This window comes from Prosopis cineraria, unplaced genomic scaffold (genome assembly GCF_029017545.1).
Source record: "Prosopis cineraria cultivar Desert tree isolate PC_DT_omini unplaced genomic scaffold, ASM2901754v1 PC10, whole genome shotgun sequence".
Taxonomy (NCBI): Eukaryota; Viridiplantae; Streptophyta; class Magnoliopsida; order Fabales; family Fabaceae; genus Prosopis; species Prosopis cineraria.
The window spans coordinates 26089557-26161645 of record NW_026555341.1 but is presented as its reverse complement, the minus strand read 5'-3'; the positions used below and the strand labels follow the sequence as shown (position 1 = coordinate 26161645).

At 33.2% G+C, this 72089-nt stretch overlaps 1 protein-coding gene and 1 pseudogene across 2 annotated transcripts; both read right to left on the bottom strand.

The window, feature by feature from the left end:
- Nucleotides 1-19707: 19707 nt before the first annotated feature.
- LOC129322513 (CSC1-like protein At1g69450) lies at nt 19708-28656 on the bottom strand (annotated as a pseudogene).
- Nucleotides 28657-40721: 12065 nt separating this feature from the next.
- On the bottom strand, nt 40722-48314 carry LOC129322810 (CSC1-like protein At1g69450). 2 transcript variants are annotated; one of them, XM_054969215.1, is made up of 11 exons: nt 48136-48314; nt 47129-47456; nt 46646-46801; nt 46419-46482; nt 45922-46131; nt 44935-45126; nt 44523-44821; nt 43516-43792; nt 42554-42826; nt 41560-41793; nt 40722-41131 (listed from the first exon to the last, which is right to left on the bottom strand). In XM_054969215.1, the coding sequence occupies exons 2-11, from the start codon at nt 47407-47409 to the stop codon at nt 40979-40981; spliced, it is 2139 nt and encodes a 712-aa protein (XP_054825190.1). In that variant the 5' UTR covers nt 47410-47456; nt 48136-48314; the 3' UTR covers nt 40722-40978. The 2 variants fall into 2 exon arrangements, with proteins under 2 accessions (XP_054825190.1, XP_054825191.1); XM_054969216.1 differs by lacking the exon at nt 48136-48314 and adding an exon at nt 47810-48036.
- Between the last annotated feature and the right edge of the window lie 23775 nt (nt 48315-72089).

Sequence of the window (72089 nt, the reverse complement as noted above, 5' to 3'; positions counted from 1 at the left end):
TGCTTATCCCATCCAAAGCTGGCATAGAAAGCCTTCACAACATCTGTTGAATATATGAGATTAAGTACTAACAAGCCTCCAGATTTACTTAAATATTCATCTATATTAAAGTTGTGGGCTTTGATAAAAGAATCATATTTAGTATAGTGACCAATGACCACTATAGCAGAGAAGAAGAACTGATTGAGTCTCGTCTAGCACTCAGAGCTCAGAAGCTTCCCTTTTCTAATACTTGCCTCTAAAACATCACTTGGAGGCATATAACTGCCATCTTGAGATAGTTCTCAACAAGCCTAATCAGAGCCTCACCTTGTTGATTACTTGAAGTAGGCTCAGATGTTGAAGCAAGCTCATTGGATTTTCTTAAAGTTTTGATCCTTGTAGATGATTGAGAAGGTGATTTACTGCCTTCACTGATTAAAACCTCTGTGAATTTTCTCTTCCTTGTCACCTCCTTACTAGCTTTCTTTTCAGTATCCTTGGTTCTTGCCATCATATAGAATTTTGAGAAAAGAGATTTAGGTTGAAGATTGAGAAGAAACTAGGTTAGGTGAAGAACAAAAAGAGGTTTAAAAGAAGTGGGTAAAGTAATTTGAATGCTAAAATGGCCACAGAAGATTTAGGGAGGCATTTATAAAAGAAAGAAAGTATAACAGCTAGAAAGTTGAACATTGGTTCATGCATGAAAATGAAGAGTTGACAAGCGAGATATATATAGGCAGTGCAGGATCATGAGTGAGGAAAAAGGTGTTTCACACATGATTTAGCCAGTATTTCAGACTAAATGCTATTTCTTGCCTGACTTAGTAGTTTGATGCATGATTTAGCTAGATAGTTAATGTTCATATTTTGCACATTTAGTACAGGAAGAATCATGCGTGGTACAAGTAGACTTTACTCGAGAAATAACCAAGTTAGAACACAATGCTCTCGAGAGACCATTTCACACAAGTGGGACTTCCTTCTTCACAGGTGATTTAGCAAAACTTAGGAAGGATGAAATACTGTGTGATATTTCACGCAAGCAGAACTATCCTCTTCTCATATGATTTAGCACAATTTAGTAGGGATGGTATCCTGAGTGCTATTTCATGCAAGTGACCAAGCATGTCTCACGCGTGAAAATGCAACCATATAAAAAATATCATAGAATAAATCATTTTCACATAACATATGACATGTGAACTTTAAAAAATGTCCTAAAACAATAATAATTATTCTCTAAAATAAATTATACTTGATCTCTTAACCTTTTTCTTTAAGATTCAGTTTGATTCATTCTAGAGAAGCCAAGATTTACAAATTAAACTCTACAAAAACAACTTAAAACAACTCCGAAGCTTAAGTTAGTAAAAGAATTCAAAAAGTAATATCATTAAGTTTAAGAATCTTACAACTCATTGGGATTTACCATTCCTAATTCCTTTCTAATGAATGTGAACTACTGTTCAGCTAGAGATTTGGTGAAAATATCTGTTAATTACTCAGTAGTGGGCACAAACTCTAGCATGATATCCTTCTTTTGCACATGTTCTCTTAAGAAGTAATGCCTTTTATCAATGTGCTTGGTTCTTAAGTATTGACAAGATTCTTGGCCAAGTTGATAATGCTAGTATTGTCACATCTGATTGGAATTTCCTTGAGATTAACCCCTGAATTTGCTAATTGCAGTTTTAACTACAGAATTTATGCACAATAACTTCTAGCTGCCAAGTATTCTGCTTCACAAGATGATAAGGACACACTATTCTGTTTCTTGTTGAATTATGATATTAGTGAACCATTAAAGAACTGACAAGTTTCACTTGTACTCTTCCTATCTGTCTTGTAACCTTTATGATCAACATCAAAATAAGTGATCAATTCAGGCTCTCCTCCTTTAGGAAACTAAAGTCCCAATTGTGGAGTTTTATTCAAATACTTAAAGATTCTTTTCACAGTCTTTTAATGAGATTCTCTTAGATAAGCTTGAAATCTTGCACACATACAGACACTAAACATAATATTAGGTCTACTAGCTATTAAGTAGAGTAGTGATTCAATCATTTTCCTGAATTTTGATTAATCTTCCTTCTTTTCTTTTTCCTCCTTATTTATGTTGATAGATGCACTCATAGGTATGTTGCTTGGATTTGAATTTTTGAATCCAAACTTCTTCAGTAGCTCATGAGTGTACTTGGTTTGGCTAATGAAGATCTCATCCCTCATTTGCTTGACTTGTAATTTGAGAAAGAAGTTTACCTCTCCCATCATAGACATCTCGAATTCACCTTGCATAATATTAGCAAATTTCTCACAAAAAACCTCATTAGTAGCTCTAAAAATAATATCATCAATGTAAATTTGAACTACAAGGATATCACTACCTTCAGTTTGATAAAATAGAGTTTTATCCACTATTCCTCTTTTAAAGTTATTATTCAATAAGAAGGTACTTAACCTATCATACCATGCTCTTAGTGCTTGCTTCAGTCTATACAATGCTTTCTTTAATTTGTAAACATAATTTGGCATCGATGGATCCTTAAATTTTAGAGGTTGTTCTACATAAACTTCATTGATTAGTCCATTTAAGAAAGCACTTTTGACATCTATTTGATAAAGCTTAAAATCTTTGATGCAAGAAAAAGAAAGTAAAAGTCTAATGGCTTCAAGTCTAGCAATAGGGTAAATTTTTCATCATAATCAATACCTTCTTCTTGATTATAACCTTTAGCTACTAGCTTGACTTTATTTCTTACCACAATACTATTTTTATCAAGTTTGTTTCTAAAGAACTATTTCATCCTAATTACAGGATGATCACTTAGTCTAAGTACTAAATCCTAAACTTGACTTCTTTTAAATTGGTTTAACTTTTCTTGCATTGCTATGAGCCAATATTTATTAGATAACGCTTCTTTAATATTAGAGTGTTTAATATTAGAAAGAAATGAACTTAAATAGCATACTTATCTACGTAAACCTCATTCTAACTCTATCACCAACTTCTCTAATGACTTAATTAATAGGATGTGACTTGCTATATCTCCAACCTGTTGAAAGATCATTTGTCACTCTATTTTGATAATTAGTCATGATATCATTATTAGTTTATTAATTTTGGAGGTCTAATAATCTTAGCACCTTTTGGGAGAATATTGTCACCAAAACTAGTCATAGGATCCTCTTAAACTATTAAGTCCTTAAGAAAAAGTTCAAGCTCTGATACCAAATGTTAGGATAGGCTGGCACCCAAGAAGAGGTGAATTGGGTGACACTTAAAAACTTAAAAAGGGTAAAAAACTTTAGTGTGAAGGAAGAAGATGAGACACTTAAGATTTATACTGGTTCAGCCCCAAACTTGGCTTACGTCTAGTCGTCAAGATTACACTTGAGATTTTCAACTAAATTCACAAGCTTTAATAGGTGCTTGCCACCATAGCACAACTCTCAATACTTAACTTATCTCAAATTACTCAACAAACCTTACTACAACCCAAAAAGTTATTACAAATACTTGAAAAATACATTTTCTAGATTTCTGAGTAATAAAATAAACTTTTACAAAAAATTCTCTTAAAGAGTAGATGAAATTGCAATTGAAAGCTTATAAACTTATAAGAGCTTTTTCATAATTCTTTTCAATAATAATGAATGAATGCAAGATGTTAAAGCACAATTTGAAAGCTTTTCAAATACTCAAATGAATACTAGTTCGCTTAAAGATCATTAGTTCATCTTCTAGCTTGAAATGAGTCACATATATAGTTTTGGTAGTTGATAGACTATTGAAACAGTGTTTCTATTTGTTGGTGTAATTTCTTGTGATTGACCAGCAGAATCATGCCTGAAATTACACTTGGCTTATTCCATACATATAAATGTGACAAATCACGTGTGAACCCCATGAACTCTCATGCGTGGTTTTACACTTATAAAAAAGCATTCATTCTGTGTGCTAAAACTCACATAGAAGCTCTTTGATCTCATGCATTGTTTTGCTTCTATAAATATGCATTCATTTCTATGTCCTAACACTTGTGAGTAAACTTTCAGTACTCACATATGGTTTTACAAATGAGAAACCATTATCAGTTTTGTGTGATAAATCATGCATGAAATTGCTATACTCTTACGTGTGAAATGGTTGCCAGAATACAAAAGCCAATACTAGTATACAAAACTTGCGTGGAACCAAAATGCTATCACACATGAAATAACCACATCTAGACTTAGTCTATACAGGATGACAAATCACACATGGATCACATATTCACTCATGCATGAAATAGTAGGCAATTACGCACAAACTAGTCTGGGTTCATTTTCAAATGCGGAATTGCACATGACTTGAGTAAGATTTTACATGATTGAAAGATATAGATTTATAAATCACGAATCATATAATTGAACAATTTTAACTTGGCTTGAGATGACTTAAGATTCAACATAGAAAAATGTGATTGTGTAACAAGTGATAAATCATGCGTGGCTACCAGCAGATCTCATGCATGAAATAGCACTTTGACACAATGTAACGAAGCTTAGTTGCTAAAACTTGTGCAGACAACAATTGCTCTCATGCGTGATTTTGCATGCAAAAGCAAGGCTTAAGGCATCATGTAACACAAGTGATAAATCATGCATGAATCACTTCCTGACTCTTGTGTGATTCATCAGTTAGTGTGCTTAACTTATAGATTTTAGTGAGTGGCCTGTAGAATCATGCATGATTCTGCACCTCACACTACAGTTAGCCATAATGAATTTTAAAACATTAATATTAAGAATATGAAGAGAAGTGTTGGATAGAATCATATGACTAATGATGATAGTGGAGGTGAAAAGGAGGCACTTGAAGGTGAGTTAACTAGTAAAGATAGCACTAGCAAAGACAATGAGGGCAGTGAATACTTTGGGCATTTAAGATTAGATGGAGACAATTATAGCAAGGATCGTGATAGTGAAGAGGAGGAAGTAGGAGATGAAATGGGCCTAAGTAATGTAAATGGGCATGAAGTTCAAGTTAGAGGGCCTAAGGATGAAGACAGGCCTTTCTTCATGTTAGGCATGACCTATAGCAATAGAGAAGAGTTGAAATATAACATTCTGATCCTTAGATAATAAATAAATTATGAAATTCAGGTTTTTGTTGCATATTAATAAATAGGAATTCATATTGTTTTGACGTTTAGAATAAATAAATTTGTATATGAGGTTATTTAGAGTTAATTACATATCTAGGTATTCAAATGTGGATTAAATATAGGTTCAAAATCATACAAAAGATGTTTATTTAAATTATGATATAATTAATATATATATATATATATATATATAAGGCATAGTCAAGTCACAGAAATAATGGTTGGGAAATTGCTTCCTTCCTTTGTTTGGAAATTTTCTCCCTTAGTTGAAATTTGCTTCCTTTGTTTGGAAAATGATGATGATGAAGATAAACGGTTGTGGGACCCATGTCCTATTATAAATACCCTCCTTCCCTTCACATTTTTTGCCCACAGCTTTCTTTCTCTTTTTCTTATTTTCATTTCAACTTCTATGCAGCATTGCTCATTTTATTCAGATAAGATTCTAAATTTTTAGATCATTTAGGTGTATAAAATGACTTTCCTTTTTCAAGATCTATTCATAAATATTTTTTACTCATTTAGAACTTACTAACAATAGTATTATTTTGATATATAGAGAAAATTTTCAATTATGATTTTCCTATAAAATAGTTAATAGGAGGTTATGTTGATCCAAAAATAAATGTTGTAATTGTTGGAGGTATAATAAATACTATAAAATATTTCTTCGAGGTTGAAACTTAAATTTGATAATTTTTGAGTTAAACTTTAGACCTATATGATTGAGTTTATGTTAGATTTGAGATGTTGGGATATGTTTCTAATTATTAGATATTTATTTGAGTACAAATAAATATTTTTAAGGCTATGAAATGGTGATTTGAGGCTTGAGGGTAATTTTTGAATTTTTAATTTATTTTTGGACGAAATTTTGGAAAATAAATTGATGAAATTTTGATATTATGATTGATTTAAAACCTAGGTATAGTCTATTGAGGTATGAGAATTTCAAAAATTAATTTAGAAAATTAAATAAGGCACTAATTTTGAATTAGTGTTAATATCTAAATTAAGCCAAAACTTGCTAACTATTTAAATTAGAATTATTTATTAATTAATGTTTATTATTATGAAATTAATATTATACATATATTATTAAATGGCTGTGTAGATTGTGTTGTCTAAGAGAGCGGTGAAAAAGGTATTGTATAGGGAATCATGTTGTCCAAGATACAAGTTAACCATTATTAATGTGTGGTAGTGTGTATGTGTGTGACTAATTATGTGTTTGTTTTGTTATTTGGAAAATATTAATTTTTTTGAGAAATGATATATGTGTATATTTTTGTTCAAAAATAATTGCCAAGTGGGTTAAATTTATATTTTGAATATTTTTTGAATATTGACACTACTGAAAACATGAGATAAATTGTTTAGTTGATATAAAATGTGACAAATGATTTTTGTTCAACTGTTATAAATGCATAACTAGTTGGAATATATTGAAAATTGTTCAGTAGAGATTTTTTTTATTTGATTGAGTTACCATGTGGTGAGCTCTCATTGCAACCAATGTATGGCTTGTCACTTGGTCTGACTCACCTTTGGCCAAGTGACTTGGCATCCGAGCATGGCATAAGGAGGGATATAAAGTGTAGTCATGCTTATTGAATAATTGTTTGGATTGTTATTTTGTTTGCCCATTTAGTAATCACATGATTAACTTCCTCATGTACATTATTACATATTACTATTTAGTTACTAGGACTTTTAAGTCTCATTTCCCATGGTTATTAATTTTTCAAGAGCGAGTTTGGCCAGAGAAGTACTGAGGCATAATTCGATATATGAGACACTGTTTTCTAATTTAGCCTATTTATTTTCATGATAATGTATATTATGCCAACCTAGGATAGAGATATGTATATATATATATATATATATTAAGCATGTAGACTCTATTTATTATTGTATTTTATATGCTAAGAGAATTCTATTTGTCTCTTATGGCCTTGAGTATTTGTGAACTAAAATTTCAATCAAGTATGCCCTTGTATGGTAGTTTTTGGTGGTAACCAGTATTTGGAAAAAAATATAATTTAAGGCCCAAGTCGGGTATCCATAGTAAAAGCATGGTTTGTGAAATGTTGTTCTATTGACCATGGCTTTGAAATTATAATAGGAGTATACACTTAAAGTATTTAATGATTGCTTTTCTTAATGGTAAAGTAAATTTATTATGTTTGAATCTTTTTATCATGATAGACCCTTTTTATCATAGTAGACTATTTGTGAAATATCTTTATAATTCTTTTTCTACTATGATAAGAGTTTAAAATTATTAAAATAGTTTATCAAACTATTAATTTGTGAAAAATAAGTGTAAAAATTTAGGGAGTTACATGAAGTAGGCCATAAGCAAGTATACTATAACCAAGTGTGTGAATGTGACTTATATCAAGAGTGAGCCAACAAGGTTCAGGGCTAGATGTATGGAGAGATGCCCATTCTTACTCTTTGCTTCTATGGATCGTAATTCACTTAGATTGAAGGTTAAGACACTTTGTATGGAACACAGATGTGTAATGGTCTTTAAGAACCCTAAAACCTTAATTAACTGGATCGTAGAGCAAGATAAAGTCTGTAGAAGTGTAAAAGGGCTAAAAGGATGATAATGCAAGAACTAGAAGGTAGCTATAAGGATGAATTTTTAAAGCTTGAAGCATATTATTGTGGATTGAGGGATTCAAATCCTGGATCTAACATAAGCTTAGAACTAAGCAAAGAAGTTGTTGAGCGAGGAAGGAGGGTCTTTAGCTATATGTATGTATGCTTTAATGCATTAAAGGTATAGATCTGGACCAAATGTTTAAAATAGCTTTTTATTTTAAACTAAGTTACAAGAGCTTACTTCATGTGAACTTTGGTAGGTTGGTTGGAGAGAAGGGTGTAGGCCTTTCATTAGGTTAGATGGCACTTTTCTGAAGGGGAAAGAAAGAGGCATTGTATTGACTACTTGTGTTTTGGATGCTAATGATTCCCTCTACCTTATTGCTTTTAGTTTGACCCAAAAGGAGAATACCTACAATTGGAGATGATTTCTGCAATGGCTTTAGACCTCCCTTGAATTCCACTACAATAGATTTAACCATAGAGGATGGTTGTTTTTCATAATAGAGGACAGTTGACAACAGTCCTTTATTCGATTGTCCTCTATTACTAAGATATATAGGACGGTTGTAAAATGGTCTTATATTGAAGATCAATAGAGGATGGTTTTTAAATAACAGTCCTATATAATGTTCAAATTTTGGTTAAAGCTAGAAATAGATAGGGCTTAAAGGACGGTTATGTTGTTATACAGAGGACAGTTAATTAACCATCCTCTAATGTCATTTTTTTTAATAGGGTTAGCTATTTTTCCAGCAGCCCCTTGCAATACAAAAACATATATACTCAATAGTATTCTAGAACAGCCCAGAAGATATACCCTACTCAATTGAAAACTATAATATTTACAATTTAATTACATTAAAAGTATTGAATTTGAAATTCAATGATATAAATCAATCAATTTGAGGTAAAATAACAATCCGTAAAATATATCTAAACTATATATTAACAACTAAATTAATCTATTCCTAGACTAACTACATATTATCACCTCATATTGGATGTGACCTACTTTTTATATGCATATTCACTCCACTCTTCGAGGACTTCATTAAATTGGGTATCATCAAAATGAGGTGTAGCACAATCTAGATAGTACTACAACATACATAAAAATGAAGTTAGTTGATGACAATTAATATTCATTATAATATAAAATATATATTACACAAATTATAAATACCATGAGGGGGATTGTAGGCTGCCCTAAGTGATGATGTATTTAGCATACCTCACTGTTGTCGATTTGTCAGGGCCACTACATGAAGAAAACCATAAATATATATGTTATTGATATTAAAAAATGAAAACAATAGAGTAATTGGCAGTAATTTTAAGATACCTATATTACAGTCCATTCAATGGCATCCTCGTATTCCTTGAATAATCTCTTGTTTAGAAGATTTGCATCGATGCGATATAGCACAATATCCCTAATATATGGAAGACAAACATGTTAGAAATGTAGAATTTTAGAAACAAATAAAATACTAGTTATTAAATATACTTACCTATTAAATAGCTCCATCATATTTGGTCAGTTAGTTAGATCCCCACCATGAGGAGCTGAATCCAAATAGTACACATTTGGAGCTTTAGGATTTGCTGGCTCAATCACAATAAGCATCCAATGTCTCCTAGGAGAATTGGATGATGTAACCTCCCTGAGGTTAAACCATAAATTAACTCCAAACTCATAATCATCTAAAGTGTTAAAGAGAATTTCTTAAAATTATTTTAAAGGAATCTCAATTTTCCATTTCAAATCCCATACATAAATTTAAGGACTCCAAATTAGAGTTTTAAAAACAAAGTGAAAGCTTGAAAATCAATTAGGACCAAAATAATGAGTGTTAGAATTCAAAAATCATTTCTGTGCAAAAAATGACACGTGTGCCATGGCATAAGGTGCCATATGCCGCGATGCATTACACAAAATTTGACAGATCAGTGCTATTATTTGACAGCACAGGGAGTAAACTTTTGATGCGTTTCAAATCTCCGTCTAACATCTGATTGAGGTGGTTTTAGTGTCTACATGGAGATTTCTCCTAGCTCTAGCTCATGGCATTGGTTTCATACTCAAATTCATTTTCTATCAAAAGTTGGATACCAAAACCCATTTTGACTCATTTTCACAAAACTTCCTAAATTGGGTATCCCAACTCAACCACACGTGCCAATAGCCTACACCAACCCTTTGACCACTCTCAATAGACTCTTACAGACTTGTGCAACACACCACACTTAATCAAACACACTTATTTCACAAAATCACCACTCAACCCTAAATTTCACAAAACTTAAAGGGGGAGGAAAAGTTGCATAAAATCAACCATTTCATTCATATTTCTCAAAAATATATATGTTCATATTTGCACAAGTATTTTAGCCCCATCCACAGGTTCACAACAAAAACTCACTAACCCAGGGCACAAAATTCACTAGTTAAATACAGAATCATGTAAGTAGTATACCAATCATGACAATTAATCCTAGTTGGCAAAGGCATTAACAAATACACGTGTAAATAACAAAAGAGAGGCATATATAGGATTTACTCCACCAATCCTAAGCCTCAGTATATTTTCCCCAACTCGAATCCGATGATCTAGATCCTAAAATTATTGAGAATTAAGTGGTGAGTACAACCACTCAGTAACTAAGGTTCACTTAACCCTTACATTTACATATTAATTATAAATAGATGCAATTAGGCACATAAACACACATATCACATAGTATTAACCCACGGTTCACAAAACTAACAACTATGTAATCGGGCTTGCCACAAAACACTATATCATGTTGTTTTTAAAAACATAACTTAGGGTCATAAAAATAACAACCATGTGCCCTTAACACCCGCCGAACTACAAAACTAACAACCATGTGGCCAGACTTATATGCATGAACATATACCAACCTTATATCCTCTTATTACCTCCAACACGAACCGGTGGCTATCACGTGGCTACATCCTTCATGGACTAATCCAGCCTTTCACTTGTAAGGAGCTACTGGGCCAAGTTTAACTCACTCATTTGTGTAATTCAATTTCCCCCAACACTAACAACTATGAGGTGTCATACTCCTAATCTAGCCTCCTCATAAACTAGTGGAGACTAGTTAGGTTCAAGTCCCTCATAGAATAAGTAGGATAATCCTGGAACAACTGTGGGATAAGGGCTACCTCTAAATTCCAACGGTCAGTGTCAAGGCTAGTTCTCGATTCTAACGTTCATTGCCAATACCACGTGGATTTCAACCAATCTACTCCTTTCCTTAGGTGAACTCCTGCCAATGATCATGCTATACACATTTCACACATAATATGCATTTTAACAATCTTTTCTCAACACATAAACTCATATAACACAATTTCTCTACACTTTAACACATATCTCATCACAATTCTCCACCCCTATTCATAAATCAAAATTAATTTCATAAAATATCAAGGGTGATAGAAATCAAGGTTTTCTTTTAAAAGAAACCATTTCACAAACAAGCACTTTCCAACATACATAATTAATTTAACTCACAAATCACATTTCACAATGCAATTAACATACAATTATAAAAATGAAGTTTTTCTCGGTTACCTCAAACCTTTGAGAGGTCAAAGGTTTACCCCTCACTATATCATATTTCCCAAGCTTCAACTAGCTTGAATGGTGCCAAAACAAACCTCTCTATAACCATATCACAAGGATATCATCATTACTTAACTCTTGAATATAAAACTCCACAAACACTATTTTAACCGACTCATAATCACTACCAATACATACCTAATAGGCTTATTAGATTCCATTAATGCACATTAGCATTAATAACATCTCAAACCATCATTAATGCACATTAACCTCTCCCAACTACCTCATAAATGCTAATTTTGGATATTAAATGCTTCCATGGACTAACCATTTTCAAAATTATCAATGTGGTGTTCCACTACATTAAACAACTCCTATTTAACTTCCTTTAACTAATGGAATCAAACCCATACTCTTATAGACTAAAAATCCATCTCCCAACTTAAACCTTACCATAAATAATCATAAATGAGGGAGAGAAAGGAAGAAGAAGGCATCATGATCTTACCTTAGGTATTTGAGAGCTCCAATCTATCAACAATGGGACCAAAAGTCAAGCCCTAGCAGAGCCAAAACTAAGCTTTTCATTTTCCTCCTCTTTCTCTCTTCTGTTTTCATGCAGCTTACGAGCTGATTTATTTGATTTTTGGTCGTGTGCCCGGTGCACGTTGCCGTTCGCCACGGCATATGGCATAGAGAAGCCCGTTATATTTAAATTATGTCCATGCATTGACCAACCACGCACCACGGCGTATGGCACAGAACACAACTCTTTACCTTTTCATCTTCTTTCCTTACCCGGGTGGCCCACCATCAATCTGAACCCACTTCTAGGGTTGAAATCACATCAGTTATACCAAGTTAAACCCCTCTGGCCACACACCTTATTAACTCACTAACTACACTAGTTAAGTTAATAAATCAGGATTAAAATTTTTTGAATCATACAGATGATGTATGTTATAATTGGAATTTTAAAAAGACAATAAAATGCAATCAAGGTTTTAAAAAACCAAGTAACTAACCCATTTGATAAGGAATCAAAAAAACAACATCCCTTTTGAAGCCAGTCTTTCCTTGAAGTATGTGGTCAATGTTTGAGATTTTTGTTGTAAACTCTTATCCTTCTGACTGCTTTCACAACTTAAGAGCTTATAGGGATTGACAAACATGCACCTTGATCCCAAGTTACTAGGAATGATAAAGGTATCGTACAAGTACCTGAATGAAGAAATTAACAGAAGTAAATATGAATAAAAACAACATCTAGATATATGAATAGGAAGAGTAATTAAGTACCTCATATAAATGTTCACTGGGTTGTGGACGACCTCATTGCACATCAGGATGGTATTGATGATGTCAAAGTCAATAATCTCACTGACCTTTTTTCGATACGTGTCATCATTTAGCAGTACAAACTGCGCCACCATGTTCTTAACCAATCGCGCATACTTTGCCAACATATTTTGATTTATCTTTAGCAAAAGAGGAGCAACATCCACTGGTACTGGGTTGGAGGTCTATTGTTTCTCGATCTTTGATAGCTAACCTGATTGTCGGGGGGGTCATTCTCTTTAGATTAAGTGCCAATTAACATCAATTATTACAATTTAAATTTTAATTGACTGTAACTTGAATTTGAATTAAGATAGTGAAAATTAATGGCATACCTGTGGTGGAGTTTCTTCTGCTCCTAACTGAACGATATGCTTAGGCCTACAATATAAGAGCTAACCGCTTTTGCTATAATTTTTAACTGATAGTTTTGTTTGAGCAGCTTGTAATTGGCATCATTAAGCTTGATAATCTGCCCTTTGACCCACCTCTCAGGTATGGATTCATTGTGAACCTATTGCCCCAGAACATTATACATTTAGGGCACTCAGATTATGATTCATGTTCTTTCCTAAATAAAATGTAATCATTCAAGCAAGCAGGTATCTTCTCATAGCTCAAACCAATAGATTTCAACATCTTTTTTACATCATATAACCACCTTGGAAGTTTGTTATCCTTCGGTAGCATTTCATCATGCAAATATGAAAGCAAGTTTGTGAAGCTCGTATCACTCCACCTACCTTCTGCTTTCAATTGGTATAATTTTAACACCACAGTCAACTTTGACATGTGTTCCTTAACACCATTGTATAATGCCTTCTCTGCATCACTTCTTAACCTTTCAAGCATTTGAGGACAATCATTGAGTTCCACTTCAACCGCATTGGCCATCTCTTCAACACGATCTACCTCACCTATACTTGTGTTAAAGTCATTTGACACATAGCTATAGTTAGTTCTGGTCATGTCCCTTACCTCTCCATGCTTATACTTACACTTATAATTTTGATCAATTCTATTAACCACTAAATGGTCTTCCAATTTTGGTACAGTAACCTACCTCATAAGTCCATATTTTAGATAAGGGCACACAATGTTCTTACTGTCTCCCTCATGCTCAACCCAACCTTAATAAAGTGGCTCACCCCTTCTATATATTCCCTCGATCATCAATCCGTACACATCCATTCTTTATCCATAATCTCAAATCTAGAAAAAATTGTTAAGGGATATGTGATGAGTCCCTCAATCATCATAAGTGCAAGATAATAAATTAAATACTAACTCAACAATGCATTGCTCATGAACCACTTGATTAAAAATAGTGGGGATCCCTAATAAAACATCCCTACTATTAAAAATAAATTTAAGTATATTTTGACTTACAGTTCTTCTAAATGTCTAATAAGCCACAATTTTCATTTTAAAGTATTAACTAGTTGTTAGTACTCTTAGATGAAAATTTAGAATTATAACAGCTTAAAATTGAAACTTTCTTAGGCACTTAGCCCTCTCTTCCAACCTCTTAGATTTAACCCTTTCTACTAATTATATTTATCATTTAATATAGCACCATCATTCATTTAATGTTAATGGCTGAGCAAAAATAGCAAAATAAGCACATTATGGTGATGCATCAAATATTTTGTATTGGCTATTGGAATTCAGCTATTTTACCTATGTTTTTTCTTCTTTTATCAACGTTTTCCCCCCTTAAATTTTTGTTTATAGTTAAAGCATTGAAACTGAAAGAACTTTCAAACAATTTTAAGAAACAGAGGCTGAAACTGAATAGCGAGGGCTAGAAGAAATTAATCAAAACATAAAAGTCAAAATAGCTTTCAAGTTTACTTCTTGTAACAAGCATTTCAACAAATAACTTGTAAGCACCAATTTTACAATTTCATGTCTAAGCTCTTCTCTTCTAACATCATCCTAACTAAATCTTCAAGATTAACCAATCCAAACAATAACAAAAAATCAATTCATCTTAAATATTTTAAGCCATATATATATATATATATATATGCCATTATTAAGCTTCAATGTACACTCCAAGCTTAAATCTGAATTTTTTCCTCTCCATGATCGTCTTTTTTTATTTGTCTGCGCTTCAAAATGCTGGTGAGTTGTGAGGATTTAGATTTTTCACTTCATAACTCATAGGAAACAAACAAGACAATAATACTATAACCTTAAATTCGCTACTAACTATCAAATTTGCTATTTTCTAAACTTTCTTTCCTTTCAGGCATTTTATCAAGCACCTCATTTGCATAGTATTAAAACTATAAATCAAAACCCTAATCTCCTCTAAATCACATCTCAACATTTGATTTGAACACACAGAGACACAGAGAATGCACAAATATAAAGAAACATCAAACGAGAGTCATAGAAAGAAGCTTACAACTAACAAGAACTCAAGATGCCCAGTGTTGTCATGTGAAGTTGAAGAAGCAATAACAGCATTTGTGAGCAAGTTCTACCTTTGAGATTTTGCCAAAAAAATGAAGAAATAAGTTTTGGGTAATGGTTTTTGGGATTTCGTTAAGTAAGATGAGGCTTTGGGGTTGAAGAAGATGAACACCAGAGAGGTTTTCAACTTTGTCTCTGTTTCAGCTTTTTGCTCTTTGCTTTTGATTTTTCAAAATGGGAACTGATATAAGGGAGAAAGTAAATATAAGACGGTTCACATAAAGAACCATCCTATATTTTGAAAACATAGAGGACAATTTCTCAAAATAATCGTCCTCTATCAGTTCAGTTTTTAAAAAATTCCATTTTTTTTAATTTCAAAAACAAATATAGGGCAATTTAGGGATGAACTATCCTATATTTATTAAATCATGTAGGACCATTTTATTGGTAACCATCCTATATCATTTTCATCGTACATCACACTTTTCTCTGCCTTCTTATATAGGATAATTTTGTATCAAACTGTCCTATATAAGGAGTCCTCTATTAACAGTTTTTTAGAAGTGTTAGACGATGGCCCGTCTATCACTCTGATATTTGATATGCAAAAGGTAACTAGGTAAATTTGTTTTTACCTAGTATGATTTACATTGTATTGACTTATTACCTAGTATGATTATGTGCATGATATAGATATGCTAATTGGAGAAAACGATGGAAGGGAGAGTAGTTGAAGACAAAGTTCTTCTCTTATGGTTGGAGTACATTTGAAGAGAGTAGTTGAATAAAATGATTTTTAATGTTGGTTTATATTTTGTATTCATGAAAATAATTTTTCTTATTTGTGACAAGATCTTGAGAGATAATTTTGAGAAAACATTTTGATAAGATTTATGAAAACTTCATACACTCACCTTTCAAAAAATGATTTATTTTATTTTATTTATTTTAAAAAATTATTTTCATTTATGGGGAAAATACTTTGAAATATGTACTCACTATAATTTATTGCTGCATAAGATAAGCTAATTAGCTTATAAATCTGCATGAACTTTGAAAGTCTCATATAATGAATGATTTCAAAACAATGTGTTTGCAATAATTTATCGCTACAAAGGGTAAGTTAATTGACTTATATGTTTGTGAGAATTCTAAGTCTCATGCAATAGATAAAATAAAACAATCTGATAATTTATTGCCACACATGACAAATTAATTATGGTAAGAATTTGCAAGGACTATGAAAGTTTCTCACAACAAATAGACTAGGTAAAATCTTGATAGATATAATGAGGAATCAATACATAGAGATTTGAGATTTAAATTTTAAAATTCCTCATGAATACTTTCCCACATCATATATCTTCAAATTTAATCATGATATCTGCTAGATTCCTCATGTGTGCGTGTGCGTGTGCGTGTGTGTGTGTTACAATCAAATTCTGTAATAATAATTATCACATAAGATATATAGAGATTAGAAATCATTTTCTATGTGGAAATTCATCAAAGAATCATATTGAAGTCCAACACCTATATCATGTCATTATAGCACATAGCATAAAAGGAGAAGAGTTTAAAGAGCAAGGCTCACATGTGCAGTCACATGTGAAGACACAAGATGAAGAAGAACAAAATAATAGCTATTGGAAATCATAAATGCTGGCACGTAATATTCAATCACATGAAGACAAATGATTGCAATTATTCAATTAGTGGAGAGATTGAGTACAAGAGCTTAAAAGGTTCTAGACTCAAGCTTTAAGACTCAACTTTATGAAATATATATTTGATCAATGTAAAAGCATGTGCATGCCTAAAGTTTAAGGGAAGATAGAAGACAGAAATTAATAAAAATTAAGCTAATGAACTTATAAACCTATGAGAACTCCAAAAGTCTCACGCAACAAATAAAATAAAATTATATACATGTAATAATCTAACGCTACATAGGATTAGTTAATTGATTTATATACCTATAAGGACTCTAAAATTCTTTTATGGTCAAAAGAATATAAAACACTTTTATTGATGTACATACAATAATTTATCACCCTATATGACAAATTAATTAACTCATAAACTTGTAAGGACTCTAAAAGTCTCACATAGCAAATCGAGAGTACTTTGGTGGACAAGCCTAGGGATTGCTTATTGTTACACATCAATTAACCATGTACATCTGGTAATTTAGTATCACTCACGATTTATTAATTGACACTCTAAATGCATAAGATGAAATAGTATCACTCATGGATTTTTGATATAGAAATATTAGAGGAATGATTTATTGTTATGATTTTTTATGAGAGGTAAATATAAGAGTCATCAATCTAATTAATAAATATTAAATGATAGAGAAAACCCTTACCAGGTATTGCTAGGGTAGATGGTCATGGGTGCTCCTTGAAATAAAAGCTTCATGATTTCCTTTAGGAAATAACCAAATGAGATTTGCATGTATTCACCGTAAAACTCTTCCAAGTTTCAAGAATTCAATGAAGATGAGAAACATTAACCACGGATTGCCAACACCAAAGCATTAACCACGATCATATAAGATTATTGCATGCCATCATCAATTCAAAACCTTTTCATTCTATTATCTCCAGGTTTTTCCTCTTCCAATCCTCTTTTTCTCTCAGTTTTCTTGAGTATCTAATTGCCCTCTTTGCTATATATTTGTTTTTTTTAGATAGACCCTTATACTTAGAATTTTTTCTAGAATCTCAATTATATTGTGATTTTTTAATTTATATTAGCATTTTTATATATCCTTTGGTTATTACTATTTAGAGATTAGAGATTATTTGTTATTTTATTTATTATTATATCCTGATTATTATATTATTTTGGAGTCTTCAAATCTTAATATTAGATATTAGATTATATTATTTTGAAATCTTCAACTCATAATATTAGATATTTGATTATATTATGTTTTAATTATTATATTATTTTGATATATTCAAATCTTTATAGCTCATACATTATTATATTAGATCATGATCTAGTTTGATTATATTTATGTCATTTTTTATTATTTTCAGATCCAAGACGTTTTAACTTTTTATTTGTTTATTTTCTTGTTATAAAATATTTTTCTATTTTCATTCTTATTATTTTATAGAGATTGCTTTTATAAAATGTTTTCCTGTTTTTCATTATCTCTTTTTTATTCATTTTTATTATTTTATTATAGATGTTATCTTATTCATTTATAAGAATTTGGACAAAATACAATATTCACAATCATAAATAGATATCTCCAAATATCACAAAAAAATCAATCAAAACCACAAAATTATGAAATTAAATTTTAAGACTGTGATGGTTTTTTGTAGTTCTAAAAATATTACAAAAAAGGATAGAGACATTTTAGTCCAAGTATTTTAAGCGGATCTTGATTAGTTAAAGTTTAAGCGAATCTTAAATTGGCATTTCAGACGAGAACATTTTAATTTAAGTATTATTTTTAAAACTACAAAAAAGAACCATAATGTTCCAATGTTGCTTATGATGACATTCTCTTAGAGGTAAATACATCTTGACCTCCTTTGATGTATGTTCATCCGTGGCAACACTGGCGTGAATCTAATATGAACATCACTCTTCAATTCATCTGTCATATTCCCTTGCGTGGCTTGTAACTTTCTGCGTTCCAATGGAAAATAAAGGACTCTAGGGATCAAGTTGAGTTGTAGCTTTCTATGGGTTCTTGTCTTCGTAATTTTATTCTCAAGGGTGGAAGAAGATATCCATCAAGGGACTATCATCGTACTGGACTTGCACATTTTCCAGAAACTTAAATGCATTTTGCTTATTTCTTTTCAGGAAGAGCTGGATGAATTTGCACTCAGGTTCCCAAGTCAATTCAGGGTTTATTATGTTGTAAATTAAATCAGGTATTTGATCCTCAACTTCTATTTTTTTTTATTGATAATAAGTGTTTTTCTGATTTTTATAAATCAGCCAATGCTGACTAATATCATGCCAACACATCCTATCAACATAAAATTGTTGGGTTCTTATCAACATAATATCCGGTGAAAGGCCAATTAAATTCTCTTATCATGATTCAATCGAAAAAACCAAAAAAAAAAAAAAATCTCTTATCACGAACCTTCAGGGAATATGATTATTCATTCTCGCTAATTGATAGGTTTTAGGGGAAACCCAGTCAAGGATATGTAGTTGAACGAACTGTTAATGCCTCGTGCCAAGGAGAATTTTTCGTATTAGCATAATCCATGTCAAAATTTTGAGTGTTTGTTAAATTTTATTGATATAAGAAAATATGTTATCGTTATATTCTGAATATGTGATTTATGGTAATAAAAAGATAAAAAAGTAGAGATAATAAATTAAAATTAACTTACATATAGGTGATAAAATATTGGGAAAAATATAACAAGAATAAATTAGAAATATTAGGTTTTAAACGCCTAATTATAACTTTTGAAACTATAAAGATAATAAAAAGTTGGGTGAAACAATAAGAGAGAGAAAGTATATTGTTCTCTTTTATGCAGTAGCCTAGAGAGCTGGCTTTTAGACGGCTTCCTGATTTCTTTTGAAACTCACACAGGTACCATGGCTACTCATCTAGATGCTCTTGGATAGGGAGTCCGAAGACCGCTGGTGTTTGATAGTGCCTGAATCGGCTGCTTAGCAGACTCCTTATAAGCATTTACGTTTGATGTTGGCTGAATTGGCTGCTTAGCAGACTCATTATAAGCATTTCGTAATCTACCAAAAGAGTCATCCATTGTTCGGTCCTGTCTGTCCTTGGTCAGACTCTAGAAACACAGACCCAAGTTAAGATCCCAGTTAAATAATTGAAAGCTAAAGTATATAAAAGTCTCCTGAACTATTATTAGATAATGACAACAGAAAATATGAATAAAATTTTTATAAAGCTATTATTAGCTCATGTTGAAACTATTATATTTCTTTTTTTAATATGACATGGCAACCTCTGTTAATATGATAACTAAGAAATAATAGAAGGGGAGGTTGTAGTTAAAAAAAAAAAAAAACCTAGGGAGGTTAATTTTAAATTTTTAAAGGTAAGAGGAGTTTTGTGTAACAGCCTTAAAGTTCAGGGACTTTCATATATTTTACCTATAATTGAATGCAACATGCAGTTACTATCATGTTCTTTCAGAGATTTCTCATTGTGGATTGAAAACATACCTCAGCAGAGTATGCAACAAACATGGGGAGAAACCGTTTTCGGCAGTAGGCATTAAAGAGAAGAGTAATGATAGGAAGAGGAACCAACAAGATGGATGCTATAGAGAGATTTTTTTAGCGCAAAAATTCCCACTGCAATGATGTGCATGAGTACCAGAGAAAAAATCATGGAATTGTGCATCATAGGCCAAAATTGCCCTGCTGTTTCATACTTGCGTGTATATACATTTAGGAACTGCAATATACGTGGCAGAGAACATCAGTATAATCTATATCAATCTCATGATCTAATAATGACAAACACAAACAGAAAACCCCATGGTCAACTGAAACAGAAAAATAAAAGAGCAGAAACGGAAGTCACATAATGGAGCACAATAAACTCTTCGTAACCTCCCCTTAATTCCTGTAACTTCCCTTGTATTTTGTATGCTTCAGTTTCACGATCCCAGAACTATAAATAGGGCCCTTGTTGGCTGTGTAAGACACCTCAGTTTTGAAAGAATAAGAATTGCTTGTTTTCATTCAGTTTCTGTGTCATTTTGATATCAGACCAAGTTCCAGACAGCGAGAGAGTGAGTTATAGTTGAGAAAGTACGCTGGAAAAGAGAGAGATTCAGTGGAGGAATCCTTGACGTCTTCGTGTTTTGCAATCCAAGTGTTTTCTCAAAAAACTAACATCACCATCATGCTTAGGAGGTCCAAAAACATGGAACAGGAGGTTCCCTGTTGTCAGAAACCAACACATGCACCGTCACGCGCCGCCACTAGAAGTACACGCGCCTCACCACCATTCCATGCGGCGTCACATGCCAACCAAAGGTTGAAGATGCTGACATTAGCTGCTACGTCATCTATCTGACCGGTCAACGACAAGTCATCCAATCATTAGCTGCCACGTGTCATATTAAGCCACGTCACTATACCCAGTCAGCCATATTTTTAAAAATTACATTTGTGCCCTATAAATCTTTCAGTAATTTCATATTGTCCCCTCATTTTTATGAAATTTCATATTGACCCCAATATTTTTTGAAATTCCATTTTGACCCTTAAACTTTCCTAAAATTACACTTTTGACCCTTTATTTTACCTGAATTTCATTTTGACCCCTACATTTTTCATAAATTGCGGTTTGACCCCCTCATTCTTCTAGAATCTCCATTTTACCCCTAGACTGTCCAAAATTTCCATTTTCCCCTTAGCCTTTCCAAAAATCCCATTCTACCCCTATATCCTTTCAACGTTTCTATCTACACCCCAATCTTTCCCATATTCCTAGCCTTGACACTTATCCAAAATGCCTCCAAGATGTAGACATGTGCACAAGGTTAAGATGGAAGAGATGAGACGTAGGATACGAGAGTTGGAAGCCATTGTGGAATTGCAGCGAACTCTGTTAAACAACAACAAAGAAAACTTATAGGGAGATTCGGGAAGCAGCAGTTCGTCATCCACTGACAACCGCCACCGTCCACTACAGCAACAATTCCACCCTAATGACATCAAGGTAGACATTCCTGAATTCAAGGGAAGACTTCAGCCAGATGAGTTTGTAGATTGGCTACAAATTGTTGAACGAGTATTTGAATACAAGGAGATTCTATATGCGCAAAAAGTCAAAATTGTCGCCCTCAAACTCAAAAAAACATGCTTCTATTTGATGGGAAAACCTCAGACGGAAGCGGGAATGTGAGGGAAAGTGCAAGATTGAGACTTGGGAGAAAATGAAATGCCAGCTCACAAGAAAATTTCTACCAGATCATTACCACTTGGATAATTTTATCCAGTTGCAAAATCTACGACAAAGATCTTTATCTGTAGAAGAATATATTAGAAAATTTGAGCAGCTCATGATGAAGTGTGACATTCAGGAGAAGGAGGAGCAAACAATAGCTCGATACCTTGTAGGTTTAAACACAGATATCAGTCGTCTAGTCCAACTTCAGCAATATTATACCTTAGATGATGTCATCTGTCTAGCCATGCGTGTTGAGAAGCAGACACCCAAGAGATCCACTTTCCAGCCTTCATCCTTTAGGGGCTATCCAGAAGGCCGTAAGGTGGAATTTCAATAGACCAACTCCTCAAGCAAGCTGCAATCTACTGCTATGCACAAACCACCATCCAATACTGCCAAGGAATCTAGCTCTAAAGCAATCAAATGCTTTAAATGCCAAGGATTTGGCCACATTATTGCGGACTGTCCTACTCGAAGGGTTGTCACTATTAGGGAAGGACCAGGGTATGAAGCACTTGAAGAAGACAAGGAGGATGCTGAGTTTTACAGCATTGAACTCGTATATGACGAGGAGGTCACACCTGCTGATCAGAAAGAAGCATTGGTGCTTAGACGAAATTTACATACAATAGTAGTCAAAGAAGAACCTTGGCTACGACGCAACATTTTTCACACTCGTTGCACGACCCAAGGAAAAGTTTGTAATGTCATCATTGACAGTGAAAGCTGTGAAAATGTAGTATCTGACTATATGGTAGAGAAATTGAAGTTGCCAACACAAGATCATCCGCAACCTTATAAACTTCACTGGCTCAACAAAGGGAATGAGGTAAAAGTTTCTAAACAATGCCTTGTGACCTTTTCTATTGCGAATCAATATTGTGATGAAATTTTATGTGATGTTGTTCCCATGGATGCATGCCACCTTCTCTTGGAGAGGCCATGGCAATATGACCGACATGCTATGTACAACGGGTGAGCAAACACCTATTCTTTTATGAAAGATAGTGTCAAGTTCACACTAGCGCCTCTACCACCCAACAAGATTAGTCAATCTTTAAGGGAATCTAATGCCTTTAAGCCATTAGTCATTGATAACTAAGGAGGAATTCAAGGTGTTAAAATTCGAAGCCCAAATGATGAGCTTTATTCTGGTGTTTGAGGTGAACGATGAGTCAGCCAATCCACCAGGAGTCATTTCGCTATTGTTAGAATTTTCAGATGTAATATCTGATGAGATACCACCAAGGTTGCCTTCCATGCGAGACATATAGCATGCCATTGACTTCATTTCAGGAGCAGTCATTCCTAACAAGTTTGCTTACAGGATGAGTCCCCAGGAACATTCTAAAGTCCAACGGCAAGTTGAAGAGTTGTTGAAGAAAGGGTTGGTTCAAGAAAGTATCAGCCCTTGTGCTGTACCTATTCTTCTAGTACCTAAGAAGGATAGGAGTTGGAAAATGTGCATTGACTGCCAAGCCGTCAACAAGATCACTATTAAGTATCAGTTTTTGATACCTCGGCTTGATGATATGCTAGACCAATGGCATGGTGCCACTACTTTCTCCAAAATTGACCTTCGTAGTGGGTACCATCAAATTAGAATTCGGTCAGGAGATGAGTGAAAGACCGCTTTCAAGACCAGAGATAGCTTATATGAGTAGAATGTGATGCCTTTTGGGTTAACAAATGCTCCTAGCACATTTATGCGCCTGATGAATCAGGTATTGAGACCCGTCATTGGCAAATTTTTTATTGTGTACTTTGACGATATTCTTATTTACAGTAAGAATTAAGAGGAGCATTTAGATCACTTGTGGCAAGTTTTGCAAGCCTTGCATGAACAGAAGCTTTATGCAAATCTCAAGAAGTGCACCTTCCTCACCAGCGAAGTTGTGTTCTTGGGTTACATCATTACCGCAAAGGGTGTTCGCATTGATCCAAGCAAAGTTGTAGCCATTGACAGCTGGCCAATTCCAAAATCTATCCAGGAGGTTCGAAGCTTCCACGGATTAACTTCTTTCTACAGGAGGTTCATATGTAATTTTAGCTCAATTACTGCAACACTTACAAATTGCACCAAAGGAGAGAAGTTTTAGTGGACAGAGCAAGCTCAGAAAAGCTTTGAGGAGTTTAAGAAGAAGTTGACTGAAGCTCCAGTCCTAGCTCTTCCTAACTTTGACCAACTGTTTGAAGTTAGTTGTAATGCTTCTAACACCAACATTGGTGCTGTCTTAAGCCAGGAGGCCATCCCATTACTTTTTTTAGTGAGAAGCTCAATGATGCCAAGCTTAGATATTCTACCTATGACAAAAAATTCTATGCCATTGTTCGAGCTCTCCAACATTAGAGTCATTATCTCCTAAATAAAGAGTTCATACTTTTTTCTAATCATAAGGCTCTCAAGTATTTGAATTCCCAGTAGAAGATCAGTCGCAGACATGCTCGTTGGAGTGAATTCTTACAATTTTATCCATTCCTTATCAAACATAAGGCTAGAACTCTGAACTCCGCAGCTGATGCCCTTAATCGTCGCCATGTCCTACTTACATCACTGCAAACCAAGGTTATTAGATTTGACCTTGTCAAAGAGTTATATCAAGATGATCCCGATTTTCGAGGAGTGTGGGAAGCAACTGTAAATCAATCTTTCCACCAGTTCTACAGACACGACGAGTTTTTATTTCATGGTAAAACCCTCTGTATTCCACAGGATTCCTTGAAAGAAGCCATAATTTGGGAAGCACATGACGGTGTATTAGCTGGATATTTTAGATGGGATAAAAGAGTTGACCTAGTGAAAGAGAACTATTACTGGCCTCGACTTGAACGGGATGTCAACAGGCAAATATAGAGATGCAGAATTTGTCACTTGGCCAAATCCAAGGGTCAGAATACGAGATTATACATACCTTTGCCAATTCCTGAAGCACCTTAGGAAGATATAACTATAGATTTTGTTTTGGCTTTACCACGAACTCAGAGGCAAAAAGATTCTGTTATGGTGGTTGTGGATCATTTCTCAAAAATGGCCCATTTCGTTCCATGCCAGAAGACTAATGATGCTGTTCAAGTAGCAGACTTATACTTTAAGGAGATTATGCGTCTTCATGGCATTCCCAAGACTATCACTTCTAACCATAATGTGAAGTTTCTCAGCCACTTTTAGCGGATGCTATGGAAGAAGATGGGAACTAAGCTCTAGTTTAGCAGTGCTAGTCATCCCCAAACAGACGGTCAAATTGAAGCTATAAACAGGATTCTTGGTAATCTTCTTCACAGTTTCGTGGGGAAGAATTGAAAGCAGTGAGATCTCATTCTTGCTCAAGTTGAGTTTACTTATAATAACTCTGTCAACCAAGCAATTGAGAAGTGTCCGTTTGAAGTTGTTTATGACACTCGTCCCCTTAGTCGAATAGACTTGACCCCTTTACTTGATAAGCAGCAATATAGTTCTGATGCTGACCAAAGGGCTAAGGAAATCAAGAAGTTACATGAACAAGTTCGTGCACGAATATAGAAGCAGAATGTGAGATACAAGACTCAACGTGACAAGCATCGAAAGTATCAAACTTTTAACCTGGGAAATTTGGTTTGGATATATTTACGAAAGGAACGATTTCTTAAACAACCAAATGCCAAGTTGTCCCTGAGAGCTGATGGTCCATTCAAAATAGTGCAAAAGATCAACAACAATGCTTACAAGGTGGAATTACCTAGTTCTTATGGTGTATCTGCCACCTTCAATATCGCTGATCTATCTCCGTACGTTGATGAAGATGATAAATTTGACTTGAGGGCGAGTTCTGCCCAACCCGAGGAAGATGAAACGGAAAAATAAAAGAACAGAAATGGAAGTCACATAATGGAGCACAATAAACTCTTCGTAACCTCCCCTTAATTCCTATAACCTCCCTTTTATTTTGTATGCTTCAGTTTCATGATCCTAGAACTATAAATAGGGCCCTCGTTGGCTTGTGTAAGACACCTCAGTTTTGAAAGAATAAAAATTGCTTGTTTTCATTCAGTTTTTGTGCCATCAACTAAAAAAATTTCCTACTCAAATTTCCTGGCAGCAGCGATTAGAACAGTAAAAAGATTCAGACAAGAGGGTGTCTTCCATTTCTTTCAGGAATGAGTCAAAGGGATCTCAAGTGTGACTAAGTAATTCAGTTCAGAGAAATAAAGACACTGTCTCTTAGAAATAGACATCAAGACCAAAATGTTAAGAAATGCTGACCTGGTTTCGATAAACAATGTATGCAAGACAGAGGTAGATCAAGAGGAATGGTAGAATTAGTGGGGCTAAGAAGAAATATGTAATTCCAAGATGTCCAAACAAAAGTACTCTTGGAATATCTTTGTGGTAAGGAAATTCACACATGCCATCCTCAGACATGAAAGGCCTTCTGATCAAACCAAAAATTAAAGGTATCATCCGGAAAAGTTCCAATGCCAAGCTTGTCCATCCTGACGTCATCACATATGCAATGAAAAATGATGCCTGCAGTCAAAATTGATGGCATTAGAATACATGTAGAAAGTATCGTAAATTGCATTATAGTTTTACACATACAATGATTATATGAATTCCCAAACTAATAAATAGAGTTATTGTAAATTGCATTATAGTTTTACACATATAATGATTATATGAATTCCCAAACTAATAAATAGAGTTAAACCTATTTTTAATTATCATAGAAACTGATATTAAAGGACTACTAAAATTATCCTTCAGCATGATTCTTGCAGTACTGAGGTTTAACAGACAATCTGAGAATTCAGGATTTTAATAGAAGTTCAGTACTGTCATTTTCATCTTTAGATGCTTATGAAAATGACAGAATATTTTAAACATTTCTCTTCGAGCTCTTTAATATGCCCCCTGCAGAAAATCAAAGAAGCTCAAAACTTTTTTACATGAAAGAGGTTAATTCATTAGCAAGAGTGAAAAATTATAATTTTCAGTTGGGCAAAAGGATGGGTTATGATAGATCAGGTTTTAAGAAGCAAGGTAGCCTGATCCAGATGAGCAAAAGGTGAGGATAGGAGAATTGTTTGTAATAGGAAATAATGTTTGAAACTTCTTGACCACTGATGTTGTGATGGGCCCTTAGTAATCCCTTTAAATGGTCAGGAACCTAAAGATACGCAGAAATCAGATGATATATGTACACGAAACATTTATTGATTTCCATGGTACTTGACAATAATTTCAACAGATGGGAGAAGCATTGTCTAACCTGTGCTGGAACGGCAACAGCTAGTTTCTGAGGAATGGACTTGGGGTCAAGAAAAATGGACACTAGACATAGAACTGATACAGAAAGCACAGTTGCAAAAAACACATTCCATATTGTGAAGCACAGTACTTTATTGCATGCACTCTTTGTTTTTTTACTGTGAGAGATGTACCCTTCAATGGAGAAAAGAAACTCCATGACTGGAGGCACCATTATCAGAAACAATTGAAGAATGAGGCTGGGAAGGAATCCTGTAATTAGTTGATGGACAAATGTTCTGCAAGAAGGTCATAGAAGGTTTTTTTGAGTAAACTGAGTGAACAGCAATGTAAAGGTAATATTAGCAGGGAAACCAACCCAAAAAAAAAGAAGGTAATATTAGCAGATTGAGGGAATTGTAGGTCACATATTTGATAAAACACAACTCAACAAAAGCAATGTCAGGAAGAATTTGACAAGACATAAAATGCACAAGCATAGATTTTTAGACATCAAATAATAGGAGCAGTGTCCAAGTGGCATGAAATTTTGTCGTCAAATACTGCTGCCAAAGAGGTGTCCAACAATTTCTAGACAAATGTCCAAGAAACTATTATCCCTTATCCATTGTGAAAAGCCATTTATACATGCACTCAAAATATCCTGGGAGGCAGTTTGCAAGCAGCAAGATCAAAAGCCTCATAACCATGGACATTCATGAAACATTGTTTCTTTCATGTTGGAAATGGCAGTTTGATACTCTAAATTTTCTTTTGCATGAAGTTCCATTTTAAAATCTTGGCCCATTCTAGATCTAATCTATAATTAATTACCCTGGCCAGCACGACAGCATAAAATCCATGATCTCCAACTTTTAGTAGATGACTAAAATTGTTTACTGATGAAGCAGTCCAGTATCTCTTTGATTATGCTTTATATATTGCTGAGAATAAGAATTCCTTTAAGCAACAAATCTAATGTTTCACCAGGCTTTAGATGGGAAACATGCTAAAGTAAAAAACACGAGAGTGGTTACACAGCAACAACATAAAAGTTGACCGTGTGACTTACATGTTAAGAACACATTTCAGGAAGGGAAACAAAAGTTGCAACTGGCTGAGGTTGGTAAGGCCTTGCACAATTACGTCAGGTATGAGGAACAATATAGCGAAAACGATGAAGACAATTATAACCACGAACTCAGAAATCCATCTTCGCATAAATGATTCAGAGAAAAATGGCCAGCAAACATCATTGGGTTCTGGAGCTTGCTCGGCAATCCATTCAGTGCGATTGACTGCTCGATGCAGATGGAAATTGAGAAGGAGTAGAGAGATGTCGCAATAGAAGAGATAACTTATACCTTGCGCAAACTGAGAAGGAGCTTTCAAATGAATATAACAAGGTTATTTCCCAAGTGAAGCTTCTTTGGTTTCAAAAATACAGGAGCCAATGGTTGAAATGGAGAGACAAAAATAGTAAATACTTCCATGCTTCAACCCTTTCTCGCCGTAGAAGAAATAGAAGTTAAGCTTTGAAGAATTCTAGGGATGAATATATCTCGAATCAAGATGAACTGAAGACTTCAGCTGTGGATTATTATAAGAAACTATTTAAAAGCACTAGTACACCCATTCTTTCTAGCCTCTCCAGAAATTCCTTTCCTTCGTTGACAGATGCAGATTTAGGAAATATTCACAGAGACATTGATGACAAGGAAATTAAGGAGGCGATCTTCGAATTGGGTTCTTTTAAGGCACCAGGATCGGATGGGATCCAGGCCTTCTTTTATCATGAATTTTGGGATGTGATTAGGAAGGATATTTGTAAGATGGTTAAGGATATGTTTGCAGATCCTAGCAGAATTAAGACCATCAATGACACTCACTTTGTGCTCATTCCTAAAGTGGATATACCATGAAGGATTTTAGACTGATTGCTTTATGTAAATATCAGTTATAAAATTATCACAAAGATTCTGAGTAGGCGTTTGAAACTAATTATGAGCAAATTAGTGGGCAAGCATCAATATAGCTTTATCTCTGGAAGGCAAAGTAGTGATAACATAATAGTGGCTTAAGAAGTGATTCACTCTATGAAGCTTACAAAGAAAAAGAAAGGGATGATGGCAATAAAGGTAGATTTAGAGAAAGCTTATGACCATTTGGAATGGAACTTCATTCTTGAGACCTTGAAAGGGATCGGTTTAAATTTACATATGTGTGAACTTATCATGGGTTGTATTTGGGGCTCCTCAATGCAAGTCTTATGGAATGGTGGACCTACTAAAAGCTTTAAACCAGCACATGGAATTAGGCAGGGAGACCCCATATCCCCCTACATATTTACTCTGTGTATGGAATGTCTTAATCATGTCATTATGGATGCAATACAGGATGGAGATTGGAATCCAATTATTTTGAACAGGGATGGTCTAAAGATATCTCATTTATTCTTTGCGGATGATCTGATTTTGTTTGGAGTAGCTGATTCTAGCCAAACTGATTGTATAAATATGTGCATGGAGAAATTCTGTCAAGCTTTGGGACAGAGCATAAACAGGACTAAGACAAGAGTTTGTTTCTCTCGAAATGTTAATTTCAATAGAGCCTATGATTTTAGCAGAAGATTGGGGGTTGGACTTACAGCTGATTTGGCTAAGTACTTAGGCATTCTACTTTTACACAAGCGAGCAAGTGCCATGACCTTTGCCCTTATTCTTGAGAAAACTAGAAAAAATTTGTCAAGATGGAAAGGGAAGTTCTTGAATATGGCGGGAAGAGTAACCTTAGAAAAAAATTCTATCTATCTATCTATATGCAAACGATGTTGCTACTGAAGAAGATTTTGAACAATCTGGAGAAGTGTAGCCAAAGTTTCATCTAGGGCGACTAGAACAAAGCTAGGAAAATTCATCTAGTCTCTTGGAATAATATTCAAAAGGAGAAAAAAGAGGGAGGACTAGGAATAATGAATCTCATGAAGCAGAATAAAGCCTTCCTTATAAAACTTTGTTGGAACTTAGTCACAAATAGGGAAGCCTTATAGGTTAAAGTCATTAGAAGCAAGTATGGGTATGGAGACAAGGATGTTCCTATAATTAAGAAAAGAAGAAGGAACTCACAAACTTGGAAGGGGATTTGCACTGTTTGGGATAGCTTTAGGGTCTATTTGGTTTAAGGGGAGGGAGGGGAGGGGAGGGGCTCCCCTCCTCCTAACCAAACACACCCTTAAGGAGGGGCTTGGTAAGAAGGTTTGTAATAAAAATAACGCATCCTTTTGGTTTGGAAACTGGTCTGATCTTAATGTTCCTTTGATTGAGCTAATACCAGGGAGTGAAGGGCTTATAGACGGATAAGAATCTATTTCTAACTATGTCAATGAGCTTGGAAATTGGAATACTTTTAAACTTGGTTTTTGGTTCCATCCAAACACTATTGCCTATATTATTCATGCTCATCCACCCTGTGAGGAGAGAGGAGAGGATAAACACTTTTGGAAGCCTTCCACTAATGGTTGCTTTACTATTAAATCTGCTTATAATTTTGTGACTATAGGTACAAGGAGCAATGCGGAGAACATATGGAAGATTCTTTGGAGATGGTCGATAGCAGAAAAGATAAAGTCTTTTATTTGGCTCTTTGTTCATGGAAGGATCCACACCTGTGAACTCAGAGTTAAGAGGGGCTTAACGATAGATCAAAAGTGCTCGTATGGCTGTGAGACACTTGAGGATTCAATACACTTGCTCAAAGATTGCCCGTAAGCTAGAACTCGATGGCGAACATATGTTCAAGATGAAAAGTGGAGTATGTTTACCAGCTTGCAAGGATCAAATTGGATAAAATGGAACTTAACAAAGGAAGCAGGGAAAGACTATACCAATAAGATAAATTGGGCTACATTGTTTGGTTATGTATGTTGGGATATTTGGGTCACTAGATGCAAAAAAGTTTTTCATGAAGAGGAGGATATGAGGGAGAGTACTGTTATGTCTACTTTCTTTAAAGCTTGTAGTGATCATGATCTTATTCAGAGAGCTCCTCTGTTATCCTATAACAAAGCTGCTCCTAGAGCTAAGTATAGATCTAGAAGTGGATTCATGAATTTAGAAGTGTATGGCTCAGTTTTATCTAATGGTCATTCTGGCTGTAGGGGTGGAATTTGGTCTGATGAAAAAGTGTGGATTCAAGGCTTTAGTTGTAAACTTGTAAATGTCCCTTCTACCATAGCTGAAGTTATTGCAATATTTCATGGTTTAACTCTTTGCTGGAATAAGGGATACCAAAAAATGAATCTCTTTACTGATTCCATTGAAGCTATCAATCTCCTAACTCAAGATTGTCTTGATAATCACCCATTCAAGGATATTATAGCTGATGTGAAGATGTTTTTCAATCAGGACTGGATTGTGAAAGTTCATCATTTGTATTGGGAACATAATCATTATGCTGATTTGTTAGCTAGAAAGTCTCATAGTTTAGAAGGGGTTTTTTGTATTTTTGATCATCCTCCAAGCTTGTCTCAAAGGTTGGGGAATGATGAGGGACCTTCCCCTCTTTTGACCGATAATCTATAGCCTTTATGGCATTTGTTTCCAGTTTTATTCAAAAAAAAAAAAAGATCATAAAGATTACCACATACTTGTCCTGCCAATGAAGCCTCTGATTGCTCATAATGATCATTATGATTAATCTTGCGTCCAAAAAGTCCAAACAAACAACAATGCCTGTAATTTTGCTGAGAAGGATCTGATTGTAGTGGACTAATTCTTTTGCGCAACTTTTTTGCTTTATTCTAGATAAAAAGAGGCAAATGAATTGTACGATAAGAAAAATTGAAATAGCAAATCCTGTACATCAAAGAACCTGTTTTCATAAACAATATAGCACTAGCCTCTTATGCAATGGCATAAATAGTTCAGTCACTAGCCAAGTTGCTTAATCAGCAATATAACAATTATAAACATAAATAGTAAAGCATCTCTTGAGGTAAAATCTTTTTCCAGAACAAAGGTTTCCCTATGGAAGATCTCATAGAAAATTTAATCACAATGCTATGATGCTCGGAAATGATTGCATGACAGACAAAAAAACACCAGGAGAAATAAGTAAACAGAAGCTATTATATAGATTAATCAAACGTCATCGTCATCAAAATGGTCTCCAGGATTTTAATAATTATACATTAACAAGTGATCAATGATCGTCATAAAACAAACGATTGTATAATATATGGCATTTAAGTGTTTAAATTATAGGCACAAACATTGAGAATAATGCATAAGGTTCTAAGATCATTGACTTAAGACATGACGTGTTAATAAGCATGGACGTGTACATCGTGTTATGACAGAATCTGAAGTATTAAGGAATCTTTTATGTGATTTTTTTTCTTGCTTAATTTGAATATCTGTCATGTGATAGGCATGGACATTAAGGTACAACTCCTATTTTCAAGTATTTGCCCTTCATAATTATGTCGTCATCCAAATGAAGAATAGATTTCTAGAAAGGTGTACGGACAAAATTAATGGACACAAAAAGAAGTTAAATCAGAGGCAGTGCTCGCCAGGAGACTTTGATTTTTGCTTGTGCGACGAACAACTACATGCGATAAATATGCTGAAGGGTAAAGCTCTTTGAAGAAGCTCTCAACACTCTCACTGATACTACAATTGGATGAAGTAGGAATACTGTGAACTAAGATGGTAAATGATGTGGTTGAAGCTCGGATGACTTAAAATAAGCATCCCTTTTTTCACATATGCATTTATATTCCTGTAGAATAATATAGCATGAAGTAATAACTGGTAAGTATTTGGTTCAAGTGTTGGCCTTGGTATGCATTATATGATTAATATTATTATACTTATATTAGTCCTCACAATGTCAAACTCTGTAAAATCTAGAAACAATTTTTGTCTTGATAACTGATAGTGTTGCCAAAAGATGTTTCTTTATTAATACTTATCAGGCAACAACACAACTTTTGTCTGACATAAAGGTTACTAGTTATCATGGTTGATGTTAACGTTGCACAAGTTATAACTTATGAGTGCATGAACTTACTTTATAAAGCATGAAGCATATGAGTTCAGTGACAATATACACCGCAGAGAAGTGAAGCCACAACCTGACATAAGGATAATAGAGGATAAAGATCTCATACAGATGCGGTCCACTAAGAAGCAAAGATGATAAAACGAAAATGTCTCGGGGATGAAACAAGTACCCCAAGCACTTCAATAAAACCATAAAAAAGCAAAGGAGATCTTGAGGTAGTATTCACCAGTTAGAGCCATTTTTCACATTTGATATGGTGAAAATATCCAGGGAGCTACTTGTGAGGTTGGTAAAATCAAAGTGCTCTAGCGCATCTCCGGAGCAGTATACTGGAAGGAGAACAAGGATCCCAATAACCCCAGCAAAATATATATATATATATATATATATTTTCAAACTGCACTCAAGAAATCAAGTAACTCAGTCAAAATAGGAACATTTTTTTAATGGTCTGTGAAGTAAAACACTGCAAGTTGTGGAGTCCAACACCGTCATTTGATTAGTGATGTACTTATTCACTAACCTCTGTTGTACAGGGATCCGCCTTCGGTTCTCAGTTCCTTACCGCCCAGAAAAATTCTGAGCCATCCAGCAGATTTAATTTGAATAGTTTAAATTTTTTTTAATTTTAATTTTATGTTTATAAAAATAAAAATTTATAAATTTTTTTGATAGATTAGAAATATATTTATCGTCAATCTAGGTGCTTCAATTTAATTTTATTATTTTTATAAATTGATTATTTAAATGTACTTTGAACAATATAGATTTAATATTAAATTTTTCAAAATTTTTTTATTTTTAATAAATAGAAAATAAAAATAAAAAATAAAAATTTTAAATCTCAACCTTGCAAATAAAATTTAATATTAAATATAAACTGTTCAAAGTACATACATATAGTCAATTTATAAAAGTTATAATATATTAAATTTGTCAATTCAAATTAGATCAATACTACCCAAATTGATGACAAACATATTTATAAAAAAAAATAAAATTAAAATAATTTAATTTAGATAGCTCAAATTTTTTCTGAATAATGAGCACCCCGGTCATGGAAAAGGGACCTTTTGTACAGTACCTTTGAGTTAAATTTTAAATTTATATGGCAATAACTACAATAACTGCAACAATGAGGATCAAACAGGAAAAAAAAGAAGGAAAGAATTAAGAGCTACCAAGAATGGCTGCACATACTGGTTTGATCTTGGATTTAGCTAGCTAGCAATCTTGATATGCTCAGAAAAATACCAAATGAAGTGAACGAAATACCTGAACATTATAAGTCGCATATACACCATACCGTCTAATCCTAATGATGACAATATCTCGGCTTCAGAAAGATTCCAGGCTTTTGCAACCCATTCAGCTGAAGGTACCAGTCTTTGTAAGTTGAAATGGCTTATCGGCCTAGAGGTTCTTCCCGCTAGTGAGCGTGGCACATAAACATCATAATTACAGGGTTGTTTACTCAATACAGAGTACAATGTGAAGAATAACGCACACAGGGCTGTGTTTATCCCAACACAAAATAGAAGACAAGAGACAATCATATCCTCAAGGAAATAAATGGTCCAATGAGATTATGACCAAAATACCCCCTGCAAGAAACATAAGAGGAACAGAAGTTAAAACATCGTACAAGTTTCATTTCATTCTGTATCCAAGTTACAGAAGTACCAGAAACATGAACAATAACTACAGAAACATATAACCCAAATGCTATATTATAAAACCATGAACATGAACTTCGGCAACAAACATGATGATTCCCCAAATACAACTGTAAAACCATGAACAATCAACGTCAAAAATAAACATGACGGTGCCACGCAGATTATTACTGCAAGAACAGTGGTTACCACAGGCTTTTGCAAAAACTAACTTCAGAAATAAACATGGTTACCACAGTCTCAAGAGATAATTATATAACGGTAATTAATGTTCACTCTCAATTAAATATTAATTAGTCAATTGAAGAGTCACTTTCGCCTTTGAGTGATCGAGAAATGACAATGACAAATGAAGACAAAGGAAGAACGGTAGCTGAGGTCAAAGGCTCTTTAAGTGACTTGCAAGCGAAAGTCAACCACTCAAGAATTCACAATTGCGTAGCCTGCCACGTTCCTGAATTTTCGGAATTTTAATCATTATAAAATACCCAAAAATAAAAAAGGAAAAAAAAAAAGCTGGCCTCAGTTTCCTGCATAGATGTGTAGATAGAGTGATCCACTTTAAATATATTTAAAAAAAAAGAAAAAAAAATTCACTCAATTATCCATATAAATCATCTAAAACATGGCAAGTGCATGAAATTCCAGAAATTATCCATTTCGGGCAAGTGAGGGTTAATAATAGACACCTGTCAATTAAATTGCTACTTCCTATATGCATAAAGATTGAGATTCGATTCTCCATTTACTTGTTTACAAAATTAAGTACTTGCCACTTATGGAAACTTAAATTTTTTATAACTTTATAGATTTCATTAGAGATATTGAATGATTATCTATAATACTCCATCTATACTAAATTATAAGATAATTTGAGACCAAATAACATATACTTAAAAAACACAACAATAACACATTATAAATTTATTTTTTAAAAAATTATAAATTTTTAAAAATACGTTTACACACTTAGCCATTACTCTCTCTATTTTTATTTATAAAACAATTATTATTATTTTTTTATTTTTTATAAGCAATATCATATATCTTAATAAGCATTTATTACATATTTTTTAAATTACCCTTGTCATGTTATATGCGAATATTTTATTGTTCATATACTTAAAAAATTTATACATTATTGTTCAACTAAATCACATATACTATATATAATGAACAGACATTATGTTATTAATATTAGATTTTATCATGTTATAAGTGAACATTTTGTTATACATATATGAAAAATTTGTGTAGATTTCAAATGAGAAGCAAATGAGTCTTTTATTAGAAAACATATTTGCAAATAAGATCTTTGGACTTGCAAAATCAATTTAGAATATATTGTAGCTTAGGTGCCATTTTTCATTGTTTTTCTTAACCCTTCGAAACTATAATTAATACCCTTATCAATGGACACTCTTGGTGAAAAAATTCTTAAATATTTTTATCTTTTAATCATTTATATAATTAGTTCAAAAGTTTGAAATTGAATGGAGAATCAGACCGAACTTGCTTGGTCAACTAGTGAACTAGGCTTTTTATTGGTCTAATTCTCCATCTAACCCAATCAATCAGTAACTTGGCCAACTTGAAGTCAACCTGGTGTAGTCATAAGAGGATTTGAAATGATGAAATCATTAGAAGAGCTGAGAGTCAGGCTTTGCTTTTGGGAGTGAGAATGCACGGTAGCCCAACAAAAGCAGAGGAAAGAAGACGATAGAATGAAAGTAAGGTTATGCTTTTGGGCATTAGACAGTGGTAAAGTCAAGGTTCTTTTTCTCTCTTCACATGATGTTTCAATTTTAATATTATTATATTGAAAAGGGACAGTAGGTAGAATGGGATCACATATCTTTATGGTACAACAAATGATGTCCCTTCCTGAACCCCTCATTAATTATGCATGCAAACTTGATTTTACATGCTAAAGTCTATGATTTCTGTTTTGCCACAAGAAGATGAATGTTGATCAATTGAGTAGATATCTTTACTAGGACGTCATTAAACACATCATTGTTGTTCAGCCTCCTAACGTCAATGCTAACAATGGTACTATTTGTTGAAGACCTTTTAATGATGGCAGTTTTACCATCAAATCTACTTATAAGGCTATCGATAATCACTACGACAACCCCTAACTCTAAGATTTGGTTGAAAATCTGGAAATGGCCAATGTATGAAAAGATCAAGACCTTTCTTAAAAAGCGGCTTGGGATCGTCTTCAACTTAAGTTCACCCACTCTAATGATAGCAATACCTTTCCTAGGCCATGCCCCTTTGGCTGCAACTCCTTAGATTCAACCGTTCACATTTTGAGAGATTACAAGACTTGTAAAAAGGTTTGGATAAAATTAGTTAAACAATCTAAACTTAACACTTTTTTTCTCTTCCTCTATAAGACTGGATATTTTGGAATGTTGACTATGATGCGAGCAATGCTTGTTTGAGAAAGATCCCTTAACAGAAATTATTCGCCCATGTATGTTGGAATATCTAGAAAAACAGATGCAAAATCATCTACTCCACAAAAGATAATCCTAAGAGAGACATCACATTTACCAGCATCTAGGATATACTCAATGGTCAATGTCTTCAATCAAAAATTAATTTTATGAATCAACAAGGCGATAGAACAAACACTAAATAGTTATACCCTAAAGATGGATGGGTTAGACTTAATATAAATAGCTCAGTTAATAATTAAAGTGCTACTTCCTGCATTGGACTCATATGAGATAAACATGGGAATTGGATCAAAGGCTTCTCCAAGTATCTTAGTTGCTATCCATGCATAGGAGCTGAGCTTTTGGGCTTATTGAAAGGACTAAGTATTTGTTGGGATGAAAAGATTGATAAAGTTCATGTCTACTTTGACTCTATGGAAGCTCTCACATTAATACGCAACGAGTTCTCTACAAATTACCATCTAATTGCTACTATTAACAAAATTAGAAATCTTGTTATGAAAGACTAGATGGTCACCTTTGATCATGTCTACAGTGAGGCAAACAAATGTGCAAATTGGCTGGCACATCAAGCTTTTACCAATAATTTTAATCTTTACATTTTTGACACTCCACCACTCAGATGTAGAAATTTTTTATACGCTAACATGATATAACATGTCGTCTGCACGTTGTTCTCGTGACCTTTTATTCAAAAAAAAAATGGAGGGAGACAAAATCACAATACCATATTGCATTACCATTTATATTTATTAATTAGGCAATACAAAAAGTCATATGCTATTATACTAAGACAAGTTTAAATGCCTACTTCACACAGTATGTGTGTGGAAATGCTGTCCATGATAGAAAATGAGGATGGTAAATGAAATATGTTAAATTATTTTTTATAGAAACTAAATTATTCATTTTAAAAATGTAAAAGAAAAAAATTATAAATTTTACTTGAATATTCTCATTTATTTAAATGTTAATTTTTTCATATTAAAAATATGAATATTTTTATGTATATAAACTTAATTATATTATTTTAATTAAGACCAGTTTGATTTTGAGTTAATCGCGATTGAACCACTAACCTTCAACCTACTGTCTTGACAATTCAATAACTGGTTTGGTTTTCAATATATTGATATCTAGTATCCTTAAGTCAACAATAGTGTATAAATATCTATGAATTCTTTTTAGTGAGGACATCCTTCCCCATCCCATTAAATTTGCTTAACATATGTTATTATTGATCATTAAATATAAGGAAAAACACAATTGTTGGTCTCTATAGTTTTATTGGTTTTATTTTTAGTCCCTATAATTTTTTTCAATGTTTTTAGTCTCTATATTTTTACAAAGATTGGGTAATTTTTATTTTCTAGGTCCCCTATAGTTTTCATTTTTCAGTGATTTTAATTCTTATAGGGACTAAAAACACTATAAAAAAATTATAGGGACTAAAAGTAAAAACAGATGAAACTAAGGGACTAAGAATTATGTTTTTCCTAAACATAATGAAAACAAAGAAAATGTGCAAAAAATATTCATAATTTTTTTTTCTAGAAGCTTTTGGTTAAGTCTGGGTATTTTTGCTCTTAGAGAATTTTTTTTGGGTACTTTTATTTATTAACCCAACATCTCATATCCACATTAATGGACATTAACCATTTTAATGGTTCAGAGAAGGATACCTTTATTAAAAAGAATTAATGGGTATTCCAACACTTACGTTAATTTAAGGATACTAAATGTTTCTAGCATAAAAGTTCTTAGGTATTTTTCCCTTTATCCCTTAATCAAAATACCCTAACTAATGTCTTTTTTTGAGGATAATTTTTAAATTTTATAGAACATAATTTATTTTAACCAACTTCCTTAATAGTATACATAAAGTTGTTAATAGATGTTTTTTTAGAAGGACCGAAAGGAATATTTTACAACATACAATACAGTATCTACTTCCCAAGTTCAAAGAACATGTAACTCTAAATCATGTGCTTGATTTCTGAATTATTTTCACCACAGCATGAATGGTTTGCGTTGGTCATAAGTTTCATTCTTCGTTACCTTCTGAAAATATCCACCATGATTTGCTGGGTGTGAAGTTCTTTCTTGATTCATATTAATAAAAAAAATGTAAATATCAATATCAATATTTGATATAAAATGTAAAATATATAGTGAATTAGTAACTGTTCATAAGTCATGAATGGAGCAACTTAAAATACAGACAACCTTCCAAGGTTGTTTCAAGTTTCAACAAACCTGATCACTATATCTTGAACATACACTGGGCTTGATCTGGCACAAAGGCCCGAACCCTATGGGCTTCTAAAATTTGAGGTCCACATAATTTTTTCTCAGGCTTGTCAAGCATCTCAACCCCTAATTAAGCCCAGATGAGGTAGTTAAGCATCATCTTCATTCTTTAACTAGATTACTCTGAATAAACACATTTAGAGCAAGGTAAAAAAGATGAACTGTGTGTGGGTAATTAAAATAAGGGACAATCATAAATAAAGGTCTCCAAATATCACAAAAGAATCAATCAAAACCACAAACTTATGAAACTAAATTTTAGGACCATAATCCTTTTATGTAGTTTTAAAAATAATACTACAACTAAGATGCCTGTCTAGTGACAAGTTTGCAAGTCGAGGAATAAAATATTTTCCAACTTAAAGAAAATAATTTCATAATCCCTTTCAACTAAATTTCAAACCTAAATAAAGTGATTTTAGTATTATTGAATTTTAAGTTGGCCCACTGCAAGTTTAGTGAGCAATTTTACGAGCCTAGAAGCAAAAAATTTTCTTAGTGATTTCATAATTTCCTTTAACTTAATTTTCAACCCAGTTAAAGTGATTTCAGTACTATCAAAATTTAAGTTGACTAATGACATAAAAATGTTCTCAACTTAAAATGATTTCATAGCCCCTTCAACTAAATTTTTAACCCAAATAAAGTTATTCCAATACTAGCAAATCTTAAATTGACATTTCAGACAGGGACATTTTTGTCCAAGTATTATTTTTAAAATTACAAAAAAAAAAAACCATAGTCCTAAAATTTAATTTCATAATTTTGTTATCTTGATTGGTTATTTGTGATAGTTGGGGCTCCTAGTTTGTGATTTTACCATTAAACAAACTTCTATTAAGAAACCGGGCCCCGGGGGGGTGGAGGATGGTTTGTATATGGATGTGGAAGAATCAGCAATCATTAAGATACGTAAGGCACAACAAACTATACATGAAGAATAAATAATTTGCTCCATCGCTAGAATCTAGCATTAAAGAAGCCGATACAGTTGCCTTTTTAGGATGGTATTCTCACTAACCCTCTAGGAATTCCCAGGCATGTCACTGGAATTCAGACCACAAGTTTTTGAACAATCAATCCACACTACCGTTCTTTCACTACCAAAAAAACTATTTTACAATCACATACAGGAAAACAGCAAACAAATAACTTCTCAGGCATGGTAAAAATATTGTGCCTTATGAATATTTAAGAAGATAGAAGGGGAGTCCGAAGAGTGCTGGTGTTTGGTGGTGGCTGAATTGGCTGCAAAGCAGGGTCCTCATAAGCAATGACTAATTTATGATAAAACTCATCCATTGTTCCATCATTGGGGTCTTGCCTGTCCTTCTTGATCAGACTCTGGAAACACAGACCCAAGTCAAGTTCCCAGTCAAATAATTGAAAGCTAAGGTATACAAAACTTCTCTAAACTTTGAAACAGTTGCATGAAACCTCCTCACCTCTAAAATTAACCTCTCTAACTTCTTATTCCTTTAACATAGACTCCCCTGCTATTATTTAGTGGCCAATAAAAGATACATTTTTCAAAAAGCTATTATTAGCTTACATTGAATGCCACATAAGCTACCATGTTTTTTTAAATATGACATGTCAATTTCTGCTAGTATGATAACTAAGAAATAATGGTAGGAGAGTCTATGGTAAAAAAATTTGTGCAACAACCTTAAAGTTCAGGAGAGTTTTGTATATTTTAGGCAAAATGGGATACAGCATGCAGTTTCAGTCATCTTCTTCCAGAGATTTCTTATTGTGGACTGAAAACATACCTCCGCAGAGTATGCAACAAACATGGGGAGAAACCGTTTTCGGCAGTACTCATTAAAGAGAAGAGTAATGATAGGAAGAGGAACCATCAAGGTGGATGCTATAGAGAGTTTTTTCAGCGCAAAAATTCCCACTGCAATAATGTGCATGAGTACAAGAGAAAAAATCATGGAATTGTGCACAATGGGCCAAAACTTCCCTGCTGTTTCATACTTGGGTGCATATACATTTAGGAACTGCAATATACGTGGTAGAGAACATCAGTATAATCCATATCAATCTCATGATTAATAATGACACTGACAGAAACTCCATGATCAACTGAAAAAATTGGTCATTTGCTATGCTAGGAATATGCTAATTCATTACAATGGATAGATGAGGCTAATGTTTTTAGATATCTGGTTATACTAATCATCACCACAAATACTTTCCTGAAAAACAATGCTGCCAATACATTCAAACCATCTTAAACATCTATATCTCCCATCCCAACCATAATATTTCCAAATATAGTTGATTAAACCAATCATAATAAATGCTCCTCTGGTCCTACGAGTTACTTTCAACATATTTCACCAGAACCAATGAAAATCATAAAATTCATAAACTCTGCCTAAACTTCTAATAAATTCCCAACTTGCCTCTATTAAACATACATGGTTCAATAATGTACTTTTTTCATCAAAATTTAATGGATGGTAAATAGGAAAATTTTTAATAAAAATTTAATGATGTAACTTATAAATAGGACCAAAAAAAAAAAAAATCTCTCTGTCTTATAAATTGAACTGAAGTAAGTATAACAGTACCAACTCAAATTTCCTAGCAGCGGCTATTAGAACAGTAACAAGATTCAGTCAAGAAGGTATCTTCCATTTCTTTCAGGAGTGCGTCAAAGGGATCTCAAGTGTGACTAATTAATTCAGTTCAGAGAAATAAAGATACTGTCTCTTAGAAATAGACATCAAGACCAAAATGTTAAGAAATGCTGACCTGGTTTCGATAAACAATGTATGCAAGACAGAGGTAGATCAAGAGGAATGGTAGAATTAGTGGGGCTAAGAAGAAATATGTAATTCCAAGAAGTCCAAACAGAAGTACTCTTGGAATATCTTTGTGGTAAGGAAAGGATGGAACTTCAAACTCATCATCCTCAGACATGAAAGGCCTTCTAATCAAACCACAAATTAAAGGTATTATCCGGAAAAGTTCTGATGACGTGCTTGTCCATCCTGATGTCACGACATAAGCAATGAAAAATGATGCCTGCAGTCAAAATTGATGGCATTAGAATACATGTAGAAAGTATTGTAAATTGCATTATAGTTTTACACATACAATGATTATATGAATTCCCAAACTAATAAATAGAATTAAACCTATTTTTAATTCTCATAGAAACTGATAGTAAAGAACTACTAAAATTAACCTTCAGCATGATTCTTGCAATACTGAGGTTTAACAGACAATTTGAGAATTTACGATTTTAATAAAAGTTCAGCACTGTCATTTTCATCTTTAGATGCTTAAGAAAATCATTGAAAATTTTAAACATTTCCTTTCCGAGCTCTTGAATATACCCCCTTCAAAAAATCAAAGAAGCTCAAAACTTTTTTAAATGAAAGAGGTTAATTCATAAGCAAGAGTAGAAAATTCTAATTGACACTTGGGTAAAAGGATGGGTTATGATAGATCAGGTTTTAAGAAGCAAGGCAGCCTGATCCACTTGAGTACAAGGTAAGGATAGGAGAATTGTCTGTAATAGCAAATAATGTTTGAAACTTCTCGACCACTGTGATGGGCCCTTAGCAATCCCTTTAAATGGTCAGGCACCTAAAGATACGCAGAAATCAAATGAGATATGCACACAAAACATTTATTGACTTCCATTGCACTTGAAAATAATTTCAACAGATGCTTAAGGAAAAATTACCATGGGAGAAGCATTGTCTAACCTGTGCTGGAACGGCAACAGCCAGTTTCTGAGGAATGGACTTGGGGTCAAGGAAAATGGACACTTGATTTAGAGCTGATCCAGAAAACACAGTTGCAAAAAACACATTCCATACTGTGAACCACAGTACTTTATCACATGCACTCTTTTCTATATTACTGTGAGAGATGTACCCTTGAATGGAGGAAAGAAACACCATGACTGGAGGCACCATTATCAGAAACAATTGAAGAATAAGGCTGGGAAGGTATCCTGTAATTACTTGACTGATAAATGTTCTGCAAGAAGGTCATAGAAGGTTTTTTGAGTCAACTGAGTGAACAGCAAATGTAAAGGCAATATTAGCAGGGAAACCAACAAAAAAGAAAAAAAGGTAATATTAGCAGATTGAGGGAATTGTAGGTCACATATTTGATAAACCACAACTCAACAAAAGCAATGCCAGGAAGAATTTGACAAGATACAAAATGCACAAACATAGATTTTTAGACAAGATGGAAATGAAATAATAGAAGCAGTCTTCTAGTGGCATGAAAATTCATCATCAAATACTGCTGCCAAACACGCGTCCAACAATTTCTAGACCAATGTAAGAAACTGTAATCCCTTATCCATTATGAAAAGCCTTTTCATACATACACTCAAAAACATTCATCAAACATTTGTTTCTTTCAAGCTGGAAATGGCAGTTTGATACGCTAGTTTTTCTTTTGCATGATGTTCCAATTTAAACTCTTGGCCCTTTCTAGATCTAATCTATAATTAATTACCCTGGCCAACATGACAGCATAAAATCCATGATCGCCAACTTTTAGCATATGACTCAAAAGTGTATACTGATGAAACAGTCCACTATCTCTTTGATTGTGCTTTATATAATGCTGAGAATAAGAATTCCTTTAAGCAACAAATCTAATGTGTGACCATACTTAAATGGGAAACATGTTAAGGTAAAAAACACGAGAGAAGTTACACAGTAACAACAGAAAAGTTGATCATGTGACTTACATGGTAAGAATACTCTTCAAGAAGGGAAACAAAAGTTCCAACTGGCTCAGGTTGGTAAGGCCTTGCACAATTACGACAGGTATAAGGAACAATATAGTGAAAATGATGAATATAATTATAACCACCAACTTAGAAATCCATCTTCGCATAAATGATTCAGAGAAAAATGGCCAGTAAACATCATGGGGTTCTGGAGCTTGCTCGGTGATCCATTCAATGGGATTGACTGCTGGATGCAGACGGAAAGCAGTTGCAGCAGCAAAACGGGACTTGAAGGACACAAAGGCAGCTCGAGTATCCTTTATCATTGAAGAAAAAATGTAGAGAGAAATACAATTCAGAACAAGACTGAAAATAATTGGTAAAATATTTTTTAATTTTTGTTTTGAAGATCATAAAGATTACCACATACTTCTACTGCCAATGAAGCCTCTGATTGCTCCAGTCTTACATTCTCTTCAATGTCCACCAACTTCTTCTCATAATGATCTTTAAGATTAATCTTGTCTCCAAAAAGTCCAAACAAACCACTATGCCTGTACTTTTGCTGAGAAGGATCTGATTGTAGTTGACTAATTCTTTTACCCAAATTTTTTGCTTCATTCTAGATAAAAAGAGGCAAATGAATTGTACAATAAGAAAAATTGAAATAGAAAATCCTGTACATCAAAGAACCTGATTTCATAAACAATATAGCACTTGCCTCTCATGCAATGGAATAAATAGTTCAGTCACAAGCCAAGCTACTTAATCAACAATAGAATAATGATAAACATAAGTAGTAAAATATCTCTGAGGTAACATCTTTTCCAGAACAAAGATTTTCTTATGGAAGATCTCATAGAAAATTTAATCACAATACTATGATGCTCAGAAATGATTACATGACAGACAGAAAAACACCAAGAGAAATTAGTAAACACAAGTTATTATATAGTTTAATCAAACATCATCATCATCAACATGGTCTCCAGTATTTTAATAATTATACATTAACCAATGATCAATGATCCTCATAAAACCTAAGTAAACTATAGAAAAACCGACTGTATTAATATATGGCATTTAAGTGTTAAAATTATTGGCACAAACATTAAGAATAATGCACAAGGTTCTCGGACCTGAGTTAAGACATGACATGTGTTAAATAAGCATCGACGTGTACATTGTGCTATGACAGAATCTGAAGTATTAAGGAATTTTTTGTGTTTTTATCTTGCTTAATCAGAATAAATCTCATGTGATGGACAGGGACATCAAGGCACAACTCTTATTTTCAAGTATTTGCCATTCATAATCATGTTGTCATCCAAATGAAGAATATAACTGAGGTTTCTAGGAAGGTGTATAGACAAAATTAATGGACACAAAAAGAAGTTAAATCAGAGGCAGTGCTCACCAGGAGACTTTGAATCTTGCTTGTGTGACGAACAACCACATGTGATAAATATGTAGAAGGGTAAAGCTCTTTGAAGAAGCTCTCAACACTGTCACTGATGCTACAACTGGATGAATTAGGAATACTGCGAACTAAGATGGTGAACTGATGTGGTTGAGGTGGGGATGAATAAAAATAAGAAATCCTTCTTGCAGATATGTATTTATATTCCTGTAGAATAAAATAGTATGGAGTGATAACTGATAGGTATCTAGTATTCTAGTTCAAGTGTTGGCCTTGGTATTCATTATATGATTAATATTGCATTTATATTAATCCTCATAATGTCAAACTCTGTAAAAGCAAGAAACAATTTTTGTCTTGATAATTGATAGTGTTTCCAAAAGATGTTTCTATATTAATACTTATCAGGCAACACCACAATTTGTGTGATGTAAAGGGTGCTAACTATCATGGTTGATGTTATAGTTGCACAAGTTATGAGTGCATGAACTTACTTTATACAGCATGAAGCATATGAATCCAGTGACAAGATACACCGCAGAGAAGTGGACCCACAACCTGACATAAGGATAATAGAGGATAAAGATCTCATACAGATGCTGGTCCCCTAAGAGGCAAGATGATAAAAGGAAAATGTCCCAGGGATGAAACAAGTACCCAACCCCCAAGCACTGCTTCAGTAAAACCATAAAAACGAAAGAGATCTTGAGGTAGTATTCACCAGTTAGAGCCATTTTTCACATTTGATATGGTGAAAATATCCAGGGAGCTACTTGTCACGTTGGTAAAATCAAATTGTTCTAGCGCATCTCCCGAGCAGTTTACCGGAAGAAGAATAAGGATTCCAATAACCCCAGCAAAAGAAAATATTTTCAAACTGCACTCAAGAAATCAAGCAAGTCTGTCAAAATAGGAACATTTTCTTAATGGTTTGTGGAGCAAAAAACTGCAAGTTATGGAGTCCAACACAGTTGCTTGATAAAAGATGTACTTATTCACTAATCTCTGTTGTACAGTACCTTTAAGTTAAATTTTAAATTTATATGGCAATAACTACTGTAACTGCAGCAATGAGGATCAAACAGGAAAAAGGAAAGAATTAAGAGCCACGAGAAATGCTTGCACATACTGGCTCGATCTTGGATTTACCTAGCCAGCTATCTTGATAAGCTCAGAAAAACACCAAATGAAGCGAATGAAATACCTGAAGGTTATAAGACGGATATATACCACCCCGTCTAATCCTAATAATGACAATATCTCGTCTTCAGAAAGCCTCCAGGCTTTTGCAACCCATCCAGCTGAAGGTACCAGTCTTTCTAAGTTGAAATGGCTTCTCCGATTAGAGGTTCCTTCAGCTAGCAAGCGTGGCGCATAAACTTCATAATTACAGGGTTGTTTTCTCAATACAGAGTATAATGTGAAGAATAACACACACAGAGCAGTGTTTATCCCAACAGAAGTTAGAAGAGCGGAGACAATCATATCTTCAAGGAAATAACTGGACCAATGAAATTATGACCTAGTACCCCCTGCAAGAAACATAAGAGGAACAGAAGTCAAACATCGAAGAAGTTTCATTTCATTCTGTATCCAAATTACAGAGAGATTTGAAACCTGAACAACTTTAGAAACATATAAGGGTGACCAAGTGACATCATAAAACCGTGAACATGAACTTCAGAAAAACACAATGATGATTCCCCAACTACAAATGTAAAATCATGAATAATCAACTTCAAATATTTATAACTGTGCCCCGCAGATTATTGCAACAAAAATGAACATGGACGTCTTCAGAAGAAAACATGGTTACCATAGTCCCCAGAGATTATTATAGCGATGTTCGATCTCTATTTAAATATTTAGTCAATTGAAGACACACCTTTTCTCCTCGACCCACAAGTTTTCGCTCAAGTGGGTGAGAAATCTCAGTGACTTGGACCAACTTGAAATAAGAGATATCTGAGTTAATTAAGAAAAATAGAAGCAGGAAGAGCTTTGGATTTCTCATTTCTCAGTCCAACGAGTGTAAGTCTCAAATGAGTAGATGTCTCAAAGCCAAAGTAAAACAGCAAACCATACTGATAAAACAGAAATCATCCAATTAATTACACATGTCCAATTTTCCAGAGTTACGGTATTACGAGAAGAAGGTCAGAAGCAGCTGAAATCAAAGGATATGAGAATTATAAAGAGAGAATACGGAACCTGGTGGAATTCGGACATGGAGAGCCTAACTGATTAGCAGTGATTTCAGGAAGCTCAAAACGATAGTGTGCGCGAACTGTGAACAGAGGTAGGACGTGCAGCTGAAGGTAGATGCCGAAATGATTCATTGAATGACCATAAGGCCCCAGCTTTCTACATTTGTCTTTCTCGAGCGGCCTTGGGATATTCGTCCTTTCAGTAGAAACTAACATTTTCAGAAGATTCCAGTTTTTAACAAAAGAAGACAAAGAAGATTTTTTCTAGTGTAGCTTGTTAGAGTACCGTCGGCTATTAAATGTGCCCTCTAGGGGAAAATTTCAATTTAAATTCATCATATTATAAGAAAATTGTGCTTAACAAAACTCAATTTCAGTTAAAATTTTATTGAAATTTGAAATTTTACTGCATACAGAGGATTAAAATGAAATTAAAAAATTAATTCAAATAAGCTTACCATTCTTAATAAAATTTGGTGCATAAACAACTTGTATAGGATAACTAACAACCCGTTGTACAAAAAATAAATAATTAAAGTAAGTAGAATCATTAATAACATAATATCATTATAAATTTATAATTCTAATTTCATCTCTGTCAGTTTTATTTTTCATACATTAATTGTTTATTTTCTTTATAGCTTCACTTGTATATGTTCATATTAATATTATATTGTTAATGAGAATTACAAATTTTATTTATATCAATTGTTTATTTTTCACACACTAATTGTTAAGGAATAATAAGGTCATTTTAGTTGCATATACATGTGTGGTAAAATTTTAAAATTTTAAAAGTTTTAAGTGATATTAAGTCCAATTAAGGAATTCTGACTAAACTTTTTCCTATTCTTTATTTTTGCTTTGTAAAAGAATATAAAATCATAAAATAAAGCTCACTAAAATCATTTTTAACCTTTATATTTATATTTATATTTATTTGTTAAATGCTAAAATATTCTGATCTCATGCACGGGGTAAATCTAGTTTATTAAACATTTGATGATATCTTGAGAAGCACTTTGTACTTTGATTGAGAAAGACAAGTGAAGCAAAAGGAAGAAGAACGGTTGATGAGGTCAAAGGCTCTTCAAGTGACTTGCAACTATAAGTCAACTACTAAAGAATTCACGATTCCGTAGCTTGACACGTTCCCGAATTTTCATAATTTTAATCATTATAAAGTATTAAAAAAATTAAAATACACTGTATACTTTCATCCAAAAAAAACACTGAACATTTTATATTAATGAATGAGATAGTTTTTTAAAATATTTTTTAAAAGAGTAAAAATCTTTCTTGGATCACTTATGAAGGAAAATTTTTTCTTTTTTAAAAAATAATTTAAAAAAAAATGCCACATAAGACACTAGCACTTTTTAAAAGAAAAAACAGAAATAAAAATGTATTTTAACTTTTTTTTAAGCTTGCCTTAATTTCCTGCAATCTGTAGATGTGAAAAGGACATGAAATTTCACTTGAAATATATTTAAAACGAAAAAAGAAAAAGAAAAAAATCATTCACATCTCCATATAAATAATCTAAAGCATAGTTAAGGACATGAAATTTAAGAGATTATTTATTTCGGGATACAAAAAGAAAATAATAGATCCTCTAAGCTAAATTGCTAATTTTATAAATAAAGATTAAGATTCAATCTCCAACTACTTATTTAAATAATAGAGCATTTACTACCTATGGCAACTTATATTTGTTATAATTTTATAGATTTCATTAAAAACATTGAACGATTATCTATAATAAATATTAAGTTCTGCTAGATATTGATTTTTATGGATTCATCAATACGCATTCTAAAGGATGATAAAGCGGAAAATGGATAATCATGGAGGGATATGAAAACAAATCCTCCACAATTAAAGAAAGTGATTGTAGGGAATACTGGGGATAAATCAAGTTATAGGAGAATTAAAGAGAAAATCTCGCATTGAAGGACTATTGTATTACATTAATTGCGAAAAAGATCAAATCATTATAAATTTATTTTGTAGTCTCTAACATCATATCTAACAAAAAATTTGGAGAAAAGATAAAAATAATTTTGCTTGTCAATTTTTTTTACTATTGTACTATGCTTGTTATTTTTCAAATTGCTATTGTTACTTGTCATCTTTGATGTACATACTTATTAAAACAATACTCTTACTTGTCATACCACCACCATGCTTGTTAGAAGAACATTGTAATGTCCTCAACTTAACACAGAAAAATTTACCAAATACTTAACCATAATTTGACTCTACCATGATAATTAAAACAGAATAAATCAATAGCAAAAGTTTCTATAGTAGAAAGAATTAATCATAGCTAAATGAAACGAGGAAAATATGGCTAAATATGAAATTCTTCAGAATATGGGATCCCAAAATCATTTAAAATCACAATCAAGTTTTTGAAGGCTAGTTAATACTTATAAATTAGACTGTGAACCATTTTAAAAGCATGAAAATCAAAAGAAGTTGAAAACAAGTCAAAATAGTCATTTTTGCCCTAATCAAACAATATGCTATGACTGACATGACATGTGCTGTAAAGAAAATTAGCCACGGCCAACAAGTTCTTTTACCACGGTCATCACTTACTATGACATGCGTTGCATCTAAGTAGCATCAGCCACGATGCACTTGTCATGACAGCTGTAATATCCACCTTGACATTACCAGAATAACACTCACACATTGTTATGATGATTAGGATTAATAAAGCCCCCTACCAAAGCTATCACAACTCAAGGTTTGAAAATAATTAGTTAAAACATTGGGATCCCAAAAAAACTCTTTTTTTTTAAATATAGTTTGAGCTCAAACCATAGTTAAAAATTGATTAAAAGCAAATACAGAAGCATAGGAAACAAACTACAACAAAATCTTGCTTAAACGCCATTTTTAGCAAATGCTGCTCTGTCCACTGCGGTGATGGCACAAAGGGACGAATCCCTCGAGGGTCTCATGCGTCGCAGCACGCACCTGCTATCATGATAGCAGGTTGCTGTCATGACTTTTCTCTGAACTTCCAGAGTGTGTCGTTTCACTATTCAACATTCGATTTGAGCGATTCAAGTATCCACACGAAGCTCTTTGAGCCCTCTAGCTAATGGCACTGTCTTACACTCATACAATCATCCATTTAAAAGATGGACACCCAAATCCAAAATGGTTCATTTTCATAACAAAACACATATTATGGTGTCTAATTCACAATACACAATGCCATTAGCCTCGAAGACAACTTAACCACCTCAAATCCAACACATCAATCAATTGGTCATTTTGACACTCAAAACATTTAATATATATATATATATATATCACTTGTAATCAACTTGGCCAAGTACACAATTAATTCGTATCATCATTGTTAGACCAAGGTATACACACTTATCACAATTTCATACAAGTGATATCCAAATAATGACATATTCCTAAGTTGGCAATAATTATCGACAATATTCGTTACCACATATAAAAAGGGAAAAGGGAAGAGTTATACTATGATGCTCTTCACTCTTCAAATGCTCCTTTCTTCCCCTTGCCCATACCGAAGCCTTCACCTGTAAAATATAACCACGGGATGGGATAGACATCTTAGTAACTAATATATCTCATTAAATATTTATTTTCACAAATAACCATGAAAAAGTATCAAAACTATAGTATTAACAAGCATACTATAATTACAAGATAAGTGTATCGTTTCTCAACAAAACACATAGTTTTACACTAGCATGATCATCTAACCACCGAACCTCCAATGCTCCCTGACATGAAACCATAAGCTCTCCTGGTTCAACCACTTATTGACCCGAGTACACTTTCGGTGGTAGAAATATCCGGCTAAAGGTAATCTAACCCGCCTACAGACTATGGTCTTTCCCTCTTCACACACTTATGATAGAGATGTCGTTGACTCCTAACCGCACCTTAACGGATACTAGGGAGTTGCTAGACTGCCCGGATGTCCTATGGTAACAGTCCCATATAATGCTGCACCTGATGTCCCATGGTGTCAACCCGACTATATAGATTTTTCACTCATAAATCTCCACATACACACATCTCTACATATCTTAAGTGAACTCCCACCCCCTATGATCATGCTTTTTCACAATTTTCACTACTTTCCATCACATTTCTATTACACACTTATATACATAGTATATATATATATATATATTTTAATCAAAAATAATAACCATTTACAAAACACCCTTTCATGCTAAAATCATTTACAATGTCAAATTATGCACAAAACTATTCAAAACCACAACTTAATCATTTAGAATTACTTCTACACAGTTACAATAGTTAATAAACACAATAAATTATATGGTTATCTCAACCTTTTTATCACACAAAAAGGTTACTATGGCTCAACGTTAGCTCCATAAGTTTTATATGCACAATATGGCTCAAGCAACGCTCAATCTATACCAATAAGTGACAATCGTCAATTATCACTCCAGATAACTCTGAATTTACTAGGTTCTAGGTGCTTAAAATACTTAAATTCCTTCTCTAACAATATCAACTATTCTCATGCACTCTAACCATCTTATTACAAATTTCAATACTCCCAAATTGCTAATCCATGTTCCACATTGTCTCAAAATCCTCAAATTATACTTAGGGTTCATAAAAACCCTTACCAAAAATTCTCAATCACCACGAAAGTCATAAGCTAAAGGTTAGAAGCTTGATTTAACTCTCTAAAATCTTAAATAAACTAATGGGTTCAGTCTAAACCCAAGGGAACTAAAATCAAAGCCCCCATTACCCTAAATATTTGGATTTTCACATAAAAGAGGGAGAAGAGTGATAGGAATTAGTCGCTTATCCTCAAAATTAAACTAAAGATAACCCTAATGCAATATAGAGTCAACCTTAGGTCATCTCCCAAGGAATAGTTTTAAGTCTAATTGAAAGTTATCTAATGAAATAAATCAACCAAAGTTTGTAAGAATTTAGTTACCTAGCTAATTATCTAAACTAATTACCTAATGTGCAAGTAATTAAAATGCTAGTGAAAGTGAGTGAAATGAACTTCCCTTTTCATAATAATGGAACCCTAGAGATTAGTTGATTTTGGACTCATTATCTTCTCATGATTAGGCTAAATTTAGTTTCCCTTTCCTCTTGACTAAAGCTGTCATGACTTAAGAAAATTATCCTAAGCCAATTAACCTAATTACCTAACTTTCCTAAGTCTTAGATTAAAGTCCCTATTTCAATTAAACAATTGGTGAAGAAATTAGCCAAGTGATTCACTCAAAATCTCCTCTCAACAGCCATGGTCAAAACAACAATGTGAGTAACCACAAGATTATGTCAAGCTACTCAACAACACAAGCATTAATACCACAAGATTATGCAATATTAACACAAGTAATTTATTAATTGAAAAACACAAGATTAGGTGCCAAACAAAGAGTGGCAAAATTCAGTCATGGTTGTCCAAGAAAGAAATTAAATGAAACAATCCTCTCTCTTTATATCAACATCAAATTTAAATTAGAATTTACAAGCTAAGATGATTAAACCTAAAAAGGAATCTAACCATCTAGTAAAAAGAGAAGAGGATAGGAAACAAAAGAACTTAGCCAATTTGAAGCTCAAGACTCATCCTCTATCTTCATCTCTCTAGGATTCCATAAAGAAACTTAGCCAATCTTCATCTTCAAGAAGCCTAATGATTGCTTGTGAAGGTCAAACTCCATAGCTCTTGAATGATGGAAATGAGCTTCAATCCTTGTGAAAATGGAAGGGATGAAACAAAAATAAAGAGAGGAGAAGAATGGTATGAGTTTTATGGAGGTTTGGTGGCTGAAAATGGAGGCTAGGGTGTTAGAAAATGAAGAACACTATGAACAAGAGAGATAAAATGTGGAAGATGAATGAGATGAGTGTTGGATCCAAAAATGAGGTGTATGGATGTGCTCTTAAGTGTTTCCCATGAGCTGAAGTTTAATTAAAAAAAAGGAAAAGAAATTAAAATGGAAATGGGAGCCTTGTCATACTTGCAAGGTGGCAACCTCTTATTAGTTGGTAGATGATTCCAATGTGTGTGTAATTTCTCATGTGTCATCCACATTTTCAAGCTGATTTAATCCCCAAATAAAGCCTAATTCACATGCAAACCACCAACTTTGACCTCAAGGAGTGTTGACCTCAATTGCCCAATTGATGCACAAGTCACATGCCACCTATATCACATAAATCACATAATTCAATTAAATGGCATGTGATATAACAAAATCTAATTAATGTTCAGAATTAAATTCATAATTAGAAGGAAGAATTTATTAAATTAACTAAGTTTTAGTCTATACAAAATTATATAAAAATTTTCACACAAAGGAAAACCAAAAACTAGGTTAAACTGAGACATTTAAGAAAGTGTTAACTTTTTTATTTAATTACTCCCAAACTAAAATGAATTTTAAAAATATAATTTCACCACTCATCAACTGGACATAAAATTCACGTTGTCAATTTTTCTTGTACATTTTCTCAAAAGTTTATTTTTTGGACTAAAATGCTCCTAGTGCACTGAACCTAGAAACTTAGGCAAAATTTCAAATCTAATGCAATGAGTGCACTTGAAGGTGATAAATCATTAATAAAAGGGTCCTAATTGATAAATAAAAGTAGGTAACAAATGTGTTCTATCAAAGAGGGAATGTACAACTTACCCAATGGTGAATCAAGCTCTAAATACCCTCAAAGTAGCCTAGGGATCGAGCCTAGCAGACCAAAAGCTTTCTATTGCTTTCTCATTTTCTTTCTTTATCTCTTCTATTTTTGATATGTTTTTCACGTCTGATAAGTGCAGATTTTGCCCATACACCGCGGCACACAGACTCGTCTGCTGCGACACACGGTACAGGAAGCCCCACGAAGTTTTAAGCTTCCTTCTGTGCTATGGCCTGCTTGAACCTCAACCTAGCCCTCTTATAAGGCTGTCCAAGGATCCAAAAATCATATTAGTCTCCATAAACCTCATTAAATAATAATTTATCTAAATTGACCAAATTACCCCTTGAAAACACTGAAAAATACAAATGAAGGAACTTAGGATGTTACAATTCTCCCTTCCTTTTAGGAATCTTGCCCTTAAAATTCAAAATCTTGCTTAAACACATACCTGGGTAAATAATTGGGGGTATAACTGCCTCATTTTATCCTCAGTCTCCCAAGTCACATCACCAGGAGTCATTCCCTTCTAAAAGACCTTAACCAACCAAATGGTCTTATTTCTCAATTGTCGGTCTTTCACATCTACAATTTGCTCTGGTTTAGCTCGATAGGTCAAGTTTTTCTAGAGTTCCACCTCATTCGACTCAATAACATAAGAAGGATCGAGTTGATATTTCTTGAGCTGACTTACATGGAATATGTCATGAACACATGATAAATTTGGTGGTAAGGCAATCCAATAGGCAACAGGTCCCAACTTCTCCAAAATCTTAAAGGGACCCATAAACCTGGGAGTCAATTTCTTAGTCTTTATCAATCTTCTAATGCCAGTCATTGATGTGACCCTAAAAAATATAGGATTACCAACCAAAAATTCTAACAATTTTCTACACTGATCAACTTTACTCTTTTGTCTACTCTGGGCTGTCAATAACTTTTGCTTAATCAATTAGATCTTTTAGGTGGTTTGGTCTACCAAATCTAGACCCAACAGACTTCTCTCGCTCAATTTTGTCCAACACAGAGGCGATTGACATCTTCTTCCATACAATGCCTCGTACAGAGCCTTTCCAATGCTAGAATAAAAACTGTTATTGTAAGCAAATTCCGCTAACAGTAGATATATATCCCAATTACCTCTCAACTCTAAGGTACAAGCTTGCAACATATCCTCAAGCGTTTAGATAGTCCTCTCAGTCTGACATCCGTCTGTGGATGATATGCCACGCTAAATTTCAACTTAGTGCCCATTACCCTCTACAACGCTCTCCAGAAGTTTAATGTAAACTTCGAATCACGGTCAAAGACAATGTCCTTTAGCACCCCATGAAGTCTCACTATTTCATTTACATAGACCTCAGCATACTTCTCAAGTGAATAGGTAGTCTTCACTACTAAGAAATGCGCTGACTTCGTCAGTCGATTCATAATCACCTATATTGCATTATAGCCCGCTTAAGTTCTAGGAAATCCAGTAATAAAATCCATTAATATGCTATCCCACTTCTACTTTGGATCTCTAGTAGTTACAACACACCACCAGGCCTTTGGTGCTCAATCTTAACTTTTTGACACGTCAAACACTTAGTCACAAACTCTATCACATCTTTCTTCATTCTTGTACCATCATATTTGCTTCATATCCTGATACATTTGGTGACACCAAGGTAAATAGTATACTCACTACGGTATGCTTCCTCTAGGATCGTCTTCCTTATCTCCTCATCACTTGGCACACAAATTCAATCCCGATAAGTCACATATCCATCATCATTGAATTCAAACTCTGTAGGTCTTCTCTCTTCAATATCCTTATAGATCTCAAGTAGATACTCATCCTTAAATTGAGCAGTTCGTAACTCTTTCAACAATTCATTGGTTATGACCATAGAATGCACGTTGTATAACGTCATTCATGGTGCTTTCCTTTGAGTATCTAAGAAAGTCTCAAGCAATTGATGCTCTTGAATTATCATATGAGCAACATACACTGTTTTCCTGCTTAACGTGTCTGCCACTATTTTGGCTTTACTCGGATGGTACTTGATCTCAAAGTTATAGTCCTTAAGAAATTCCATCCATTTGCGTTGCTTTATGTCCAACTCCTTTTGATCCACTAAGTACTTCAGACTTTTATGATCACTAAATACCTCAAACATAGATCCATAGACATAGTGTCGCTAAATTTTCAAGGCAAAAACCACTGCTGCTAACTGTAGATCATAGGTCAGGTAATTCTCCTCATGCTGTCGTAATGTCTTGAGGCATAAGCAGCAAATCACTCATCTTGCATTAAAACGCACCCTAAACCTTTCGATGATGCATCTGTGTAAATTACATACGACAATTGTGGATTAGAAATAATCAATATTGGAGCAGACAGCAATTTCCTCTTCAACTCTTGAAATGCCGATTTATAGTTATTGGTTCACACATACAACTGATTTTTTGGGTCAACCTAGTTAAAGGAGATGCAACTTATGAAAATCCTTGAATAAATCACCGATAGTAGCTTGCCAATCCCAAGAAACTTTTAATATCTAATACTAGGTAGGCAATTCCTATTTCAACACCACATCTACTTTGTATGGATCCACGGCAATTCCTTCTGCCGATACCATGTGACTAAGAAATCTCACTTCCCTTAGTCAAAACTTGCATTTATTGAGTTTGGCATATAACTTATTGTCCTTTAAAAGTTACAGGATAGTACGAAGATGCTTTACGTGCTTTTCCTCATCTCTTGAGTAAATTAGAATATCATCAATAAATACTACCACGAACTTATCTAGATAAGGACAGAAGATTCTATTCATGTAGTCCATAAACACTGCTAGAGCATTTGTCAATCCAAACGACATCACTAGGAACTCATAGTGACCGTATCTAGTATAAAAGGCAGTCTTTGGTACATCCTCGACCCTGACTCGTAATTGATGGTAGCTTGATCTCAAGTTAATCTTTGTAGTTTTGTTTAATAAAATACTCCTCCTTAATTAGACAAAGAGTTTAAAATATAAGTAAAACGTGAACTTAAACTATTAAATTAAATTAAACCAAATGTGAACTGAATAATGCATTTTATTGACAAATTTTAAAGATATAAGTAGTGTCAGTACACTATATCAATGATCTAAACACAAAATCAAGTAACCAACTTGATTTGCTTACCATATTTCTCCCCTTACTTATATACTCCCCCTCTTGCCCATAATATCCTACTATACTCCCCCTTTTAGCCTATAATACTATTCTCTCCCCGTTGGCATCATCAAAAAGATGTAGGCCTTCCTAAGAAAGTGTGAACTCAAGAATGCAAATAGGTTTCCAAGATTCTCTATCAAACAAAGAATCTAGGCTGAAAGTTTACGTTGAAGGAATCATAGCCTAAGTAGAGGAATCATTCATGTCTACGGTAGGAATAGGATCTAATGCTTCATCTGAGCCATCAGTAACTCCCTTAACTCTGGCTTGTTCCTCCTGATGCTCCTCAGATTAACCTTCAGTAGTCATTTTCTCTTCAGTTTTCTATTAAGTTTGGTCTTTAGGGTCCATTTGATTTGCTTAATCTTGAGGCTCTTTAATAATAGTCTCTCAACTAAAAAGTATTCTTGGTATAAGGAAAGCATAGTTTTTTTTTGTTTGAGATAGTTTTCTTATGGTGAAAAGTTTTAGTAATAGATTAAGCAAAAGAAAGAGCTAAAGAGGGTATAGGCTTTAGGATAGAAGAGGAAGTGGCTGGATCTCTAACATTTTTAGTGAGTTTACTATCAAATTTGGTGACACTTATGTTTGAAATGTCTTCATAAAGGTCATCAAATATTGGTGTTTCAGTGAATTTGGGTGAGGGTAGATGATTTAGATCAGGAAGACCATCAAATGGATGAATAGGTTTGTAAGTTCCTTGATGGCTCTAGAATTTGGTTTGAGATTTAGTATGGTGGGGTGTATCTTGATGTTAAATCTTGACTTATTGGTAGATGAAAGACTCTTGGTCTTTATAGATTAGAAGATTACTTGTTTATTAGAAGAAGGGCTATAAGGTAAAAGCATTTCAAAAAGACAAAGAGGTGCAACAAATTTAGTTCTAGAGGTTGAGAAAGAAGAGACTTTATGTATTAAGCCTTCTCGGTACCTTGAAAGGCTAGCTTCATTTTCTCACCTTATTTCTCCTTCTTATGTTCCAAAGATCCTAAAATGATCCATAATTCTATTTAATTTTCTATTTAAATAGATCATCATATCCCTAAGGCCTTTGATATCATTCTTCAAGTGAACCACTGCTTAGTCTAGCTTGCCTTTAATGCCATTAGGATCTTGTATAGGAAAGCATTTGACATATCTCCTGGAGGAGTTGGCATTGGTGGTACTTTCTGAGTGAAAGAAGTTCCAGCAACTTCATCCTTCTTTTTCATTTTTCTCTTTTATTTCTCTTTGGCCACATTTACTGGATCACATCTTCTCTTGAAACAAAGTCATTCCTTACTAACTTGAACTTCATCTTGAAGAGTACAGTGTCCTTGAACTCTATTACAACTCCTTAATGTGATTGACTCTAAACCTTCAGATAATTGCGAAGATGATAGTAGGAAAGTCAATATTTATGTCCTTCTTTTCCTTCTTCTTTTTTGTGTCCCTCTTAAACACAAATAGAATCTTTATCAATATATAGTGACACATATTGATCTTCTCTTTCTTGATCAGTCTGGTCAAAATCTCTCCTTCAAACTTACTATAAATGTTAAATGTTGTCCTCTTATTCACAAAGAATCTTGCCACCACATAGGCAAGCATTTAATGCTTCAATGGAAAATTGATGGCCTAAATAAGAAGCCTGGCTTTAAAACTTCTTCAAGAACCTCTTCTATCATCATAATTGTCTTGTACATTTCTTCTATAGTGTGAAACTTAAGAGCATTCTTCTGAGTAGCTCAATCATATTCTTATAACTATACTCCTTTAGCCTTTATACCTAGCATATGGCCCAAGCTCTTGGCAATAAAATACATAGGACATCCCCTTATTTGAGCTTTATAAGTCTTGTTGGATCTATCCTAGCCAAAACTAGCATAAAAAGCCTTGACTACTTTTGGGGAGTACTCTATAATAACCTATAACAAATTCTTGTATCCACACACGTATTCATGAATATCAAAATTGTGAGCTTTGATAAATGAATCATACGTGGTAAAGTACCTAGTTGTTACAAGTCCAAAGGCAAAGAATTGATTATACCTTAATATATGCTTTGAACTTAGAAGTTTTCCTTCCCTTAGACTTGCTTCAAAATTGTCACTAGGAGGCACATTGCTTCTATCCTTAGATAATTCTCTTCCAACACGAGTAAGCTCATCTTCAGGTTAATTGACTTATAGTACTTCTCCTAATCTCCTTTGAAATTTTAAGAGTTCTGCTTTTCTTAGATGGTTAAGCTTGAGATTTTCTAGCCTCTTCAATCATGGCCTTAATGATTTTCTCTTCCTTATCACTTCATCACTTTGCTTCTTTCTAGTTTCCTTCATTCTTGTCATTTATAAGGAAGATAGATGCAATTGGAAAGAGAGATAGGTTACAAATTAACATGAGTTTAGGAAGGATTTAGGATGTGAAATAATGTTTACAAATGATGGTAACAGAATTCAAGCACTGTATGGAGCAGAGAAAGGTCAAAAAGAAAGTTGAGAATCAGAGAGAGCTATAACAATCAAATTTTTTAATGTTAAGGGTTAAGTAAGATGAATGATCTACCACAAAATATATATATATATACATAGCCATGATCCATTTATGCATGAAAGAGAAGTGATTCCACGTGATATATCACTTCATATGTTCATGTGGTCATTTGAAACTTGAAATAAATATATTTCATGCTTAATTCATCTATATGAAAAAGTTGTAGAATTCTAACATTTTGGCTCAATCTATTCACATGTGATCATATAACATATTCACGCTTGAAATGTCAAGGAAACCTCCCAGCTATCACGCTTGATTTGTCATGACTTAGAAAGATAGCTTTCTGTGTGATGTTTCACACTTGAAGGCCACTTGCTCTCATGCATGATTTGTCATGACTTATGAAAGATAGCTTTCTGTGTGACATTTCACACTTGAAAGTCACTTGCTCTCATGCATGATTTGTCATGCCTTATGAAAGCCACTTTCTATTAAGCATTTCAAGTGTGTAAGCTACATGCAATCATGCTTGAAATGTCCTAAAACATTAAAATGGGCTCTCTTTGCTCTAATTCTAGCTAAAAACCACCTAATTCATTAACTCCCTTTTAGAAGAAAATCCTAAATCAATCAAAATAACCAAGATTCCTGTAAAACAAATTAAAACTACTTGGATATTTAAGTTAATAATGTTCAAAATATAAAGACAAGTAGAAGAATGTATAATAAAAATTTAAAGACTAATCATAACTCATTAGGATTTACCATTCCCAATTCTCTCCTTATAAAAGTGAATTGTTCTTTAGCCATAGGTTTAGTGAAGATGTCTACCAGTTGCTTAGTTGTAGGAACAAATTCCTACACAATGTCTTTTTTTTTTTTTTGCATATGGTCTCTTAAAAAATGATGCCTTATTAATGTGCTTAGTTCTTGAGTGTTGGATAGGATTCTTTACAAGATTGATGGTACTTGTATTGTCACATTTGAATGGGATTTCCTTGAGATGAATTTTCAAATCTTTCAATTATTGTTTCAACCATAAAATATATGCACAATAGCTTCCAACAACCAAATACTTAGCATCATATGAAGAGAGTGACACATTACTCTACTTTTTGCTAAACCATGAAATGAGTGAGCCTCCAAAGAATTGGCATGTTCTACTTGTACTCTTTCTATCTATTTTATAACCAGCATAATCAACATCTGAATAGATGATTAGATCAGGCTCTGCTCTTTTAGGAAACTAGAGTCTTAATTGTGGTGTACTATTTAGGTACTTAAAGATCCTCTTTATAGCTTTTAGATGAGACTCTTGGATTTGATTAGAATCTTACACTTATGCAGACACTGAACACAATATCAAGTCTGCTAACAGTGAGATAAAGCAATGATCCAATCATTTGTCTATATTTGGCTTGATCCACCTTCTTCCCTTTTTCACCTTTATCTATTTTTATGGAAGCACTCATAAGGATATTACTTGTATTGAAATTTTCAAATTCAAATTTCTTTAGTGACTTATGTGTGTGTTTGGTCTTACTTATGAAGATCCCATCTCTCATTTACTTGATTTGCAACTTGAGAAAGAATTTTGGCCCTCCCATCATGGACATTTCAAACTCTCTTTGCATAATTTTGGAAAATTTCTTACATAAAACTTCATTAGTAACTCTAAAAATAATATCATCAACATAAATTTGCACTGCTAGAATATCACTTTCTTCAATTTAGAAAAAAAAGGTTTTATCTACTAAACCTCTTTTGAAATTTTTACTGAGTAAGAAAGTACTTAATCTATTATGCCAAGCTCTAAGGGCTTGTTTGAAACTATATAAAGCCTTTTTTAGTTTGTAGACAAGCTTTGGCAAGGATGGATTTTCAAATCTTGGAGGTTGCTCAACATGAACTTCTTCATTGATTAATCCATTCAAAAATTCACTTTTAACATCCATTCGAAACATTTAAAAAAACTTTTATGCAAGAAAATGTAAGTAAAAGTCTTATTGCCTCAAGTCTAGCAAATAGAGCAAAGGTTTCATCATAATCAATACCTTCTTCTCGATTATAACCTTTAGCTACTAGTCTGGCTTTATTTCTAACAACAATTCCAATTTCATCAAGTTTATTTTTGAAGTACATATTTTATTCCAATTACTAGATAATCGTTAGGTCTAGGAACTAAATCTCAAACTTGACTTCTTTCAAACTAGTTTAACTCTTCTTGTATAGCTATAAGCCAATATTCATTATGTAAGGCTTCTTTAATGTCAAAAGATTTAATATTAGAAATAAATGCACTGAAATGGCATTTTTCTCTGAGTAAACCTCTAGTTCTAACTTTGTCATAAACTTCTCTAATGACTTGATCAATAAGATGGGACTTACTATATTTCTAACTCTTTGAAAGATCATTTATTTGTTTAATTAGATCACTAGTCATAGAATCATTGTTGGTTTAATTTTCTTCCTTATCATCTAGTGAGATATCATCAAGAGGAAGATTTATAGTTTCTTCTTCTTTGTTCTCATCTAAAAAGGATTTATCAAATTTGACATGAATAGATTCTTCAACGGTTAAAGTTCTTTTATTAAAGATTCTAAAAGATTTTCTTCTAATAGAATATCTCAAAAAAGACAACTTCATTACTTTCAGAATCAAATTTATCTAAATTTTTCTTACCATTATTGAAAACAAAACAGTTATAGCCAAATACATGCAAATGTGAGATGTTAGGCTTCCTTACTTTATAGAGCTTATAGGGTGTCTTCTTGAGGATTGGTTTCATGTAAGCTCTATTAGTGATGTAGTATGCTGTACTCATAGCATCAGCCTAAAATATTTTAGCAATTTTTTTCATTTAACATTGCTCTCGCCATTTCTTCTAATGTTCTATTCTTTCTCTCTACTACTCTATTTTGATGAGGAGTTCTTGGTATTAAGAATTCATGACATATATCCTATTCTTCACAAAACTTAATGCAGTTGAAATTGTCAAATTCTTCACCATGGTCACTTCTTATCTTCACAATTTTCAAACCCTTTTCATTTTGAACTTTGGCAACAAAAGCCACAAACTAATCAAAAGTTTGATCTTTGTAAGACATGAAGATAGTCCATATGAACTTAGAATAATCAACAATAACAAAAGTGTAGAGATTACCCCCTAAGCTCTTTACCCTTGCTGGACTAGTTAAGTCCATATAAAGCAATTCAAGAGGTCTTGAAGTGGACACCACATTTTGCTGTCAAATGTGGTTTTAACTTGGTTTCTCTTCATACAAGCATCATATAACTTGTCAACTTAAAACTTTATCTTTGGTAAATCAATGACAAGATCCTTTTTAACAAGTTTGTCAAGTTACTTCATATTTACATGAGGTAGTCTTTTATGCTATAGCCAGCTCTCATTATTTACAAATATTAGACACTAAGTATTTAAGGAATAATCATCACAGAGATTAATGGAGTACACATTTTGAATTCTTTTTCCTTCTAGGATGATTTTTCTTGTTTTCTCATCTTTTATAATGCAATGCACAACATTAAATAACACTTGATAAACTTTATCACATGATTGACTTATGCTTAAAAGATTATGTCCTACTCCATCAACTAAATAAACATTATCAATGCAAGGTATGTAGATAGAATTCTTACTAACCTTACCTATACCCAAAATTCTACTATTTTCATTGTTCTTAAAGGTAACAATGCCACTATCTTTAGTTTTTACCAATATAGAAATATTAAACTATCATTAGTTATGTGCTTGGAGCAGCCATTGTCTAGTTACCATTTTTCATGTGTGACTCTCCTTGATACCTGCTCAAACATTATGTTTTTTTAAGTATCCAAATTTATTTGGGTCTTGATTAGTAAGTACAACTCTTTAGAATCCACTTCATATTTTCACTCAACCCTCATTTCCTATAAATACATGACCTAGTCATGTGTCCTTTCTTGTAGTAAGAACAAGTGAACTTTGGGTGAGTTAGTCATAGTCGTAGGTACAAAGATCTTCTTATAATATTTTTGTTTTTGCTTAGGTTTGTAACCCAAACTAGCTTTATCAAAAAAACTTCTTTGTTAACTTAAAATTTTATTCGAATTTTCTCTTCCTTTGACAAATTTAGCAAGTGTATCTTTCAAATCTTCCTTTTCACATGCATGAAGTATGCAATCAGTATATTGAGTTTCATTTTCTAAAATGTATATCTTCTTATTTAAGGATTCATCTTTAGTTTTCAAAATCATATTTTTCTTTTTTGAATATGCAAGATTCTTTTTAGTTTGAGCAAGATTTTTCATAAGCAAACATGATTCATTATGCAATTCTTTAAATGCTATTTTCAATTCATCAAAAATAAAATCAACTTTAGAGTCTAAGTTAGAATCATATACATGTTCTTTATCACTTTTTGCCATAAGACAGATATTTGCTTCTTCTTCTCTAGACTCTTTATCACTATCACCCCATATTGAAGAGAGATATGCCTCGAATTTCTTTTTATCATACTTGAAGTTTTTGCTCTCTTGTTTTAAAGGACAATCATCTTTGATGTGGCTTGGCTTTTTGCACTTAAAGCATGTCATCTCCTTGTCTTTTTTCTTTAGGAATCTTTTATTTAACTTTTTCTTCCTAAATAACTTGCCAAATTTCTTGACAAATATAACCATTCTTCATTAGAATCTTCACTATTATTAGTTTCAAAATCAAAACTTTCTTTTAAAGCTTTCAATGCTAAAGATTTTTTTTTCTTTTCTGCACCTTCCTTCAGCATGGTTATCCTTTTTTCATGTTCAACAAGATTGGCAAATAGTGTAGCAACTGATTTCATTGATTTACTCTTGGCTTCTTTAATGGCAATGATTTTAGGTTACTATTTAGCAGGGAGTCCTCTCATAATTTTTTTGACTCGCTCCTTTTGTGAGCATGTCTTTCCAAGTGCAGCAAGCTCATTCATCATGTGAGTATATTTGATTTACATTTCTTTAATACTCTCCTTAGACTTCATCTTGAAGAGCTCATATTTTTGAGTCAGTGTACTCATCTTATTTTCTTTAACTCATTATGTGCGTTCATGAGCTATTTCAAGAGCATCTCATATTTCTTTTGTAGTCTTGAGACTACTAACTCTAAAATACTCTTGTTGACTCAAGGCACTTGTAATGATCAATTTTACCTTGGAGTTTAGTAGCACTAGCTTCTCTTCCTTTTCAGTGAATTCACTCCTAACTTTCTTTACTTGCTCTCCTTTTATTATTTTGATAGGAACATAAGGACCCTTCTTAAAAATCCCCTAAAAATCTAAATTAGATGCTTCAAAGAAAAATTTCATTTTGCTCTTCAAGAAAATATAGTTTTCACCATTAAATCCTAGAGGCCTATTGATCTTGGCACCCTTAGGAAGAAAACTATTACTAAAACCAGCCACAGAATCCTCTTAGACTATTAAGTTTGAAATCAAGAGACTAAGCTTTGATACTAAATGTTAGATATGGCTGGCACCCAAGGAGGGTGAATTAGGTGACAAATAATTTTTCTAGATTTGAAGAGTATAAGTAAATATCAAGAGATTCAAGGTAGAAAATCTTTTACACTGATAATTTATTTTGGCTCAACCTGATAACTTGGCCTATTTCCAGTCCTCGAGATCACTCTTAATATTTTCAACTATAATCACAAGTTTTAGTGGGTGCTTGTAACTTCAGTACAACTTTAAAAACTTGACTAGTCATGTTTCAACAACAATCCTTACTACAACTAGTAAGTTGTTATAATTCACTTGAAAAATCTCTTTTCAAGATTTTAACTTAGTTAAAGAATAAATTTCTCAAAGAATAACTCTCTATAAAGTATAAATGAGAGCTTTTTCACAAATTTATCAAGAGTTGTTATATCACTGAATGCAAGATCTTTAATGCACAAATCAATGTTTTCAAGAATATCTAGACTTAGAATAGCTCAATCAATGATCAAAATTCAAGCTCAAAACTTGAATTGATTGATATATATAGTTTGGCAAAGTTCAGAATGTTAGAACAATGAAAGTAACCATTGGTGACATTTCAAGTGTGGAACCAAAAAATTCACTCGTGCAATGGAGCTGAACCAAGTTCCACTCAAGCATATATTACAATTCAAGTGTGGACACAGGGTGACTCACACGTGATTTACAACGTGTAAGAATCCAACCATTCTGTGTGACAAATCAAGCATGGATCCATCAATATCTCATGTGTGAAATGGCTGGTAGAAAGCTAAAGCCATTTGAGATGACAATCAAGCATGGAACTCTCTTCCACTCATGTGTGAAATGGCTAATAAAAACTCAAGCCATTCTATATGACAAATCATAAGTGGATCCAAAGTGCATTCAAGCATGGACAGCATGATAGAAATACTTAGCTCATTTAGGTGACCAATCATGCTTGAGCACATTACAAATCAAGATTGAATCAGCTTGATTGGCTTTAGGCTCTCTTATGTTAGATTTGTGTTTAAGTGAATGAGTGACAAATCAAACATGGAAATTCTCCTTCGAGGCATGAATTGTCACTTCTTCTAAACACAATCTAATGCTATGTGACAATTTAAGTTATGTGCAAATACCTTTCAAGCATGAATTAGAGCACAAAAGCTTCACCAAGACATCTCACATGCATAGGTGACAAATCTATGGACCATTTCTGATTCAAGCGTGAAACATCATGTAGTGTGCCTAAAGTGGCAATCAAGTGTGAATCAATTCTGATTCAAACTTGAAACATCAAGCAATGTAAAGCTCAACTTTTATTATCCAATTAAAGCATGATTGTCTTTTCTTTCAAGCTTGAATTGACTAAGAGAAGTTATAAAGTGCACAATAATTATCATTTCAAGCATAGATCATTTCAGATCAAGCTTGAAATAGAAAATTAAATATAAGTGCACTCTAAATGCATGAGAAATAAGATCAAAGGACTTATGAGCCTAAAAATAATTTTAAAATGATGCATTCACTTTAAATTAATGACATATGATTAAACTCTCATAGTTTTCACATTGAATATAAGAGAAATAAATAACTAAACCTATAGAACTTCTTCTTCTCTTGATTCTTCGTGTCTTTAGATGTTTTGTCACTTCAATAAATCTTGATATATGCACAAGTAACAAATACCTCTTTTCTTGATTTTTTAATCATCAAAACACATGGTTTAACAAATGTTTTTTAAACTAGTGATATATGTCTTCAAGAGTTAACGTTTTTACGTATATTCTTTTAGTATAAACTACTTCTACCTGTATAAGGATCTTCACTATGTACAACAATAAATTTATACTCCTACCGGCATATTACAAGTCCTACTAATTTATCTTTGAAGAATTATCCTCTTTTTTTTTCTTTTTTAAAATAGAGCATTTTGAAACTCACCAATTCTTAATGATTTCCTGACTCTAAGTGTTATGTTTACTCTTTTACCTATCTAGAATCCTTTTAAACACAACTAAAGGTTAGATTGCAAACTCTTTCAACCTTTGATTAATTCTTTCTACCTGTATGATTTTGCTCTATAGGTATCAACCTTTCATACCTTTTTAATGCATGAAGCCGTTACTTTCCTCAAGAAACCAATAACATGAAAACCCATTAAAAAGTGATATTTTGTTGCGTCAACCAATAAAAAAACTTAAAGGAAATAAAGATGAAGTATTCAACTATAAATACATGAGTCTAAAGGATTTATTTCAAGAATCAACTATAAATAAGACTCATTTATGAAGTAGGAAGGTGTGGAAGAATATTGAGCTAACTACATACATTTATTTTCTAACAACTTTCTAATATTAAATTCATTATTCTGAGAGTCTCATTGATTGTACATTCACTCAAAAGAGAGAGTTTCATTGCTGTAGTGATTCATTATTGAAATCACTCTATTTGTCTCTATATTTTATAGTCAAATTAGAGTAATTTAAGCTCAGGGAGCTTAAAGGTATTTGTTAGTACCTTTGTAAAAGGGAAAGTTTCAAACTTAGTAAGAAGTCTATATTGTATTAGGCAATTAAAAATCTTGGTAGATATAGTAAGAAATCTCAATGGTGCCTTAGCGATTGGATATAAGCTTAAGTGGATAGAGCTAAATTAGGATAAACTCTATGTGCAAAGCTTCTCTTCTCTTTACACTCAATTTTATTTAGTCAAATCACTCCTTCCTTATACTTATATCTGTTTAAATTGTTTTAATTTTTAATTAGCCCAATTTACCCCCTTTTAGGAAAATTTTACAATTGTATTCTCACTGCATAATTTTAATATCGTCCTAAAATTAGCTATCTGGATTACAGCCATTCTATTCTCAATCATATCTATTGGAATGTCATGGAAACCATTATAAAATCAATATTCTTGAACTATCATATGGGTAGTATGAATCATTTTCTTACTCAAGCCATATGCTACAACATTGGCCTTGCTTGGATGATAATGTAATTCAAAGTTATAGTCTTTTAAATCTTTAAGGAAAAGACCACTACGGCCAATTCCAAGTCATAGGTCAAGTAATTTTTTTCATGTAGCCTCAATTTCTTAGAGCAATAGACAACTATGGGATAATCTTGCATCAAGACACATCCTAAACCCTTCAAGGAAGCATCAGTGAAATAGTGTGTGGTGGTACAACTAGGTCAGAAATAGTCAATAGTAAGGTAATAGTCAACCTTTTCTTCAACTCATGGAAAGTGGTTCCATATTTGTTAATCCAAATAAATGGAGCATCCTTCTTGAAAAACTTGGTCAAAGGCATCACAATTTGCAAAATTTCCTTAATAAAGTAGCAATAGTAACCCATTAGACCTAAGAAACTTTAGATTTAGGCCATTCCCATTTCATCACTATGTCAGTCTTACTAGGATCCACTATTACTCCATCTTTAAGTACTACATAGCCCAAGAAGTTTACCATTTGGAGCCAAAATTAACACTTTTTTAACTTTTCATAAAACTTGTATTTCCTCAATACTTACAAAATAATCTATAGATTATTGGCATGACCTTCATTTTTAGAGTAAATGAGAATGTTATTGATAAACACCACTACAAACTTGTCTAGATATGGCGAAAAGATTCAATTCATATAATCCATGAAAACAAAAGGGGTATTTGTATGCCTAAAAGGCATTTCTATGAATATATAGTGCCTATATCTAGTACGAAAAGTCATCTTAGTGATGTCCTCAGCTCTCACCTGAAGCTAATGGTACCCAAACCTCAAATCATTCTTGGATAACATTATAGATGCCACAAGCTATTAACTAAATCATTAATCTAAGGTAGAAGGCATTTGTTCTTGATAGTCACCTTATTCAATTTTTTGTGACCAATACATAATTTGAGGCTTCCATCCTTTTCTTCATAAATAGTAGTAAAGATCCCCAAGGTAAAATACTAGATTTGATGAAACCCTTCTCAAGCAATCTCTCAATTTGCTTCTCTAGTTCAGCTAACTCCAAGGGGGACATCTGATGTGGAGCCTTAGAGATTGACTCCTTACCAAATACCAAGTCAATAGAGAACTCCACTTCACATTCTAAAGGTAAACCAAATAGCTCATCTAGAAATACATCAAGAAAGTCATGTACAACTAAAATATTTCTCACTCCTTTTCCCATCTCTACTAAAATGAAGAAAAACACTATATAGGTTTGACAACCTTTCTTCACATACTTATCAACTTAAGCTACCAACAAGAGCATTTGATCCTAAGTTTCTATAGGAGTTACACATAGTATAGAGGGAGATATACTCTTCCTCTGATAGTTTAAAATTACACTATTAGCAAACATCCTATTCATCCTGAAAATTTAATTCACACTGTTAGGATAGACTGGCATCTAAGAGGGGGTGAATTGGGTAACACTTAAAAACTTTTGAAAACTTAAAAAGAATGAAGAACTGAAGTGTGAAGAAAGAAAATGAAACACACAAGATCTATACTAGTTTAGCTACAAACTTGGCCTATGTCCAATCCTCAAGATCACACTTAAGATTTTCAACTAAGTTCACAAGTTTTAATGGGTGCTTGCCACCATAGTATAACTCTCAAGACTAAACTTGTCTTGATTTACTCAATAAACCTCGCTAAAATCCAGCAAGTTATTAGAAACACTTGAAAAAATACCTTTCCAAGAATTCTAATGAAAGACATAAGCTTTAGTAGAAAACTCTCTTAAAGAGTAGATGAAATTACAATTGAAACTTATTAACTTATGAGAGCTTTTCACAATTATTTTCAAGAATAATATATGAATGCAAGATGTAAAAGCACAATTTAAAAGCTCTTTAAATGCACAAATTATAATTTGTTCATTCAAGGATCATTAGTTCTAGGTCTGGTTCAAAATGAATCACTTATATAGTTTTTGAAAATTGATAGAATGTTAGAACAGTGATTCTAACGTTGGTGCATTTTCTTATGAGTAACTGGTATAATCACGTGTGAATTTGCATTGGAATTGTTCCAAAAAAGTATATATGATAAATCACATGTGAACACTTGACCTCTCACATATGGTTTTGTTTTTCTGAATAAAAATCCAGCTCTGTGTGATAAAACTCGCATGGTACTCATTGCTCTCTCACGTGGTTTTACACTTATGAATAAACATTCAGTTCTGTGTGCTAAAACTCATATGGTACCTCATTGCTCTCTCGTATGGTTTTGCACTTATGAATATACTCACATATCAAAGTGCTAAAACTTATGAGTGCACAATAAGCTCTCATGTGTAGTTTTGTGTAATACCCTTTACTGACATTACCATATGCTCCACTAAATTTGATCTACTCACTTCAAAATTATTTAGTTTGAAAACATTTAAACCCTTAGGATCCTGAGAAAAGATTTCTAGAAATCATTTTATAAGTCACTTAAATCATAAAATATTACGCACAGCAGAAGCAACTATACAATATGCATCAAGGATCAGAAAAACATGTGCAAAACAAGAAAAACAAAGTGAAATCATGCACCGTGCATCGAGGCTCATGCCATATGCATCGCAGCATATGGCATAAAGGCCACAGCAGCTTAGTTTATGCCGTGTGCTGTGACATGTAGGTACATGCGCCATGTACCCACATACCGCAGCGTACACACTTGAATTTACTGTCAAATAATAATTTCTAACATAAAATTTAGATGTGCACCATTTCCACATAAGATGTTCAATTGGGATATTTCAAGCGCCCACACGAGGCTTGTTTTGAAATATAACAAATGACACTGGTTTCAACTTAATCCAGTATTTCTATCAGAAATTGGACACCCAAGTGCATTTTGACCATTTTTTGCCAAAATTTTGCCACTTAAATATCTCAATTCGAAACCAATTATTATTAGCTACTTTTTGGACCTTGACCAAGTCTAAATGGACAATACACCTGATTGACCACACATATGCATAATATATCACACATACACACATTTCGCTTATAAATCACCCATTTTTCACTTTGGGCCAAAATCACATTTTTTATTTCTATATTCTTATACATGGCCAAATCACTATCATCCACT

Excerpts from the sequence above, each read along its gene's own strand:
- LOC129322810 (XM_054969215.1), bottom strand. The coding sequence starts at position 47,409 with ATGATTGTCTCCGCTCTTCTAACTTCTGTTGGGATAAACACTGCTCTG. Across the intron at positions 44,822-44,934 it reads AGGCTTCATTGGCAGTAGAA|GATACTCGAGCTGCCTTTGT; the intron begins GTATGTGGTAAT and ends TCAATGATAAAG. Across the intron at positions 41,132-41,559 it reads TTGTTGCATACTCTGCGGAG|AGTCTGATCAAGAAGGACAG; the intron begins GTATGTTTTCAG and ends CTGTGTTTCCAG.